At 35.2% G+C, this 64,292-nt stretch overlaps 1 protein-coding gene across 1 annotated transcript; it reads right to left on the reverse strand.

Annotated features, from left to right (window-relative positions):
• Nucleotides 1–14,672: 14,672 nt before the first annotated feature.
• Nucleotides 14,673–15,527, reverse strand: LOC138339292 (uncharacterized). Its single transcript, XM_069290883.1, has 2 exons — nucleotides 15,216–15,527; nucleotides 14,673–14,936 (listed from the first exon to the last, which is right to left on the reverse strand). The coding sequence occupies exons 1-2, from the start codon at nucleotides 15,525–15,527 to the stop codon at nucleotides 14,673–14,675; spliced, it is 576 nt and encodes a 191-aa protein (XP_069146984.1).
• Between the last annotated feature and the right edge of the window lie 48,765 nt (nucleotides 15,528–64,292).

Below are 64,292 nucleotides of genomic sequence, written 5' to 3' on the forward strand. Positions count from 1 at the left end.
TGTCATGTATCACAACACATAAGACTGCTATCCTAATAAATGGTTCTAGAACTAATTACTTTGAATGCACTAGTAATTAGACAAGGAGACTCAATGTCACTGTACATATTTATTCTTTGCATGGAGATATTATCTAGGAGCAAAAATGAAAAGGTAATCCACAAGGAATGAAACCAGTACGAATTGCTTGGAAAAGGACCAAGCTTGTCCAACCTATTCTTCGCAATCTTGTACCTATGGGGAAAGCTGACCTACATACATGTGGTACTATTAGAAGTACGATAAAGGTCGACTCAGTGCGAAAAATATCAAATAATCTGAAATCATATTTTCAAGAAATTATAAACCAATACAAAAGAAGAGAATAACACATACAATGGGAATCGGAAAATGCAAATATTTTTGAATTATACCTAGGTTTCCCAATTTTTCAGACCTTGCCTGCGAAGCGTGACTTTTAATATATTATTGACATACTTCAAACGAAACTTGCAGGTTGAAAAACTAGATGGCCAAACATAGTGGGGCATAACACATTAGCCAAGTCTTCCGTTAACAATATCCCCATATACTTAATGCAAATCCTTAAGCTTCCAGGTTTAATCACCAAAAGAGTGGACCAAATTGAAAGAAACTTTATATGGGGTACAACAAATATTAGGAAACAAACTACATCTTTTTTGATGGGAACTACTCATAAAGGATAAAAAACATGGTCGACTGGTGGGTTCAGAGGTGTGGGCTAAAAAATATAGTGCTACTAGATAGAATAACATAGAGAATCTTTAGGAAGCTTCAATTTTTTGGGATCAGACCTTACTAAACCTCTACGCAGGAAGAACAGGAATTAATAATGACCTTAACCACAAAAGAACAATAGCAACACCTGGAAAAATATTAAATTACGTTGGGGGAAGTGTAAGGACAATCAAAAATGAATTCTAGGTAATGGAAAACTCACCAACTTCTGGCACGACACCTGGATACCCAACTCACAATCCTTAAGAACTGTTCCTAGTGGCACTCTACCCCTCAATAAAAGTATTAAGATGGAGATAGTATCCTAAACAATAGGACATGGTACTTGGACAACATACCATTCCAACTCCCTTCAAACATTGTTAAGTAAATACAACTAATGCACATTTCCAACATTCGACTTCTTAAAGTGATGTTGAGGTGAGTCATATAAATTTGATAATGTCACAAGCATCACAATGAGTTTCCAATAAATGCTTCTGGAGCATGTACAAAATGGTTATGGTTCATTTCTTGAAGAAAATGTGACTTGTGTTCGTATGGATAAGAATATATATATATATATATATATATATATATATATATATATATATATATATATATAATCATATTTTACCTCTATTAGAGGTTTGAGAGATTGAAAAAAAATATTGTAACAAAATGGTCATTTTGGTCATATACTTTTAAGTACTACACAATAATGTGACATGTTTTATTATGAACTATTGAAAGACAAAAGAAAGAAAAAATTTGTTTTTATGAAGGTTGTGGTCATGACAAAAAATAAATATTGTTATGGCACAACACAAATTTGTCATTGATTGTCAAGAAATAAGCTTTCATGTGATAATATTAACCATGACAATAAGAATAATTTTCACCTTGAAGGAGATGGTCACCATTAGAATGACATTGTGGAATTTGTGGTAGTATACAAAATTAATAGAGAGCTCCGAAAGGGCTAATTTTTTACATTTTGGAGAAATGAAATTGTTCACAATATTGCGATTGTAGTAATTCTCAAAAAGAAACTTTTATGTTTCAGAAGAATTGAAAAGAAAAATATTACGTTGAGACTATAAATTATGGAAGATTTAATATCTTCAAATTATTACAACAAAAGTGGCTCGTAAATATTTATGTATAAGATTATCTATTTTCCTCTTATTTGTTATATACAAACATGAACATACTAATGGAATCACATGCAAAAGATAACTATAAGTTTACTAGAATAAATATCATTTGGTCATATGCCGATTCAAATGATGCAAAAGAAATTAACAATTCACGTGGCTATATGTTTGAACAAATAAAAGATTCTTGAAGTTCTCTTTTATAGTTTGTTCTCGTGATAAATACTCATTGTATCAGCTTTGGTTGGGATTGTATCCCCTGAATTTATTTGGAACATATAAAAAGGTGAATAGGGGTCCGTTCACCTGCCATGTGGACCGTTTACTATTATGATTAATAAATGTATCTATGATATGATCCCATGTGCGTTTGTATCAGCTTATAAATTGATTTTTGTAAGGTTATTTGCTCAAATTATTAAATTAAGAGAACAGTTCCAAACTATAAAATCATGTTGATAATGTTGGTTGGTTTAACAGAAATTGTATGCCTCCAATTATAGCTAGAACATTGATTATGAGAACAAATCTCTCAAATAAAATTTGATATGAGATGAGTTTATTTAACATGTATGCATCAAGACAACAAGGTTCTCCCGTCACAATTGATTCAGGGTCGAGAACCAAATAACTTCCATCTAAATTTTTTTGATGTGTGCACATATGATTTTATTGCTCCACCACGCACAAAGATGTATCCCCAAATGAGATTGGGGATAAATGATAGATTTTCTAATATTAGAGGGAGATATTTTAGCAGTTGAGATTATGTGTGGGGTTAATTATCTAGATCCTCATAAAAAATGTGAACTTGAAGTTCAAGAGATAATTCATTTGTAAAATATTTCAAATAATTTGCTAGATGTATTTACTAACCCAATATTTAATTAAGCTGCAAATGCTCCAATAAATAGTCCTCGAATGACAGAGTCTATGGTATGCCAGAAGAGTGATAGACCAATCGATTGCAAACGTAAAACTTCTTGAGAAAGGGGAGGAACAAATTATCAAAATGGTAATGATATGAGGCAAGTTCTTTGAAAGAGCACTATGACATAAAACTTCATAAAACGTTGGCAAAGGTTCAGGTACCTGAAAATGATAAAAAATAAAGAGATCTTGATAAGTTATGTCGTACTGGAATCGAGTCAAATGTCTACCAACGGTATCTTTGATATGAAGTAGCATTCAATGCTATAGGTGGTTACGAGGATCTTAAATTCGAATCTATTATATAATGTGGACAGATAAATGAATGACCAAATAAAATGCACTATTCAAGTTATTTTGTTTCACTTAGAAAAGTGTTGTTTTGAACTTGTAGTTCATAGATCAAAATATATGTTAGTGGGGTACAAATGAATATTGTGTGAAAGTATAACCATATAATATAAAATACGGTTTGTACATCGGGGGATAAAGGGTTTTCACAGAAATCCTAGCATTATTAGATGGAGATACGTTCACCACAAGCGGACGCAATGAGACATTTTCATTCTGACAATAGATTAAATAATTGAATTAGTACAATGACTGATTATCATGTCTAACTAGACGATGAAGGTTATATAAAAATTCTTGAAGGGTTCAAAATGTCTTAAAATAATTTCATTGAGTACTCAATGGTTCTGAGATTGCTTAACACATATAAATAATCTTCTCAGCCTCATGAAAATGATTATAAATTCCATGTATTAGTGCAATTTGTGCACTTATAGATTATTGGTTATGCAAATACTAGAAGATTATTTGATATACATAAGGAAAGTTATGTGAAAGTATTGTCATATTATCATTCAAGTTATGACAAGAAACTAACAAAGCAAGTGACTCAACACATAAAAGATGTGTGATTTTATTTGAGAAGAAAAAACAAGCTTCAATGAAATTTAAATGATCAATCTTTGAGTCATAAATGATTTGATTATGTAGATGCAGAATATTTGTTTGATCTGCATAAAGTTCAATTACAAATGAGCTATTTATTTACATATGAAGGAAAAACAATATCTTGGCATTCAAAGAATCAACATTGGTAACCATTCCTTCAAATCATGCAGAAATAATATTGATCTATGAAGTAAGTCGGGAATGTGTTTGGTTGAATTCATGATGTATTCAGAAAATATGTGAATTTCCTTTGGCAAAGTATATTCCAGCCACTATATACGAAAATAATATATAACTCAATTGAATGGTGGATACAATCAAAGGAGATTAGAAAAAATATATTTCACCAAAAGTCTTTTTCACACATGATCTTCAACAAAATGATGAGATAGATGTTTAAAGGCTCGTTCAAGTGATAATCTTGTAAACTTATTCACTAAGAATTATCAACATCAATATTTGAGAAGTTGTGATATAGGATTGCAATGCATCATCTCTGAGATATCAAATAAATTTTTTATTAGGGGGAGAAAAATACGCGTTGTACTCTTTTCCTTAACCATGGTTTTGTTCCAAAGGGATTTTCATGGCAAGATTTTTAGCGAGGCAACATTAAAGCATATTAAAAGACATGTGTACCCTTTTCCTTCACTAGAATTTTTTTCCACAAGGTTTTTTCCTAGTAAAGTTTTAACGAGGCATATTATCCCTGGACATCCAAGGGGGGAGTGTTATAAATTATTATAGTGTGGATGTTCACTACACCAAGAAGTAACTCACCCATTATCTCCACTACTTTCCTCATTACGAAGATGAAAACCTCGATAACCTCCACCTCTATAACCATTATTCTTGTAACCTTTCACTTTCGTAACCTTCCCATTATATTCATGTTAATCTCATATTTATGACTAACCTTCTGTAAGCCTCTATGTTATACTATAATAGAGGCATAAAGGTTCATATTGCATACACTTGAAGATTTGGTGAATACTCTGAAGAGAGAAAGTTAACTTATATTATTCCTCTTCTCTTACATTCTTCTTGTCTTCATCTTTATATTGTTCTTTTGTTCTTAAATTTTAAAATAGGGACTTATTTTTACCTATTAAATAATTCTTACAATTGAAATTTTATTCAAATAACTTGATACGAAAGTACAATGACTATTAATAATATTAGCAACTTAAATAATTGCAATTTATTTGAATCTTTGACTCCTCCCTCACTTCTACACCCTCTCATGTATTTTTACTTAGATCTAATTGTTTATATATATATATATATATATATATATATATATATATATATATATATATATATAATTGAATTTATTAGAAAATTAAGTCGACCGAGATAACAAAAAATGCAAATAATATAACAATTTATCTCGATAAGAGAGAAGCTACAATTAAATTGATCAAAATGAAAAACATTGATTAAATATAGCCAACATTGGGACTAATGTTGCCAATTTGCGTTTAAAAAAATAGAATTTTGATTCTAACAAAATTTTTGCAGAAACACGAAGTTACAAAAGTTTAAAGAACCAGTAAGAAAGATAAACATAAATTAATTCACAAAAAAAATTAAAATCTATAAATGTACGAGAATCTGGGAAATTAGTATAGAAAGAAATAAAGCTCACTGAATTCAAAGTGTTCTCTTAAGGAAATTATTCCCTTATAGAATAAGAGATTTGATTAGTAATATATCCTTTTAGGATAGAATGATCTCAATCACCAGCGTATTCATACCAAAACTCAAGTGTCAACGAACCACTCAACAACAGTAAAGTACACGAAGAAATTTTTGTGTAGATGAACAAGTCAGAAAAATCTGAAGAACGAATGGTATTTATTGACAAGAGGAACTACATCTGAAAGGTTGTAATCCTTTCTGAGTCCACATGAATGTAATCTTTCAAATGGTCATGACTGTTCCTGAAAATTGCAAGCTTTCAGAATAGTCACTTCCAATACCAGAAAATTTAAATAAAATGGAAAAGAATTAAAATAAAATGGGTCACGCACGGATCCTAGTCGGGTCGGTCAATTAGCTAATTATTTGAAATATTTTGATAATTAACAAACTAATTGAAATATTTTGACCATTTAATTTAATTTAATATTAATTAAATAAATAAACTAAATAATTGAAACAAACTTTGTCAAAAAAATAATCTCTCGATCATTCTTCAAAGCCAAAGCCAAAGTTGAAGCCGAAGTCGAGCCGAGCGAGTTGCAACTGCTATGGCGCGAGGGGGTCCCTCTTTCTTACGCTTTCAACAATTAATAGGAGTGCTTCTATATTTAAACTCCCCTATTTTTCTTCCACCACCGATGAAAGATAAATGCCTTTTCACCAAAGCATAAGAAGACTTTTAAAGTTCCCATTTTTCCAAGTTCCTCTCTTCCCATCATTTTCCATTAACTCTTGCTACGTACCCAACAATTCCCCACATTAATGGGGAATAGTTGTAACATAGGAATGCACAAACAAGTGTGTACTTTACAAGCAAGGATCAATTGCATCTAGATAAGTAGGTTTCCCTTGTACTTTCCGTAGTGAACATATGTTTGATATACTCGGTCAATTGGTGAATGTGATATATTTGAACGGTTGATCTTTGGTGAATACCTAGAGAACCAGATGTCATACAATTAACCCTATACTATTTATGGTTCTAACGGTTATATTTTATTCAGCCATGAACACCTCCTGGTTTCATGAGTGTATAGATAATATGCTTTTGACAATAAAATTCTGTTGAAGCGGCTTACACTTCACACTTACATAGGTTATTTCTAACCGTATCATCTCGTAGATACACTATTTGGTCAAATCTGTCAAGCTTAGCAAATCATTAAAAACCTTAAGCTTTATTAACTTATTAACAAGCCTCAAAGTCTTAACCTTGTTCATGAACATTATCTTCATCATGAGAATTAATTGAATTGATTGGCAATGTCAAACCGTCAATCACAACTTTGTTTTTCTAGTTGAATCTATATCTTGAGATATCTAGTATGCTTATAGACTTATCATCGTGTTGACTTTTCCTAAACCGTGAACTCATTCCCTTAGATGATCTTTCAGCTGCCGCTCTCACTAGGCCTTTTGTGAGTGAATCTGACACATTATTGCTTGAATTCACATTGTTATAATTCCACTAGATCTGTTGTACATGACGCTCCCTACCCTACATATTGCTGCTTGAATATCACAATATATGCAGATAGGTCCATAGATTTGGGCTAAAATGGAGTATCCCCTAGGAAATTCCAGAGCCATTAAGCTTTTTCACCAGCCTTATCTAAAGCAATAAATTTAAATTTCATTGTGGAGCGAGTGATATATATCTGTTGGGACGATTTCCAAGAGACTTCTCCTCCACCAAGTGTAAATACATAACCACTTGCGAATTTTACTTCTTTTGTCTTAGTGATCCAATTTGCATATATATATATATATATATATATATATATATATATTATAATACAAAGCATAGTATTGTGTATGTTTCAGATGCCCCAACACACATTTCATTTCCATTAATTGAGTTGATTCTGATTACTAGTGAACCGACTCAGTTTTCTAATAGCACATGCTATATCTGGTCGTGTACAATTCATAATATACATCAAACTTCCCAACACTCTGCATATTCCAATTGAGAGTCACTTTCACTTTCATTCTTAATGTAAAGATTAAGTCAATTGAATTTTTGACAACATTGAAATTCAATTAATTGAATTTATATAATAATCTTTCAATATAATGAGATTTAGATAATGCTTGTTCCTGAGGAGTTTTGAGAATCATGATCCCTAAGATAATATCAGCAACTCCTAAGTCCTTCATATCGAACTTGCTGGACAACATGTGTTTAGTAGCATTTATATGATCAATATCTTTACTCATTATTAACATACATACAAATAATGACTTCATGATTCAGAATGTTTTTAATGTAAACACACTTATCACATTTGTTGATATTAAATTCATTTGCCGACATTGTTTGGTTAAATTTAGCATGTTATTGTTTGGATGCTTGCTTGAGCCCATAAAGTGACTTCACAAGTCTGCGCACTTCTGCACACTTTCTCTTCTTTACAAGAAACTACAAACCCTTCAGGTTGTTTCATGTAAATTTCTTCCTCTAACTCTCCATTTAAGAAGTTTTCCTTCACATCCATTTGGTGGATTTTAAGATCGTAAACTGCCGCTAGTGCTATTAACATCCTAACTGATGTTATTTTTGTTACTAGAGAGTATGTGTCAAAGAAGTCTAGATCTTTCTTTCATCTGTATCCTTTGATTACTAGTCTAACCTTATATTTGTCAATATTCCCATCAGCTTTGATTTTCCTTTTAAAGACCCACCTTGATCCTAAAGGTATATTTCCCGGAGGAAAATCAGCCAATTCGCAAGTAAGATTACTTAAAATTGATTTGATCTCACTATTGACAACTTCTTTCCAATAAGTTGACTTCTTGAAGCTCATTTCAAGAAACATTACCACAAATTCTGGTCCGAAGAAGTGGGTTTTCTTTGGCGAGTGCTAAACCTAGGATCCTTTCTAGATAGTGTATTTTCCATTGATACTTCCCCTGGTCGTTTAGTTCTTCACTTTTCGACTCACTTTCAATTTTATATGGATAAATTTGATCAAAGAACTTCGCATTATATGACTCAATTATCGTATTAACATGAATCTCACCATTCTCGGATTTGTGAACAAAAAATCAACAGGCCTTACTATTCAAAATGTATCGAATAAAGACACAATCCACCGTTTTGGGTCCAATTTTCTCCCTTTTGGGTAAAGGAATCTCTAACTTGACTAAACACCCCCACACTTTGAAATATTTATAGTTGAGTTTTCTTCCCTTTCACAACTCATATGGAATTGATTGTGATTTGCTATGGGGTACCCTATTGAGTATATTCTTAGTTGTAAGGATGACTTCCCCCTAAATGTTTCGCGGTGAACCAAAATTGATCGCCAAGGCATTCATTATTTCCTTTAATGTTCTATTCTTTCATTCTGCCAAACCATTTAATTGTGGTGTATAGGATGTAGTAGTTTGATGAATAATGCCATATTCCAAACATATCTTTGCAAAAAGAGATTCGTTCTCCACCCCTATCACTTCGAAACATTTTTATCTTTAAATTTAGTTGACTATCCACTTCATTTTTGTATTTCTTAAATGCATCAGTTGCTTCATCCTTACTATTAAGCAAATATACATAACAAATCGTAGTGCAATCGTCAATAAAACTTATAAAATACTTTCTCCACCACGAGATGTGTAAACTTCATGTCGCATATATCTGTGGGAATTAAGTCTAAAAGTTTTGAATTTCTTTCAAAAGACCTGTAAAGGAAGTTTAACAAACTTATTTTCCACACAAATTTCACATTCTATTTATCGCATTAAATTTAGACAATACTTTTAACGTAACTAATTTTTGCAAGGCATTGTAATTTACATGTCTCAATGAGCATGCCATAAATCATTTGACTCCAATATGTAAACAAAATGAAAATGCTTATTAATACTGTCAACATTCAATACATTCAATTTGAAGAGGCCCTCATTGAGGTAGCCCTTTCCTAAGAACATCAAATTGTTACTCATTACAACTTTGTCACTAATTAGAACACACTTAAACCCCTTCTTATCAAGCAGTGCAACAAAAATTAAATTCTTCATAATAGTAGGCACATGCAGAACACTCTTCAAAGTCGACACCTTGCCGGATGTCATTTTCAACATTACTTTCTACGCAATCCTTGCTATTGTTGTGTTTCCCATGACCAAATCATCATCGAATTTAGCAGGAGTATATTTTGCAAAGGCTTCTTTGACAGAGAAAATGTGTCGAGTGGCCCCTGATTCGAGAAACCACTTATTGGGATTTCCAACTACACAATATTTTTTGACTTTTGGCTTTGCCTTTCTCTTTGTCTTTGTTTTTTCTTGGAGCACGACAGCTAGAAAAATTATGATCAGTCTTACCACAATTGTAACAGTTTCCTGTCATGACCGGAATCTAGACCCCTAAACGAGACCGACGTTGTTGAACTCTCAGAGGTCACACACAAGCCTACATACATCATAATTACTTCATCTTGGTTAATTTTAGCCGAAAATTTGAATTTTTTTTCTTAACATTCTTACTAATCATTTCTAATATAATCATAATTTGTTTACCATCAACCATCTAATATTAAGATCATCAAATTAAAGAAATAGTTTAATATAACAATAACTAAATACTTGCCAAAAGTGCATTAATACGAAGTCTGAAATAATACGGGAAAAAAATGATAGTGGAACATACTCCACTAACTCAATCCTAACATTTAACCTAGAATATAAATGGGCAAGCATCCTCGAAAACATGAGGGTCTAACAAGTCCGGATGAATGCTCGACGTCCGGATAGCTTCAGTGTCAACCTATAGCTCTAGCGTCCACCTGTGCCTCCACCTAGTATTGTTGAGTTGTATAGGGTTAGCACATACTTGTACAAAGTATTTGTATATGCAAGAACACACTACGGACATGCATGAGCAAGAATAGCTCTTTCCTAACAACATGTTTATGGGAAGTCAAATCAGTGGACTTGCCAAATTTGGATTAATAAAGTTAGTGAACTTTCCAAATTTGGATTAGGAAGGTCATGTCATGAGAGTGTTATGCATCATCATACTTATCATATTGCACACATCACATAACAATTTACAAATAAAACATATCACATAACATATAACACATCACATCTTTTATAACATTCATTCATATGTCATGAGACGTTGGAATCATGGAATCGACATTAAGACTTTTCAAAATGAGGGCTCAACATATGGGACCTCAATAGGGAGTCTTCATTAGCAAACACAGAGTCTGCTCCATTTATTCATAAGATAGTGTAAACACTAGCTATACCTAGGATGTAGTTTAAGACTCTTATCGGGTTTGCTATTCAATGATCAAGAATAACCTAGTATCATTACTTGAGTCTAGCTCACCTCTTTATTATACTATCATAACACCTTTGGTATCATTCATTTCATTGTATACATCATTTGAGGCTGGCCTCATTCATTCATTGGGAACTTTAATTTTAAACGACATAGATCATGTGAGCATCATGAAATCTAGTGTCTCTCCCACACCGAAAAGAGGTGGGATCACAGGCTTAGGTGACCCAAAACATGCTAGCATAGAAAGGAATTTAACCCCGCCATATCTCTATATTAGCAGTATAGGTTCGAAGACTATGAATTATAAGAAGAACCTTACCCGACATGCCGGTCAGTCTCATCTCATGAGAGTTATGTGAACCTCTACCCTTCCTTAAAGAAGGAATCACCACTCATAGCTAGTCTATCGGTGCTCAGTGTAAAGTTGCATTACATTCAACTCATACGTCATGGAAGCTGTCTTCTAGTATGAGGACATCATAGCTTGATAAATGATTGCTCATCTCATCATTAGTATTGAGTGTGTTAATCTCATAGGTGTGTACGTTTTGGTAATATTTACTTAGGCTCATTTGAGATTGTTTAAATCTTTCATATTAGCCTCATATCATGTTTTCACCACATTCATCAACATTTGTACAATTGCTCTTCATAATTACTCACCCCATTTTACGTGAATGTTCATTTCATCATATGCCAATGCACTTGGCCATTTGTGTGTTTCACACTCTTACTTAACCCTTCTAGTCTTTTATCATTTCATTACATAATAATTATTTCATAGTATACGGATGCATTTGGCCATTTAGTGTGTTTTACACTCGTACATAACCCTTCTAGGGTTACTTCATTTCATTACTTACATCATAGGTTTACTTATTTTTAAACGTATGCTAGACTTATGGGTCTATCAATACAAGACATGAGGCTTCATTCATAGTTCGTTAAGTGACGCATATCTTCTTAAGATTATGTAGTACAAGACTTATGTATCTTATATGTATGGCAAGATCTCGATTTCGATCTAAGTAGGTGGCATTATTCTTGAACATTTAATTCACGTATGACTTATGTATCAGTACGGTAATTTGGGCAAGATAACCCAAGTTCGAACCCCTTGGACAACACTTACATTTTTTATTGACTTTATTTTTTGTCTAAATGACATTGGGACCCTAGATCGAGCCCCAACATAAACATTCTATCTTTATTTTTCTCCTTGGATTATCCTCTTATTTGGTCGGAGGTTTGTGGGATCGAACCCCCATAACCCCCTTTTTTCATTTAATTCTTCTTGTCCAATTCGAATGGACCATGAGGTTCTTGAATCGAACCCCCACAACCTCTCTTTATTTATGCTTTGTTTCACAAAGGGCTGTGAGGTTGTGGGTTCGAACCCCCACAGTCTCCTTTTTTTCTTTTTAGTCAAAAGTTGACTTGGCTATGCATTGGCGGTGAGGTTGTGGGATTGAGCCCCCACAATACTTTATTTTCTTATTTATTTCGCACTTTCTCTTTTCCTGCCTTGAGGTCGTGGGTTCGATTCCCACGCCTCACACTTCCTTTCTTTTATTTTTCTTTCCCTTCATTCGTTGCCTGGAGGTCGTGGGTTCGATTCCCTCGCCTCCCATTTTATTTATTAAAATTTTTGCTCTCTCCTTTCTCATCCAGTACACCCCATTTCAAATCCCCCTGACCCCTTTTCTTTTATTGTGAATTTAAGTTACTAAACAGGTCGGGTCACAGGTTTGAATCCTTGTGGCCTCGTCTCTTTAAAATCAATTAAATTTTTTCCAGATTTCTTTTCTATATTTTTGCCTAAATTAAACTTATATTTTGGATGAAAATTTAATCATTTTCTTAACTGATTTTCATCAATATATCCACTTGAAAACTTAGGAAAATTCATGGATCGTTTAACACTTCTTGGTGGGTATTTCATGGGTTTAGCCAAAATGTTGACACTCAAATCATCCCCATTTCCATTTTAATGAAAATCATGATTTACATAGATTTATGTACGTAAAATGACAACCAAAAAATATTAAACTTGAAGCCTTAACTCGGCCTAATTCACTGTACATTCATAACATTTTTGCACTTGCACACACTTGCACAAACTTTCGAATACATGGTTGTCTATCATACAATTTCACGTACACAACGTAATCATATTCATCACGAAAAAATAACATACACCTAAATCTACCAGTAATCATACCCAACCTATGATTCATTGGGAGCTAGTGACGGGGGCATGCAAAAGGGGAAACAATCGTAGTTTTCGAATGAATAATATGAACCTTAAGGGGTCTCTTGGGAAAAGGACCAAGAGACAAGAAAATTCATACCTTATTTTGACATTAAACCTTGAAGTTACCTCCCCAAACCCTCTCCAAAACTCACGTCCAATCCAAGTTTTCAACACAAAACTTTCGATGGAAAAACCCTCTCTTTGCCTAACTTGTTCACTCAGCTTGTTTTCTTATATTTTCGTGTGAGTTCTTCAAGTGTGAAGAAATCTAGTAATTTTTCTGTTCTTGAAGTCGCTTAGGAAGAGAGAAATTATGGAAAGAGTGGAGAAAACGTCAGAGAGATGAGCATGAGAGAGAGTTAAAGAAGGTGAAGTAGTTTAGACTTAGTCAACTAGGAGACTTAGCCATAAAAACACATTAATTAATAAATAATTAATAATTAATAATAAAATCTGATTTTTACTTTTTAAATCAGCCCTTAATTTATTAATTTAATTCACCAACTAAAAAATCACATTAAATCATTGCTCCCACCTAGGTTCGAACCCGGGTGGACAAGACTTCACTTCTAGGGCTCAATTTCGACCCTCTCTCCCCAAATTGACCCTCCACTTTATTAATTAATTACATATTTAGGTAAATATGATACTACCCTTAGCCTGGGAAAGACCATTTTACCCCTAGACCCTTCAAACCTAATATTTCTTCTTTTTAAGTCCGATAAAGACTCCTTCGAGTAAATCTTCGTATTCAAGAGCCCTATATGGTTGGACCAAATCTTTCCAAGATCAACTAACTCCCAAAGTTAGTTGTCTTGGCTGTAGTAAGGATTCCGAGATGTGGTTCTACGCGGATCAATTTGTGTGAACCCTGGTCTAATCGTAGGCATTTTTTACACATCAAGAATTTCTTATCTTATTCATTTTTAGGTTTGTTACATTATCCCCCCCCCTTAGGAACATTAGTTCCGAATGATACTACCACTATCTAGCGTAATGCCAGTCAGATAATAACATAATCACTATGCACAACCAAGAAATAGCAACAAAATATGGAGAGATAAGGAAACTTAGAATGAAGAGTAGAAAGTATAACCTCAAGAGCTGAAAATATGAGGGTAACGAGATCTCATGTTGGCATCAGCCTCTACATAGCACCCTCAACAAGATGATTTCTCCACAATACCTTCACTGTGGAAATCTTCTTGTTCCTCAGCCGCTTGACCTGTCTTTCTAAGATCTCAATAGGTACCTCCTTATGGGACAAGTCTTCATCGGCCCCCTAAACCTTCCACAGGTAGAATCGATGTTGGATCATCTAGGCACTTCTTTAACATGGATACATGAAAGACTAGATGGACTGAAGCTAGCTCCGCAGGCAATTTCAACTAATAGGCCACCTCACCAACACGCTGTAGGATCTCGTATGGCCCAACATACCTTAGACTCGACTTCCCCATCCTGCCAAACCTCATCACCCCCTTCATAGGTGATATCTTCAGGTAGACCTGGTCACCAACATCAAACTCTAAGGGTCATTTTCTGTTATCTACATACGACTTCTGCCGACTGTAAGCAGTAGTCAACGGTACCTAATCACTCTGACCTTCTCTAAGGCCTCATGAATGATCTATGTACCAAAAATGGATGACTCTTCAAGCTCGAACCACCCAATTGGAGATCTACACCTCCTACCATATAGTGCCTCAACAATTGTCATTCTAATGATGCAGTGATAGCTATTATTATACGAGAACTCTATCAAAGGCAAATGGTTATCCCATTTACCGCTGAAGTCAATCACACACACTCTTAACATGTACTCTAATGTCTGAATGGTGCACTCTTCTTGTCCATCAGTCAAAGGATAAAAGGCAGTAGTACTAAGCTTTACCTGTGTGCCCAATCTTTTCTAGAAATATCTCCAGAAATTTTAAGTAAAATGAGCTCCTCTATCTTAAATGATAGACAAAGGAATCCCATGCCATCTCACAATCTCATCTATGTAAAGTCACTCATAGTCCCCAGCTCTGTTAGAAGACTTCACAGGGATAAAGTTGGCAGACTTAGCCAATATGTCCACAACAACCCATATGGAGTCATGCTCTCTCCTAGTCCTCGAAAGACCAACCACGAAGTCCATATTAATGGTCTCTCACTTCCAAATTAGAACCTCAATAATCTGAGTAAGACAGCTATACTTAAGATGTTCTGCCTTAACCTGCTGACAATAAGGACACTTGGCCACATATTCTGCAATGTCCTTTTTCATGCCATCCCACCAATAAATCTGTTTAAGATCATGATACATCTTGGTGGAACCTTGATGTATGGAATATCTGGAACCATGGGCCGCTACAACAATCCTGGTTCGCAAATCATCCACATCTAGTACACACAGCCTGTCTTGATACCTAAGTATGATATCACCTCCTAAAGCGAAAGACTCATTCATTTTTATCAACACTGAGTCCTTCATCTCCATTAACACAAGATACAGATGCTGACCCTGCTTGACTTCAACTACCAAGGACGATTCATGAACTAGGTTGAACTGAAACACCCCCACTAGTAGAGTCAACAAATCACACACCTAGTCTATCCAGTCTGTGTACATCTTTCGCTAACTCCTATTTTTCATCCTCAATGTGGGATGTACTTCCCATGCTCATCCTGTTCAAAGCATCGACTATAGTATTAGCCTTACCTGGATGGTAGTGAACATTCATGTCATAATCCTTCAACGGCTCCAACCATCTCCGCTGATGTACATTCAACTCCCTCCGTGTGAACAGGTACTGGAGACTCTTGTGGTGTGTGAACACATCCACATACACTCCGTACAATAGTGCCTCCACAACTTCAGTGCAAACACCATAACTGCTAACCCCAGGCCATGAGTGGGATAATTCTTTTCATGAACCTTGAGCTATCTGTACGCATAGGCTATCACCTTACCACCCTGCATAAGAACACAACCCAAATGAACCCTAGATGCATCACAATAAATAGTGTAATTCTCACCACACTTAGGCAAAGTAAGCACCTGGGCTGAAGTGAGTCTGTCCTTTAGCTCCTGGAAACTCTTCTCACAAGTCTACGTCCATTGAAACTTGGACTTCTTCTTAGTCAGAGCTATCAGTGGGGAAGTAATGGAAAAAAGCCCTCCACGAACCTACGGTAGTAACCAGTCAATTCCAAGAAGCTGCAGATATATATGGGATTAAGAGGTTTTGGCCAGTTCTTAACAGCGTCAGTCTTTCTAAGGTCCACCTCTACACCTTGATCGGACACAACATGACCCAGGAAGTTCACTGATCTAAGCCAAAATTCACACTTGCTGAATTTGGTACACAGCTGTTGTTGGCTTAGTACCTGCAAGGTTAGTCTCAAATGTTGTTCATGCTCTTCCTTGGTCCTAGAGTAGATGAGAATGTCATCAATGAATACTATGACGAAAGAGTCATGGTATTCACGGAAGACCCTGTTCATAAGATCCATAAATAAAACAGGTGCATTGGTGAGACCAAATGACATAACCAAGATCTCATAATGACCATAATGGGTACGAACGGCTTTCTTTGGGATATCTCCATCCCTAACCCTAAGATGATGATACCCTAAACAAAGATCAATCTTAGAGAAGAAACTAGACCCTTGGAGTTGATCGAACATATCATCTATTCTGGTAAATGGATACTTATTCTTTATCCTGACTTTGTTGAGCTACCAATAATCGATAAACATTCTAAGGTTTTCATCCTTCTTTTTCACAAACAATACTAGAGTGCCCCAAGGGGATATGCTCGGCTGAATTAAACCCTTATCAGTGAGATCTTTTAACTTCAGCTTCAACTCTTTGAGTTCAGCTGGAGCCATTTTTATAGGGAGAAATCAAAATTGGTTTAGTATTGGGTTCTAAGTCGATACCAACGTCAATCTCTCGAGGAGGAGGGACTCCAAGCAAATCATCAGGAAATACATTTAGGAACTCATTCACAACACGCACTAAGTCTATTGAAGGAATGTCATGATCTAAATCGTTAACACTCACAGTGTGATATAATAACAAATTGAACATCATTTTATTGGCCTTAAGGTTCGAAATCAAGGGCTAGACCGACTCGAGTTGTACCCCTCCCAAAATAGTTCCTCTTTATTAGGGAAACGAAATCTCACCACTCTATTACGACAATTGATACGCTCAAATTTACTTCTCAAATAAGAAGTAAAGCGGTCGTGTCAAGTAAATAACCCAACTAGTGAGGTTGGGATCGTTTCCACGAGGAAAATAGTCTAAGACTTAACTTTAACCTGTTATTACTATTGTTTGATCAATGACTTCCTTGGAAAGTAAAAACAATAAAAGGGGTATTTCTATTTCTAAATGAGTGAAAATAACTAATGAACTTGAAAGAGACACTTAACAGCTTTGAATGTTGGATTATAATCAATTAATCAAAGTAACTAGAGTTTACGTGTTCCCCATAAGTTCATAACTTGATAATTCTAACTATAACAATTCTTCCCTAGTATCTTGCATGCAAAATGAAAAGTTATGTATTAATAAATCCTTGGACCGGCATCTAGAAAATCTCACTCCGCACCTTTGTCTGGCTACGTGTGTTGCTATCCTAACCATTATCCTTACCTTATATTAAGCATCGTATTCGATATTTGACTATGTTATTACCTAGTACCAATCAATACTAGCCTATTAGATAGTATACACTAAATTTCTGTTAATAATTCTTTTCCTATTATCTACCTCCTTGGTCCGGCAAGTAGCATTAAGGCGAGTTCTAACGTTAGCCATCCGTTAAAAAGACTTCTAAGCGAAAGAATTATTAATACATGCAAGACACTATTCAAGAATTGTTATTTTAGTTAGGTTTTCTCTCATTATTTGCCTATGGTTCCCACAACTCTAGTTATGGAGTTTAGTTACTCATGGCCATAAACACAATATTCAAATATATTAAATAAGAGTTCATGTACTCACTTCAATGAGAAAGAGTAAAATCCAAAAGTTTGCTTGATTAATCACCAAAATTAACTTGCAAGAATCTCTAAATCTAACAATAATACATAAAATCTAATAATATGATCTCTAACAATACGGAGTCTAACAATCTAGGATTCTACCAATCTAAGAGTCTAACCTCAAAAACGAGTTTTTTTCGAACTTTTTATAAAAAATAAAAACCTAATTAAACAAGGACTCTATTTGCTGGAAATCTGCCAAAACGCGGTTGGGTCGACGGACCACGCGACGGATCGTCGTGTTCACGACGGACCGTCATGGACTCCGTCGTCCCATACTTATGCAATTTCTTCTGCTGCTCTCTTCACCACCCTCGACGGCAAGTATGACAGACCTTCATAGGCACAACGGTCCGTCGAGGGTATTCGTTCCAGAACACTTCAACTATTGGAATCTGGGTACTGGGATCACTTCTCTGAACTTCATGACGAACCTGCAGAACGGACCGTCATAGACTCGAAGGACCGTCACAAGCTTCGTAAACCCACACTTGGTCAGACTCCCCCATCTTCCTTCAGCAGCTGCACTACGCTGCCACCTAGGACCGTCACAATCACGACGGACCGTCATAAGCTCTGTAGGTGGTCTCTTCTGCATTTCTTCGCTCAAAATCTCCGCATTCAGCTTTGGACACATTTCCTGCAAAACAAAGAGAAACTTATATAAAAATTAGCACAAAAAGACTTTCGGAAACACTAAACTTAAGGAAAAAGAATTAGTTATACCGTGAAACCACGATATATCAACACCCTCAACTTAAATTCGTTGTTTCTCCTCAAGCGACGCACTATTACTCACTACATAATCTTTGTACAATAGTATCCGTGTATTATCCTTTGCAATCATTTGCCTATCAATCCCGATTAATCTCATCAAATCTATGCATGCTATCACTATTAGACTTGAATTTTGTTGGGTCAGAACATGACACGGACTTACCATGCACTAACACCTATCCACTTCAATTTCTCACCGAGGTGCTAACAATTCCGGTATTGCAACTAGTGTCCTCACTTTAAAACAAAATCCTCATTTTCACACAATGATTTCATTTCGAGTATAAGGATTACTTTTCAACACTCGCTCTTAGAACAAAGTCACACTCATTCATACATATTTCCATAAGCTTGCCCTTATTTTCACTGCCTTAAGTTCGCTATAGAACCCTTAGGATCACGATAGGACTTTCTTAGCTAGTAACATAGGCTCAGGGTCAGGTAGGGTATATTTAGGTATACTTTAGTGACTTTTTGCCCTCCTTGACATATCGGATAAACCTTCCACTTTCTATCATTTTATCTCGCCGAGTTTCTCATATTCTTTCACCTTGCTATTTTCTCTTCTTTCTTCATTTGTTTAAGTGACTCTCTTCTTTTCTTGCTTGTATTTCTTGTATATTTTTCTTTTTCTTTATTTTTCGTTCAACTAATTCTTGAGTCACTTTACTTTTGTTCTTTCTCTCTCTTTGTTCTTTCAACCCCACTTTCCAGAGCATTCCTCATAATAGCCACCCTCAACTCATGGCTTTGCCATGAGTCAAGGTACACAATACCCAAAGTTGGGTCAGGGCCATAACGAAGGTTGTTTACTGCATTAGCCACCCTCAGCTTATGCTTTTGGCATAAGATGAGGTGCACATGTCCAAGGAGGGACCAGGGCCAACACATTGTTCCCAGAAAAGCTTAGTTGGGGTGGAAAAGAAAGGTCTATTTTAAGCTCATATCATTTGGATCAAACAAGGATAAATTTCATTTGGTTTTCTTTTATTCAGGATAGAAATGGGCTATATTGAATAAGGTCCTATGATCCTTTCCTAATAGTCTATTATAGCGTACTTTCAGCAAACTAACCAGGCAAATTCTAGGTGAGTACCAATAGTGGACTTATTCGAATTTTATTCACACTCACTTGACATCTCATCACTATACCAGATTATCATACACCTAGTTCGAATTTAAGAATTAGGGTAATGCAATGGTGTAACTCTATGTCATGTTTAGAGCCACACAATTATCAGTTACTATGCCTAGTCATGCATCATTTTCAAGTTTATCAGGATATCATTTTAGCCATTATGCTCCATAATTAAACTATGTACGAAAGATATAGACATGCCGGTTCAACATAAAAAGTAATCAGTCTCTTGGGGAAAAAGAACACAGGCAAGAAAACCCCAAAAGAGGATAGTGAATTGGGCTACTCAGACTTCACCCTAACACTCACTTTCCATTTGCCCTACCCCCAACAAAAACACATGCAATTGTCCCAATGCATAAAAAAATTGAAATACAAGAGTGGTAGGTGAAGCAAACTTGGGGCGCAAAGCACCGACAATCAGCACGGACCATTATGATTATGACGGTCCGTCATCGAATTCCGTCGTGGGACACTTTAAAAAATGGAGACCCTTAAGAGAGGGGTCTCTGACCGTCATGACGGTTATGCAGGACGAACCATCAAGAGTATGACGGTCCGTCGTAGATGTCCATTGGAGGACACTTAGAAAATGTGAGAGACCTTTAGGAATAGGGTCTCTAACAACCAGCACGATTGTGCAGGACGGACCGTCGAGAGCACGACGATCCGTCGCATGTGTCCGTCTTCTACAGAATTTCCTGGTGATGTGCCTGCAAATTTAAAACCCATTAGTAGAGAATGCTACCATTACTAGAAAGAATGAAAGAAAAAAAACTATAAGCATTGGGTTGCCTCCCAACAAGCGCCTGATTTAACGTCGTGGCACGACTGAGGACACTTGATTACTCAGCCTTCATCAAGATGGTTTGCCTCTATTAGTTTATCCCCCGATGCTTTATGTCCAAAATAGAGTTTTATTCATTCTCTATTAAACTCAAACCGCACTTCCTCCTTGGCTTTTAACTCAACTGCTCCATGAGGGAATACTTGGGTAATCAAGTGAGGGCCATTCCATTTGGACTTGAGCTTGCCCGGAAGACAAGGCACCCAGAACTGTCTACAAGCACCAAATCTCCAACCATAAACTCTTGTTTTGCACTTTTTTCTTAATTCTCCTTTGTTCATATTTTCTTTGTGGGACATGGCAGATACCGATTGGAGCTCACCACTCTGCCTCATGGTCCTAAAAATATTGAAGGTTGCTTCTTTATTATTCAACCGAAATGTCATCTGTCCCCTCTCCATATCAACTAAGGCTCTACCTATAGCAAGGAATGGCCTCCAAAGAATAATAGGCACTTCAAAATTGACCTCACAATCAAAAATAACAAAATTAGCCGGAAAGATGAATGACTCCACTTTTACTAGCACATCATAGAGTATCCCTATAGGCCGTTTCACTGTCCGATCAGCCATCAGTAGCGCATTGCAATGGGTTTTGGATCCCCCAAACCCAACTTCTTGTAAATTGAGAGGGGCATGAGATTTATGCTTGCCGCAGATCATATAATGCTTTCGCAAAATGTAATGACCCAACTGTACAAGGAATAGTGAACGCACCCGGATCTTCTTTCTTTTGTATGAGGGATTTTGTAGCAATAGCACTACAATGCTGTAGTCTATCATCATCCTCAAAAGTGATCGATCTTTTTTGGTGACCAGATCTTTCATAAATTTCGCATAACCGGGCATTTGTTCTAGAGCTTCTACCAAAGGGACATTGATAGAAAGCTGCTTCAACATTGTTATGAAACGCCGATATTTACCATCCTCGGTCTTTTTCACTAATCTCTGAGGGAAAGGTGGTGGTGGCCTAGGCATGGGAATTACCTTCATAGGTACTTCTGCATCTTTTCCATTACTTTCCTCTGCTTCACCACTAATATTTACCACATGATTATTATCCTTCCTCACATTTTCCTCTGCAGACGGCATAGGTGGGTCACTGGTTTGCTTACCACCCCGCGTAGTGATTGCCATACAGTGCACATCTTTCTATGGATTTTGGACAGTGTTGCTAGGAAGAGTGCCCGGTTGCCGTGTGTTCACTGTCGCAGATAATTGAGCCATTTGCAACTCGATCTGCTTAATCGAAATTGCATGTGTATCAACTTTTTGCCCAATACTAGGTAAATCACACTTCAACTCTTTAATGTGCTCTTCACTAGCATCAAACCTCCTCATCATTTTGTAAAAAACAGATCCTCAACTCGCGCCATACTATCTCCACCATCCCTAGGAGTAACTTCACGATTTTGAGGAGGGACATAGGGCTCATTCCTGTCGTTTCTATTAGCATAGTTACCCTTTAAAGTTGTTGTCTGCTCATTTACTGCATAAGTGTCCTCCGCTTAATAGCATTCATCATTAGGAGGTGGTGGTTTAGCCAAGTAGTTGACTGCATTTATCTTTTCTGCACCCCCATTGACATGTTTTAGTACCAACCCAAGCTCGGTTCTTATTTGAGCCATTTCTTCGCGAATCTCATCTGTGGCTGGGTTGTGAGTGGACTGCACTGCGAAGGTGTTTCTCCCTGTATCAGACTTCCTAGTACTCCAAGCTTTATTATTCCGGGAGATTTTCTCTAATTTTTCGGCAATTTCACCAAAAGGACATTCCCCATAAGATCCACCTGCTATAGTGTCCAACACTGCTTTGTTATTATCATCCTGTCCCCGATAGAAGTATTCCTTCAGTGACTCATCATCTATATGGTGATTTGGAACACTTCTCAAGAATGAGGTGAATCTATCCCAAGAACTACTAACTGACTCTCCTGGTAGTGCCACAAAGTTATTCACTCTCTCTTTGTGGTTTAGTTTCTTGGAGACTGGATAGTAGAGTGCTAAGAAGACATCCCTTAGTTGGTTCCAAGTAAAGATTGAATTGTATGGGAGCTCAGTAAACCACATAGCAGCCTCTCCCGTCAGTGAGATAGGAAACACTCTGAGACCTATTACATCTAAATCCAAATCAGGCCTCCCTACACAACTTTTACACACTGCCCTTACCTTAGCTATATGGGCATGTGGATCCTCAGAAGGTAGCCCTGAAAACAAACCTCTGGCAGTGAGCATTTGTATCAGGCTACTAGTTACCACGAAGGTGTGGCCTGTGGGTAGAGGGGGCAAGACAAGTGGCCCATCCGAGTTTCTATATTATCATACCCTCTGTAGTATGCTTGGGTCCATGGAACGGGATTTTGTCCCCACTGCTGGTGTTCACCTGGAGCATCAGGTAACATCTTACCATTAACATCAACCGGAGCTGGGATGTTCTGGTTTGAATCATCATCATTTATTCCTAATTTTCGATTCATATAGCGCAGTGTACGCTCTAACTCGTGATCGTAGGGAAACAAGGGTTCTCTTCCTCTCCGTGTATTTGGCATACAAGGAGGATAGTTCTGAAAAAAATCAAAAACAATAAAACAAAGTAAAATCAAGAAAATATCAACTAAACTATAGCAATAAGTTCAAGTTAATCTAAAAGCAATAAACCCCGGCAATGGCGCCAAAATTTGATACGCTGAAACTTACTTCACAAATAAGAAGTAAAGCGGTCGTGTCAAGTAAATAACCCAACTAGTGAGGTTGGGATTGTTCCCACGAGGAAATTAGTCTAGACTTAACTTCAACCTGTTATTACTATTGTTTGGTCAATGACTTCCTTGGAAAGTAAAAACAATGAAAGGGGGGTTTCTATTTCTAAATGAGTGAAAATAACTAATGAACTTGAAAGAGACACTTAACAGCTTTGAATGTTGGATTTTAATCAATTAATCAAAGTAACTAGGATTTACGTGTTCCCCATAAGTTCATAACTTGAGAATTCTAACTATAACAATTATTTCCTAGTATCTTGCATGCAAAGTGATAAGTTATGTATTTCTAAATCCTTGGTCCGGCATCAAGAAAATCTCACTCCGCACCTTGGTCCGGCTACGTGTGTTGTTATCCTAACCCTTATACTTACCTCATATTAAGCATAGTATTTGATATTTGACTAAGTTATTACCTCGTACCAATCAATAATAGCCTATTAGATAGTATACACTAAATCTATGTTAATAATTCTTTTCCTATTATCTACCTCCTTGGTCCGGCAAGTAGCATTAAGGCGAGTTCTAGCGTTGGCCATCCGTCAAAAAGACTTCTAAGCGAAAAAATTATTAATACATGCAAGACACTATTCTAGATTTGTTATTTTAGTTAGGTTTTATCTCATTATTTGCCTATGGTTCCCACAACCCTAGTTATGGAGTTTAGTTACCCATGGCCATAAACACAATATTCAAATATATTAAATAATAGTTCATGTACTCACTTCAATGAGAAAGAGTAAAATCCAAAAGTTTTGTTGATTAATCACCAAAAATCAGTTGCAAGAATCTCAAAATCTAACACTTATAAACAAAATCTAATAATATGATGTCTAACAATACGGAGTCTAACAATCTAAGAGTCTACCAATCTAAGAGTCTAACAATCTAAGAGTCTAACCTCAAAAACAAGGTTTTTCGAACTATTTATAAAAAAATAAAAACCTAATTAAACAAGGACACTATTTGCTGGAAATCTGCCAAAACGCGACTGGGTTGACAGACCACGCGACGGATCGTCGTGGTCACGACGGACCGTCATGGACTCCGTCATCTCATTCTCATGCAATTTCTTCTGCTGCTCTCTTCACCACCCTCGACGGCAAGTATGACGGACCGTCATAGGCACAACGGTTCGTCGAGGGTCTTCGTTCCAAAACACTTCAACTCTTGGAATCTGGGTATTGGGATCACTTCTCTGAACTTCATGACGAACCTGCACTACGGACCGTCATAGACACGAAGGACCGTCACAAGCTTCGTAACCCCACACTTGGTCAGACTCCCCTATCTTTCTTCAGCAGCTGCACTACGCTGCCACCTACGGACCGTCAAAGCACGACAGACCGTCATAAGCTCCGTAGGTGGTCTCTTCAGCATTTCTTTGCTCAAAATATCCGCATTCAGCTTTGGACAGATTTCCTTCAAAACAAAGAGAAACTTATATAAAAATTAGCATAACAAAACTTTCGGACACACTAAACTTAAGGAAAAAGTATTAATTATACCGTGAAACCACGGTATATCAACAATCCAAACAAGTATAAAAGCTATGAAGCAAGTACATGAAAAGGATAACATCAAAATCATGCATGGGTAACTCAACCAAGTCTGCTCACATAGTCTTACAACTTACAACTATTGGGCAGTCCTTGTATACTTTATTAGTTCTTACATTTTCTCCTAAAGGTGTACTAACCACTATAGGATCATGTAGAACTTCAGGCCATATTTCATAAGTGAGAGGAAGCAAAGGAGTTACAAAGGAAAGCGTAGACCCTGTATCAAGTAGAGCATAAACAGAAGTTGAGAATACTTGCAGCATACCTGTGACCACACCAGCAGACTTCTCCTGCTCCTCCCTGCCCTTTAGGGCATAAAACTGGTTGCTCTTAAGAGGCTCGGCTGCTGCTGCACCCTGTGGATTAGGCCTAGGTTTAGCATTACCTCCAGCCTGACCTCTATTCTGTGAGCAGTGTCTAACCATATGACCACTCTTACCACAACCGAAATAGGCATTAGTGCCCTCTCTGCAGTCTCTACTGTGAGCATGGTCACACTTAGCACAGTTCTTTTTGGGACGCTGCATCTAAGCTTCATCGACCTTCTTCGGCTAAGGTCTACCTCCTCTAGGTGTTGTACGCCTATGGGAGTTAGAATACCCAGAACTCTGCTGCCTCTTCTTGAACCTGGGCTGCTCACAGACGTCAAAATTATTTCTATGGCCTCCATGGCTGGGACCTGCCTGATCTTGAGGCTTCGGCCTCTTAGCATCACGAACGCCCCTCTTTTTGCAGCTATCCTCTACCTGCTGGACATGCAACATCAACCTGGAGAGGTCCATGTTATCATGTGGAGCATCGCAGAGTGACACTCTTCCTCCAGATCTCCATTGATTCTTGTGAGGAACCTGCTTATCTCATCCCCGCTATTAGATACAAGGGAAGTAGCATACATAAATAATTTACCAAACTTCAGTACTCATTACATTCTTTTTGTTAGATACTAAGGAAAATAGTATACCTGGATAGTTTGACAAACTTCAGGGAATACTCCCTGACTGTCATTGATCCCTGCTTAAGGTTGATAAACTCCTCAACCTTCACCTCCCTGATCTACCAAGGAAAGAATCTCTCTAGGAAGGTTGTTTTAGACAGATCCCAATGAATGGAACTCCGCTAAAAGCTCAGCTATCCTGTCACATCTTGAACCAAGTCTGTGCAACATCCTTGAGTTGATAGGAAGCAAACTCTTCTTTCCCAGTATCTATGGCCACCATAGTACCAAAATCTTATGCACCTCATCCACAAACTCCTGGGGGTACTCTGAAGTCTTACACCCTGTGAAAATAGGAGGGTTCATCCTTGTGAAGTCTCTCAGCCTGTCAGCCATGCTACGCACTGGTAGGTTCTCCCACTCAACATTCTACCGATTGACCTGGGAAGTCATGTCCTGGGACTGTATAGTGATGGTCTATGCCATCTAGGTTAGAGATTCCCGCACCTCCGCATCAATCAACCTAGCTGGTTAACTGCATAACTACTCCTTCACCTGAAAACTGGGGTAGAACCTGATTGTTCCCAGCAGCTTCTCCTCTTCTTCTCTGACCAATGTTCCTCCTAGTATTCATTCTCTGAAAAAATAAGGATTGATTTTAGACACGCTCATAACTCCAAGAAATTGAACATTAGGAAAGGCACGATAATATCAGAAGAAGGGAAATTTTGTTGCGCACCATGCAGTCTATTATTAAGGTTAGTGGTGCACTTCACTACCATGGCTTAGATACTACTCAATAAAGTTGATGTAAAGTTAGTATTCTCTGAATTTAACCTGGATCTAATAAAAACTTTTTCATGACCATAATCTAGAACCCAGACGAGATCAACGTCATTAACCTCTCAAAGGTCGCAGACAAGCCTACATACATAATCTTTACTTTATCTAGGTTAATATTAGCGGAAAATTTAAACTTTTTGATACTTAACATTCTTACTAATCATTTATAATATAATCATTATTTGTTCACCATCAACCATCTAACATTAAGATCATCAAATGAAAGAAATAGTTTAATATAGAAATAACTGGATACTTGCCAAAATGGCACCAATTCAAAGTCTGAAATTAACGGGAAAGAAACGCTAGTTGAAAATACTCCACTTACTCAATCCTAAGACTAACTTAGAACATAAATGGGCAAGCATCCTTGAAAGCATGAGGTCCTACCAAGTCGGATGAATGCTCGACGTCCAGATAGCTTCAACGTCAACCAGTAGCTCTAGCGTCCACCTGTGCCTTCACCTAAAATAGTAGAGTTGTATAGGGTTAGAAGACACTTGTACTAAGTATGGGTATATGCAAGAACACACCACGGACATGCATGAGCAAGCATAGCTCTTTCCTAACAACGTGATTATGGGAAGTCAAATCAGTGGACTTGCCAAATTTGGATTAGGAAAGTTAGTGAACTTTCCAAATTCGGATTAGGAAGGTCATGCCATGAGAGTAACATGCATCATCATAATTATCATATTGCACATAGCACATAACATTTTACACATAACAAATATCACATAGCATATAACACATCACATCTTTTATAACATTCATTCATATGCCATGAGACGTTGGAATCATGGACTTGACATTAAGACTTTTCAAAATGAGGGATCAACATATGGGACCTTAACTAGGGATTCTTCATTAGCAAACACAAAGTCTGCTTCATTCATTCATAATCTAGTGTAAACACCAGCTACACCTGGGATGTAGTTTAAGACTCTCATCGGGTTTGTTGTGTAATGATAAAGAATAACCTAGTATCATTACTTGGGTCTAACTTACCTCTTGATTATCCTATCCTACCACCTTTGGTATCATTCATTTCATTGTGTACATCATTTGAGGCTGGACTCATTCATTCATTGGGAACATTAACTTTAACCGACATAAATCATGTGAGCATCATGAAACCTAGTGTCTCCCCCACACCGAAAAGAGGTGGAATCACCGACCAAGGTGACCCAAAACATGCTAGCGTACATGGGAATTTGAACCCGTCAGATCCCTATATTGGCAGTATAGGTTTGAAGATTATGAGATATAAGGAGACCCTTACCCGGCATGCCGGTCACTCTCATCTCATGAGAGTTACATGAACCTCCGCCCTTCCTTAAAGAAGGCATAGCCGCTCATAGCTAGTCTATCATTGCTCAGTATAAAGTTTCATTACATTCAACTCTTACGTCATGGAAGCTGACTTCTAGTATGAGGACATCATAGCTCAATAAATTATTTCTCATCTCATCATTAGTATTGGGTGTGTTAATCTCAATACTTTCATTAGAGTGTTCATAGAGACAGGTCTCTTCATTAACTCATACTCTCATAGGTGAGTACGTTTTGGTAATATATACTTAGGCTCATTTGAGATTGTTTACATCTTTCATATTAGACTCATATCATGTTTTCACCACATTAATTAACATTAGTACAATTGCTCTTCATAATTACTCACCCCATTTTACGTGAATGTTCATTTCATCATATGCCAATGCACTTGGCCATTTGTGTGTTTCACACTCTTACATAACTCTTGTAGGGTTTTATCATTTCATTACATAATGATCATTTGATCATATACCAATGCATTTGGCCATTTAGTGTGTTTTACACTCTTACTTAACCCTTCTAGGTTACTTCATTTCATTACTTACATCATAGGTTTACTTATTTTTAAAAGCATGCTAGACTTATGGGTCTATAAATACAAGCCATGAGGCTTCATTCATAGTTCGTTAAGTGACCCATATCTTTCTAGGATTATGTAGTACAAGACTTATGTATCTTATATGTATGCCAAGATCTCGATTTCAATCTAAGTAGGTGGCATTATTCTTGAACATTTAATTCATGTATGACTTATGTATCAGTACGGAAATTTGGGCAAGGGAACCCAAGTTCTAACCCCTTGGACAACACTTACATTTTTAATTGACTTTATTTTTAGTTTTCATGACATTAAGACCCTAGATCGAGCCCCAACATAAATGTTCTATCTTTATGTTTCTCCTTGGATTATCCTCTTATTTGGTCGGAGGTTTGTGGGATCGAACCCCCACAACCCCCTTTTTTCATTTAATTCTTCTTATCCAATTCGAATGGACCATGAGGTTGTGGGATTGAACCCCCACAACCTCTCTTTATTTATGATTTATTTCTCTAAGGGCTGTGAGGTTATGGGTTCAAACCCCGCAGCCTCCTTATTTTCTTTTTGGTCAAAAGTTGACTTGGCTATGTGTTGGGAGTGAGGGTGTGGGATCGAGCCCCCACAACCTCACTTTATTTTCTTATTTATTTCGCCCTCTCCTTTCAAGTCTTGAGGTCGTGGGTTCGATTCCCACGGCTCACACTTCCTTTCTTTTATTTTTCTTTCCCTTCATTCGCTGCCTGGAGGTCGTGGGTTCGATTCCCTCAACTCCCATTTTATTTATTAAAATTTTTGCTCTCTCCTTTCTTAGCAAGTAAGCCGCATTTGGAATTCCCTTGACCCCTTTTCTTTTATTGTGAATTTAAGGTACCAAACAGGTGAGGTCACAGGTTCGAATCCTGGTGGCCTTATCCCTTTAAAATCAAATATATTTTCCAGATTTCTTCTCTATATTTTAGCCTAAATTAAACTTATATTTTTGCCTGAAAACTTAATTATTTTCTTAACTAATTTTCATCAATATATCCACTTGAAAACTTAGGTAAATTCATGGATCATTTAACACTTCTTGGGGGGTATTTCATGGATTCGTTAGCAAAAATGTTGACACTCAAATCATCCCCATTACAATCTTAATGAACATCACGATTTACATAGATTTATGTACGTAAAATGACAACCAAAAAATATTAAACTTGAAGCCTTAACTCGGCCTAATTCACAATACTTTCACAGTAACATTTTTGCACATGCACACACCTGCACCTCATTGGGAGCTAGTGACAGGGGCATGCAAAAGGGGAAACAATGCTAGTTTTCGAATGAATAATATGAACCTTAAGGGGTCTCTTGGGAAAGGGACCAAGATATATGAAAACCCATACCTTATTTTGACCCTCAAACATTCAAGATGCTACCCCAAACCCTCTCCAAAACTCACGTCGAATCCATGTTTTCAACACAAAACTTTCGCAGAAAAACCCTCTCTTTACCTAACGTGTTCACTTAGCTTGTTTTTTATATTTTGTGTGAGTTATTCAAGTGTGAAGAACTCTACTAATTTTTCTGTTCTTGTAGTCATTTAGGCAGAGAGTAATCATGAAAAGAGAGGAGAAAATGTGAGAGAGATGAGCGTGAGAGAGAGTTAAAGGAGGTGAAGTAGTTTAGAGTTAGTCCACTAGGAGACTTAGTCATTAAAAAAACATTAACAAATTAATAATTAATAATTAATAATAAAATCTGATTTTTACTTTTTAAATCATCCATTAACTTATTAAATTAGTTCACCAATTAAAAAAATCACATTAAATCATTGCTCCCACCTAGGTTCGAACCCGGGTGGAGCAAGACTTCACTTCTAGGGCTCAATTTCGACCCTCTCTAGCCAAATTTCCCCTCCACTTTATTAATTAATTAATTAATTATATATTTAGGGTAATTACGATACTACCCTTAGACAGGAAAAAAACATTTTACCCTAGACCCTTCAAACCTAAGATCTCTTCTCTCTAAGTCCGGTAAAGACTCCTTCAAGTAAATCTTCATATTCGAGAGCCCTATATGGTTGGACCCAACCTTTCCAAGCTCAACTAGCTCCCCAAGTTAGTTGGATTGGATTTAGTATGGGTTCCTAAGTCTGGTTCTACGAGCAACAATCCATGTGAACCCTGGTCTAATCGTAGGCATTCTTGACACATTAAGCATTTCTTATCTTATTCATTTTTAGGGTTGTTACATTGCCCTTGAATTTCTTCTTGGCATGTTTTGAGTTATGTCCGTTGGACTTATTTCTCTTCTTGTCCTTCGTATGAGCTTTTCAACAATATTAACTGCAATAATTTCAGCAATTTTGTTATTTTCCTCAATCTTGAGTCGAATCACAAGATCTTCAAGCTTCATTTCCTCACCCTTGTGCTTTAGATAATTCTTGAACTCAATTCACGAAGGAGGTAACTTCTCTATTATTGCATCCACTTGAACAGCTTCATTTACTTCCATAACTTCAGCAATCAAATCATGGAAAATAAGTTGAAGTTCCTGCACTTGTCATCAACAGTCTTACTGTCTATCATTTTATTGTCCAACAACTTTGCGACCACAAACTTTTTCAAGCATGCATCTTCTGTCTTATATTTCTTCTCAAGTGAATCATATAACTCTTTCGAACTTGTAATTGCACTATAGATATTATATAAGTCATTCTCTAGATCACTTAAAATAAAACCCTTACATAGGAAGTCTGTGTGTTTTCATGCTTCAATAATCATGATTTTTTCTCAGTGAGTTTCTTCGTTAGTAAATTTTTGCAGACCAAGAGTGGTAAGCCAAAAAAATATCCGTTACTGCCATCTTTTAAAATTCACACCAGTGAATTTACCTAGTTTCTCTACTTGTGGTACAACAGTTCGGGTTGGTGAAAAAACAAACACTATAACATTATTGTTCGCCATTTCTGATAAGCAAAAATCGATACAGTGTTAGCAAAAAATAACTTAAAACTTCATACTTAAAGGAATATAAAACCACAAAGATTTATTTCTTTACCAGCAACACAGATTAAAAAATAAAAAAAAATCTTAAGATTATTATCTGTGTTTAACAAAAAAGAATATTGGTTCCAACAAGTTTTTGCAAAAACATGATGTTACCAAATTTTAAAGAACCAGTAAGAAAGATGAACATAAATTAATTCACAGAAAAAACTAAAATCTATAAACGTACAGAAAATTAGAAAAAAAATGATCAAGCCAATTGGATGCACAGTGTCCCCTTAATGAAATTATTCGCCTCTAGTATCTTAGGTTTGATTAGGAAAATGCCCTTCTATGATAGAATTATTTCAATAACCAGCCTATTGATACCAAAAGCTCTGGTGTCAATGAACCACTTAACAACAGTAAAGTACATGAAGAAATTTTTGTGTAGAAGAAGAAGAAGTCAAAAAAAATTGTAAGGAAAAAATTCTGAAGAATGAATAATATTTATTGGCCAGAGTAACTGGTTTTGAAAGGTTCCAACCCTTTCAAAATCAGTACAATCATTCATGAATGTTGAAATCTTTCAGATAATCATGGTTGTTCTTGAAAGTTGCAACCTTTCAGATTTAAATAAAACGAGAAAGAATTAAACTAAAATAGGTCGTGCACGGATTTGAGTCAAGTTGTTCAATTCAGTTATTAATTGTAACGTTTTGGCTAATTAACTAATTAATTGAAAGTTTTGGACATTTAATTAAATTTAATTAATTAACTAAATAATTAAAACAAACTTTGTCCCAAAAAATCTCTCAATCATTTTCCAAAGCCGAAGACATAGTCATACCGTAGTCATAACCAAGTGACGGGGATGGCAGTGCGAAGGGGTCCCTCTTTCCAACTCTTTTAACAATTAATAGGAGTGCTTATATATTTAAACTCTCCTATTTTTCTTTCCACCACCAATGAGGGAAAATGCCTTTTCTCTAAAGCATGAGATGACTTTTCCATGTTCTCAACCTTCCAAGTTCCTCTCTTCCCTCCATTTCCCATTAACTCTTATCACATACCCAACAACTACTTTTGACGACATTATTGACAGAAGTATATCCAATACAACTTGATGAATACAAAAAAGTTGAGGAACAAATAATAATAATAATAATAGAGAGAAATGCAAGTATTTTAGTAAGGGAAATTTGATGATGTACAATGTGATGTCTTTGCTGATTTTATAAGATAGAATTTTTGGGAGCTGATTGTCAAAAACTAGCCTCTCTTAACTCGTAATAATCTGTTAATTAAGTATTATTATCGAGTGAAAATAATGTCTGACATCCTTTTGGGACGATTTCATAAAATCTAGTGTTAGTTGTTGCTTTACCTCTAGGCATTTCAATTCTTAGCCTGATGTTAATCAAGGAGTGAATTGTACCTCAAACTTTGGGGTATCAGTTTTACTCGACCATGTATCTTGTCTATTTTTTCCCAATACAAATATTACCCACATTATTAAGATTAAATTAACCATTAGATGTTTGGGATATCCGTAAAATTTCTCTCTCTAGAAAAATGTGTCATCTCAGCGATTAGCTTAATGGGCAGGTAATCGAAGACTAGAGGTGGAGGGAAAATGAATCTGGGGTTAATCAATCAATGAACATGGAGAAGAAAGGGATTCTAAAAACAACGGATGCTAAAAATACCAAAAGTAACTCTTTTAATAGAATTGAGTTGTGAGATGATATTTATTAATCAATAGGTCACATAAATGAGACAGTGGAAGTAGTAATTGAAGTACCTCTTTCCCCACAATAGAACAAACCTACGAAGTAAATTTTTTTTCCTTTTGTTTCATTCTAGTGTTCGAAAACTGAAGGCTAATTTAATATCATTTAATTTTTTGTTTGAAATATTTTATGCAACTCATTTGTGTAAATAATTTATAAAGACTCAATCCATGCGCAACCAAGGAGTGATCTAATAATCTTTCCCTGAAGTTTGATGATATAATAAGCTACTATTATTTGGTTCATGTTGATGGCGATTTGAATTTTTACAATTTTTTATAATTTTTTTTAATTAATTATAACTTTTAAAACCTCTTGATCATAAAGTTTACAGTATTTTGCGCTTATGCTTTGTGATTTCAGTAACTTTATAATAGTGATGCAACACTTACACAATATGCATATATTTTACCTTCAAACGTTACTTGTTAGATCATATATGTATATGTATATGTTATTGTTAGGGTAGAGCACCCACAAGATCAAAATCCTAGATCCTCCATTGTCCCCAATTTTCTTATTCATAATCACATAGAAGTCTCTTCGCCCCCACCAACCAAGGGTTTTACATTCAGCAAGAAAGAGCATAAATGTCATCCTACAAGTCAACTTTATAAAAAGAGTTACATTTAGCACAGACAACTGTAACAACCCGAACCGTCGTTAGGAAGAATAAAAATCCATAAAAAAATTTGGACCCTCTTTCGCTACAATAGGCTAGTTGTCGTAGGCGCGGCGGCGCTGCAGTGGGAAATCCTATTTTCTGTATCTTACTAAAATACCTAGAAAAGTCTTAAATTATCCTAGAAACCTCAAAAAAGCTTCTCTAAATTGGGAAGGAAGGAGAAGGAGATTTCTAGCGTGGGAATGGTGGAATCTTGTGAATTCTTGGCTAAATAATCATCTCGAATCCAAAAAAGCAGGAAATAAAGTTCAAAACCACGTACAACCGTTTGAAGTCCAAGTAGGCTAGGTTTTATGCATTGAGTAGTTGTAAATCTATGCTTAACATGTAATGTATGAAATTAGTAAGTATGGGTTATGTGTAGACCTTCGTGCACCAAGTGAATTCTATGAGAAATTGCTCTAATCTAACATAATTGGTTAGAGCATAAGTAGAGATTTTTATGGCTTGTCAAGGTTCCCCAAAATAACCTCATTGAATAGAATTTCATCAAAAACAAGGATATTCGTTAACGTGGAACAAGATTATGGGTGTGCGCTATGTTCGATCTATTGATGTCATAAAGTTTGTTGATTATTAAATTAGTATTAAACTCTAATAACGAACCTTGATGAAGAATCTAAGACTGAGCTTGGTCTATTGCATGTTAGGAAATGAGGGTAATTCATAGGTGATGGCTGTAATTTTATGATAGTATGTTATATGTTGGTAATTGCTTCATAATAATGCATGTATTTATGCGAATGTTGCATTATTTGTCACCCTAATCCTAAATGAGGATAATTGAAAAATTGTATGCCATGAATCACCTCTTGTTATATGATCTTAATGGTTTTATTATGATTGTGATTGTGGTGTGTGAATGGGGATTAAATTGCCACCATCTGGTAAGCTAACTTGGATTAGATTGTCATGTTTCAACAATACTATTGGATCGGACTACCACATTTCGGCACAACTTTAGGATTGGATTGCCATGTTCCGATAAGCTAAATGTTTAAGTTTGGGATTTGTGAGAGGACCAACTACTTATGATAAATGTGTATTGTGAAACATGTTATATTCAATATTATGCATGTGTGAAATCCTTGACGATTAGGTGTAGGTGGATTTATGTCTATGCATGAGAATATGTGGTGACATAGATGTGTTCTATAATGTATATATACTTGTTGGGAAATAGTGGAAGGTCAAGGTGTTCTACGGACGAGTGAGGAAAAACAAGGGGTGTTTGTTTGGGTAAGTATCAAAAGAGTGAGCTAAGTTTAAATGCTGAGGAAACGAAACCACATGGCCTTGCTTAGGCAAGGTGACGAGAATTTAGGGGTATGACACAATCAACTGGTAGGAAAGGAAGGTGGTAGAAATTGATAATATTCAATGGGTTTATAATGTTTAGGATATGATCTAATAAAACCAGAAGTTTTAGTTGTGGCAAAAGTTCTTAGTATTCCGAGCATTGGTGTAAAACCACAAGTGTTCTAAGAAAGGACAAGGGTGGAAAATCTAGTGGTTAAATGCATGATTTTAACTAGTTGGGTTTAGCCTCTCATAAACCAAAAAAGCTAGATTAAACAAATAAACTAAGAATAATTATTTTTGGAAAGAATAGGAAAAATCTGGAAATTTTCCTAACAGTAAAAGCAAGTTTTTGGTCATTTTCAAATGGCCATAACTTGTAGCTCAGGATGAGTGAGGGCCAATTCTATATATGGTTGGGAAACCGTTGAATATATCTTTCCAACTCCATCAAGTTTGTGAATTTTTGATATCGTATGAGGGAGATATGCATATAAGAAGTTGGGTTGTTGGATTGAGGAAAGTCCAATCAAAATTTTAGCAAGGGTAAAGTGGTATTTTCACCCTACTATTTCATAATTCGTTTTAAGGGTTTATTAGGGGTTAAATTTAGCCTTATTTCAGTTTTATAAAATTTGAATACGCTTAGGTCTTAGGAGAAAAGAGAAGAGAAGATGAAGATCAAAAATCCTTCAAGAAAGCTAAGGTTTCACTAGTTGAATTCGTCGGGGTGATCCCTATCGACGTATGTGAGATATGTCTGTGTTGAGTTCGTTCAACCATATATTAACATGTTTAATTCAGAGAGTTTTGAATAGATTGAATGATCAATATTGAAGTTCTTGATGAACAATTGTTGAATATGCCTTTAGTTGTTTTTATTCGTGTTTCTGGGTTGTTTTACGAGTCTAAACTATTCGGTATTGAGAATTTTAGTGATCTTAAGTGTTTTTTGGGGAATATACATGGAATTTTAGATGGTTTAGAGTTGAAAATCAGAGAAGAAAAGTCAAAATCCCGTCTGACAGACCTTGGAGCACCGCGACTGCCAAATCCCCTCAAGACAGGTTCTGACAGGCCCTGGCACTCCGCGCCACCGAAAGCACCTCAGACCAGATACGTCCATCAGGATCTGGTGCTCCGCGCCTCTCAGAACGCCAAGGTCACCTCAAGACCCCACTCTTTCCCTATCTTTTTATCCTAGTTCCTAATGGATGTACCCACATTTCTTGGTTGATTCCAACACTCTAAAGTACGTCTAAACATCACTAAATAATCCATAAACATGATATCATGATCCTTGAATCCATAATCCAATTGAAGGAAAGTTAATAACAAAGTCAAAGAAGCTAAACGTCAAGTCTAAAGGTGAATAAGCAAGTCAAAGTGAGTTCTGGAAGTTTCCAAGAGTCTTGAACAAATATTTTACACTTTGTTTTAAGATTCAAGTTAGAAGTTAAGCAAGGGTAAAGATTTGAGTTCGTACTCAAAAGTTATAAGGGGACTAAGTAATCCCTTAAGATTTACAAATGTTTTTACACTTGGACAAGTAAAAAGCCTTCGGGCTAGCTTTCAGACAGAAGTAATAGCTTCAGAAAATGAAGCAAGCAAGGAAACTATGATTTCCATGAGAGATTTTAAAGCTTAGTTTTGAGCACTAATCTCAAATCACAGAACCAATATATTTTAAAAACATAATATCGAGTATATATATTTGGAGTGGTATTTAGCCCCGATGTGGGGTTGCGAGGTTCATATAAACTCAAGTCTTCATGAAAGCCATGTAACCATCATGTGTAGAAAAAGATCATACTTTTTAGATGAACCTTTTTCACAGAATACTAGTGGATCCATTAGGAAATTCATGTGCTATACTCTGGTAAGGTTAGGACAGCCAGCGTGGATCAAGTAACACTGTTTCATCACTATATCTCTTAAGTGATGGTCATCGGTTAGAGAAGCTCCCACAGAAGTTATTTTATATTAATATAGATTAGTTATTTGCTTTTTTACATACATATAAAAGATTTATTGTATCCATATATACATTCAGAGTGTACAATATGTTTTCAGTCAGTTTTTCTTTATATTGCGTTTATTTTTAAATTGAGTTATATTGATATGGGTAGTTATTTATGAGTTGAACAGAGCCAAGGTAAGTGTTCCTTCTTACTCTTTTTCTAGCTTATGTGTTGTATTAGCATTCTTATTGCATACTCATACATTTAATGTACTCAAGCAAGTTGGCCTGCATCATATTTTGATGTAGACACAGGTAACTTGAATCAGCATTCGGTGTACCATTGATCCAGTGAACAACTCAAAGTCAGTTGGTGAGCTTTTCATTATTCCGGAGGACACCAAAGTCCTAGAGGATTGGTTCAGACTATAGATTTTCCGAAATTGAAGTGGGAGATGATTAATTTGGACATTATCACAGGCGTTCCAAGATTTCGTAGGCAACATGATTCTATTTGGGTGATTGTTGATATAATGACAAAGTCAGCCCATTTCTTGACGGTAAAGACTACCTATTTTATCGAGAATTATGATAAGTTGTACCTTCTAGATATGGTGAGACTTCACGGAGTTTCGGTCTCCACTATTTCTTATAGAGGTGGACAATTTACTGCATAGTTTTGGAAATTTTTCCAGAAGGGTTTGTGTTCAAAGATAATCTTAAGAATTGTTTTCATCCTCAAACAGATGGAAAAGTTGAGCGTACTATCAAGATTTTGGAAGACATGTACAGAGCTTGTGTAATTGATTTCAAAGGGAATTGGGATGATCACATACCTCTCATTGAGTTTTCTTACAACAACCGTTACCATTCGAGCATCCAAATGGCTCCAAATGAAGCTCTTTATCAGAGAAGATGCAGATATCCTATTGGGTGGTTTGAATTTGGTGAAGCAAGGTTAATAGGACCAGGTCTAGTTCACCAAGCTATGGAAAAGGTGAAAGTGATTCAAGAGAGATTGAAAACGGCACAGAGTCCCAAAAGTCCTACATAGATGTTAGGAGAAGACCGTTACAGTTTGAGGTGGATGATGGGTGTATCTGAAAGTTTCACTCATGAAAGGTGTTATGAGGCTTGGGTGATCCTTCATTGATTGTACCGACTGAGGATTTTGGGATTAATGATAACTTATCTTATGAAGAGATTTCGGTCGATATTTTACATCATTAGGTTCGCAAGTAAAGAATTAAGGAAGTTGCATCAGTTAAGGTCCTTTGGAGGAACCAATTCGATGAAGAAACAACTTGGAAAGCTGAGGAAGGTATGAAAAAAAGATATCCACATCTTTTTGAATTCAGAGAGGATTCAGATCGAGGCAATAAATTACCTTCTTATAACTTTATAAGACTATGTGTAAGCATGTCATTACTTGCTTTTGCTTGTTCAAGTGATGAAATGATGATACTACCCTTAACTTCGTGAAAGAGTTGTCATTCGAGGAAGACTATTTCCAAGAGCGAGATATTGTAACATCTAGTAAATCGAATAGCTAGGATTAAACAAAGAAACTAAGAATAGTTATTTTTTTGACAGAATAGGAAAAACCTAGAAAATTTCCTAAGTGTAAAAGTATGATTTTGGTCATTTCCATATGGTCATAAATTCTAGCTCAGGATGAGTTAGGTTCAGTTTTATATGTTGTTGGAAAAACCTCGAAGAGATCTTTCAAACTCCGCCGAGTTTGCGTATTTTCGTTATTGTATGAGGGAGATATGCCTAACGAAAGTTGGGTTTTTGGATTGAGTAAAGTCCAATCCGAATTTTAATAAGGGTATATTGGTCTTTCACCTAACTATTTCCTAGTTCATCTTAAGGGATTATTAGGGGTAGAACTAATCCTTAATTTAGTTTTAGAAAAGTTGAATACTCTTCGGGTTTGATGAACAATTCTTGAATTCTTGTTGGTTGAGTTATTGTATGCCTTTAGTTGTTTTGATTTGTGTTTCTAGAATGTTTTACTATTCTAAACTATAGGGTATTGGGAATTTTAGTGATCCAAAGTGTTTGGGAAAGATCCATGAAAGTTTAGAAGGTCTAGAGTTAAAAATTAGAGAAGAAAAGTCACAAATCCCGCCTGATAGACCTGGGGCGCTGCGCCTGCCAGAGCCCCTCAGGACAGGCTCTGTCTTGCAAGCCCTGGAGCTCCGAGCCAGCCATTGCTCCTTATGCAAGAGGCTTTCCATCAGGCTGTGGCTCTCCGCGCTCTCATAGCGCCAAGGTCACCTGGAGACCTCATTCCATTCCTATCTTTTCGTACTAGTTCCTAAGTGATGTACGCACATTTTTTGGTTGATTCCAACACTCAAAAGTACATATAAATATCATGAAATCATCCATAAACATGAAATCATGATCCCTGAATCCATAATACAATTCAAACAAAGTTAAGATCAAAGTCAAAGTAGTTAAATGTCAAATCTAAAGGTTAAGAAGCAGGTCAAAGTGAGTTTCGAATGTTTCCAAGAGTCTTTAACGAACATTTTAAACTTTGTTTTAAGACTTAAGTTACAAGTTAAGCAAGAGTAGAAATTTGAGTATGTTCTCAAAAGTTATAAGGGGACTAAGTAATTCATAAGAGTTACAAATGTTTTTACACTTCAACAAGTAAAGAGCATTCAGGCTAGTTTTCAGATAGAAGTAAAAGCTTTATAAAATTAAGCAAGCAGGGAAACTATGATTTCCAAGAGAGCTTTTAAAGATAATTTTTTAGCACTAATCTCAAATAACAGAATCAATATGTATTAAGAACATAAGAGCCTATATACATAGTGGGAGTATTATTGAGCACCGATGTGGGGATGCGAGCTTCATCTTAACTTAAGTCTTCATGAAAGTCATGTAACCATCATGGGTAGAAGAGGGTCATACTTTTTAGATGTACTTTTTTCGCATAATACTAGTGGATTCATTAGGCAATTCAGGTCCTATTCTCTGGTAATGTTAGGATGACCGGGCAGCGTGGGCCGAGTAATATTGCATCATCGTTATTGCTCTTATGTGATGGTTGTCGGTTAGAGAAGCTCCCATAAAAGTAATTGTATTTTCATTTACATAAGTTATTTGTATTTTTACATATATCTCAAAGATTTATTGTATCCATATATACATTCATAGTGTACAACATGTTTTCAGTGAGATTTTATTTATAATTCGTTTACTTTTAAATTGAATTATATTGAAATGAGTACTTATTCCTGAGTTGAATAGAGCCAAGGTAAGTGTTTTTTGTTACTTCTTTTCCAGCTTAAGCGTTGCATTAACATTCTAACTCGCATACTCGTACGTTCAATGAACTGATAGTTAGTTCGCATGCATCGTATATTGATACAGATGCAGGTAACTAGAATTATCATTCAGCGCACACTGATCCGGTGAGCAACTTAGAGTTAGTTGGTGAGTCTCCCAACATTCCGAAGGACATCTTTAGTTTAGCTATTTGTTTAGTATTCACTTGTTAGGAGTATTGAGGGTCCTGTCCCAACATCCATCATTATATTAAAGGCTTCATAGACAGATGATATTTGCTTTCTTAGTCTTTCCTTTAAATATTAATTGACTAAGATGTGGGTTTCCACTTGGGTAATTACTTTTATTAAAGTATTATCTTGAGATTATATCTTATGTTACGTCTTCCAGTGATTTAAGTAAGCCTATCCAAGGGTATGCTCAAGTCCATAAATGATCATTCGGTGTCGGCCACGTCTACGTTGTAGACTCGACGCGTGACATTGGGTTATTATATTATGGGTAGGTGCCGGATTAACCGATGATGTCTATCAGTACGTGTTTTTGTATTGATGATACTCTTTCTATGACTTTTGACATAGTCTAGATGAAGGATTCGTGATGTTTTATTAGGTGAACACTAATAAATTTTATAGCAGCTTCTATACTTCCTTTCGCATGGTGGGAGATGTATCTTTTATTTATTTGGTCTCATTGTGGTCTTAGTAGATCTTGTCCCTGTCTAGACTATATCCATGGGAATTGTAAATTTACTTTACAAATTAGTACAAAAATATGTACAAAAGGGTATTTATAAAATCATGGTTTGATTAAAAAATTATTATTTTAAATTTTCTGCATGTTTAAGCTTTTGGTATATGAGTATTCTCCTATTTAGGTGTTAGTGTGGGTGCTCGCACAGCCTCGTGGTTTGGGTCTGACAAATTGATGTCAGAGCCTAGGTTACGGTCTCCCATGCAAGAGAAAAGTGTGGACTAGGCTCTTGCGAATTGGTGTGTTGACATCCACATTTAATTTACAAGTGGCTAGAAAGCATTCTAGAAATTGTTCCACTCCTTTTCTCCTTTCTGTGAAGTGTCTCTTGTGATATGATTTGAGTCCAGTTGGCATATCCTGATTCCAATTGGTATCTTAACTAGGTAAGTAAGACGTTATGATCACGACGGAGGGTCCACAAGCAAGGTAATCAAAACTGAGAAGGTTCCAACTGGTATCTAGCTTAAGGGTCGTACGAGGCATAGATGACCGATAACGGTCATCTATAGTACTAACTAACCTATAAAGTGAAGAGGTTATGATGCGTGGTTTATGCTTGTGAATATGTAACCTTGTGTCTTGTTTATGGCTATGAGTGTTGCGCATCTGGACTTTGATGTTTTGTAAATTGTTCAATGAATTGTTAATGTATGCAAGTGTAATTCCCTAAATATCGAGAAATCTGTTAACATAAACTCTAATAATTAACTATGTGAATGTATGGTTGTATCCTGGGTGTGTGTGGGATTTAATGTTGACTGGTTTATAACATTATAGGTTGAATATTGTGTACCCTACTTCAAAAAATTTAGTAGTTAGATGGAATAGTAAAATGGGGACCCTAAAAAATCTTCGAAAATGAAAAAGAACCCTAAAAATTTTGGCTTGGGTTCTGGTCATATTGGAACCGCTATAACGCTAGAGAGGTGCTGCTACAATGGAAACTATCCCGCCAGAGTGGGACGAAGGGAGGCAGAACCTTGCCAGTTTTTTCCTGATTTCCCTATTTTCAAAATGTCAACTTGAAAGGGATCCGAACAAATCAACTCCAAACAGTGTTCAACAAAATAGTAGAAATTATAACTTAAGATTTAAAATGCGGCCACATCAGACCGCTTAAATGAGCATCCATGTGCTACAAATGCAAGAAAGTCAAAAGATAAAAACAAAGTTGTCTAATATTACAAGGATGAGGGGCAAAATGACAAACAATCAGGGACTCTTAGACTCGCTGATGTCCACGTCACAGTTCATATCCTCTGGGCGTTCGAAGCCAGCCAAGGCTCGTTCAGCATAGGAAACTATGAAAAATCCTTCGGATCAAGCTGGGTAATCTCATTGCCAAGAGACACGCAAGTCAAAATGGTCTTAATAGTCTACCACATCCAGACTATTAGGCTATCCCTGTCCACGCCCTTTCTCCTCTCCTGGCGCAGCTAGTGACTGAGCATCTCTACCTCAAGGGCAATGCTGGGATGAACCGGAGTAAAGTCAACTTATGATCATCCAATCTTCTTTCAGATCGTCTCCATATTCACCTGAGAGTGGGTCCTCACTGTCTGAACCAATGGACTCCCTACTATTTCTAGCCTTGCTAGTCCTCCTACTCTTGCTCCTAGAAGTGAAGCCTGGTCTAACCAAAAGAGGGTGAAAGAGGGGAGGGGGGAATACGTAATTAGTACCGCACCAATATTAACAATTGGAACCCCTGCTCGCTTGCAGAAGGCAGTGATAAGACCAGGGATAAAGAACCCCTTCTTATTGCCCTTGCAGAACATCTTCCATTTGCAGATAATTTTCGCCCCCACATTCAGCTTGATGCATCTTATAGCACACGCCACCACAAAGGCCTGGGGAAAGGTCACATCGATATGGTTACCCGATGGATGTATCCTTCTAGATACCAAGTTTAGTGTAACTATCCTAAAATGGAAAAGATAAGAAATGCTTAATGTGTCAAGAATGCCTACAATTAGACCAGGGTTCACACGGATTGATGCGCGTATAACCAGACCTCGAAGCCGTTACTACATCCAAGACAACTAATTGGGAAGTTATTTGAGCTTGGAAAGGTTGGGTCCTACCATGTAGGGCTCTCGAATACGAAGATTTACTCAAAGGAGTCTTTACCGGACATAAAAAGAATAAATCTTAGGTTTGAAGGTCTAGGGGTAAAATGGTCTTTTTCTTCGATAAGGGTAGTATTGTAATTACCCTAAATATGTAATGAATTATTTAATTAATAAAGTGGAGGGAAAATTTTGGGAGAGAGGTCTGAAATTGAGCCCTTGAAATGAAGTCTTGCTCCACCTTGGTTCGAACCTAAGTGGGAGTAATGATTTAATGTGATTTTTTGTTATTGGTGAATTAATTTAATAAATTAATAAGTAATGACTAATTTAAAAAGTAAAATCAGATTTTATTATTAATTTGTTAATTATTTATTTATAATTTAATGCCTTTTTTATAATTGACTAAGTCTTGTCAACTATCCTAGTTTTAAGAGGTACTATCTCACACAAACTCTCTCTCACGCCTAAATCTCTCTCTCTCTCTCTCTCGACAAAATTGTTTTCCTCGGCTGCAAAAACAGAAGATAAAAACATTAGAAAACAATCAAATGTTCTCTATACTCAAAGAAATTACAAAAAAAAATATACAAGAAAGCAAGCTAACTTAAGAAACGAAAACTTTGTATCATCTTCTCGACGGGTAAGGTGGGAGTTTCTGTGTTGGACGTTGGGTTGGTGGTGATTCTGGGCAGAAACTTTGAGTGTTGAACAAGACCAAAAAAGGTATGTCTTTTCTCTAGGAATCCTATCTCCAAGAGAAATTTCTTTCAACAAAATTCAACGTATGAAACTAAGGTTGTCCCCTTTATTGTTGAACTTCTTGTCCCTAGTCTCCTTCTGATTTAAAACTAAATTAGTTTAGAAATCATGTTGTTTGTATTATTGCTGGTATATAAGTGTGAAATATAATGTTCCTTATGATTTTATGTTTGGAAATAGTAAGCATGTTCAATGATGTCAACCGATAATGATGTGGTGTAATGTATAAAATATTTGTTGTTGTTCTCCATTTGAAGTCTTAAAATGACTTGTTTGATAATTGGAATTATTGTGCATAAGGTGTGTATATTGTGATGTAAATGAAGTGTAAGGTGGCTGATCTTAAGTGAAAAATCTAAGCTAAAACAACAATGAATCTACACTTATGAATGTGTTAAACCAATTGTGAAAGTACCTCAAAACGAATGTATGAATGTTGTTAAATAAAGGCTAGAAATTTAATAAAATATCCAGAACTTGGTAATGGAATTTTCGACCAGAATAGTTGAGGTTAAGAGGTTTAAAAATGTATTTGAAACATGTGAGGTCAGTGGGGATTGAACCCAAGACCTCACTACATGAAAACTGAAAAAAATGAGAGGTGTGGGATTCGAACCCACAACCTCTCGGCCAAACAAGAAAGAAAGAGGGGAATTTTTAATTAATAAAAATAATGGGAGGAGGGGGATTCGAACCCACCACCTCTTGGCTAAAGTAGGAGACACGGAGATAAATTAAAAAGAAAATATAGTGAGGTTGTGGGGTCTCGATCCCACAACCTCATTGTCAATGCTTAAGTAGTTAACTTTTAAATGAAAAAAAAATAAGGAGGTTGTGGGGGTTAGAACCCACAACCTCTATGTCCCATGCGAAATAAAGAAAAAAAATAAAGAGAGGTTGTGGGGGTTTGATCCCACAACCTCCTGGTTAAGCCGAAATGGACAAGAAAAGTTGATGGAAAAATAAAAAGGGGGTTGTGGGGGTTGGAACCCATAACTCCTCGTCCAAAGGAGAGAAGTTCTACAAAAAGAAATTAAAAAGAAATGTTGATGTTGGGGTTCGATCTAGGGTCCCAATGTCAAGAGGACTACAAATATAACGAAGGAAAAATGTAAGTGTTGTCCAAGGGATTCGAACTTGGGTTCCTTGCACCAAATTTCCGTATTGATACATAAATTATACATGAATTAAATGTTCAACAATAATGTCACCTACTTAGATCGAAATCGAAATCTTGGCATACATACAAGATACATAAGTCTTGTGCTACATAATCTTAGGAAGCTATGAGTCACTTAACAAACTATGAATAAAGGCTCATGGCTTGTATGTATAGACCCATGAGTCTAGCAAACGATTAAAAATAAGTGAACCTAAGATGTCTGTAATGAAATGATGAAACCCTAGAAGGGTTAAGTACGAGTGTAAGATACACTAAATGGCCAAGTGCGTTGGCATATGACGAAATGAACAATGAAATTATGAAACCCTAGAAGGATTAAGTAAGCGTGTGAAACAGACTAAATGGCCAAGTGTATTGGAATACGATGAATGGACATTCATGTAAAAAAGGGTGAGTAATTATGAATAGCAAATGTGCTAATATTAATGAATGTGGTGACAACATGATATAAGGCTAATATAAAAGATGGGAGCAATCTCAAATGAGCCTAAGTAAATGTTACCATATCGTACTCACATATGAGAGTGTAAAGTTAATGAAGAGACCAATCTCTATGAATACTCTAATGAAAGTATTGAGATTAACACATTTAATAGTAATGATGAGGTGAGAAATCATCTATTGAGATATGATGTCCTCATACTAGAAGCCAGCTTCCATTACGTATGAGTTGAATGAAATGGAACTATATACTGAGCACCGATAGACTAGCGATAAGCGGTGATGCCTTCTTTCGGAAAGGGCAGAGGTTCATGTAACTGTCATGAGATGATATTGTCCTGCATGCCGGGTATGGGTCTCCTCATATTTCCTAATCTTCAAACCTATACAACCAATATAGGGATCTCTCGGGGTTCAATTCCCATGTACACTACCATGTTTTGGGTCACTTTGGCCGGTGATTACACCTCTTTTCACTGTGGGTTTTCATTACACTCGATTTCATGATGCTCACATCATCTATGTCCATTAAAGTTAAGGTTCCCAAAGAATGAATGAGGCCATCCTCAAATGGTGCACATAATGAAATGAACGATACCAAAGTTTTAAGGATAGGATAATCATGATTTGAGCTAAACTTATGTAATGACGCTAGGTTATTCTTGGTCATTACACAACAAACCCGATGAGAGTCTTAAACTACATCCTAGGTATGGCTGGTGATTGCACTAGTATATGAAAGAATGAAAAAAGAAGTACGTATGAATGAATGAAGCAGACTTTGTATTTACTAAACAAGGCTCCCTAGTTGAGGTCCTATATGTTGAGCCCTCATTTTGGGAAGTCCTAACGTCAAGTCCATGATCCTAAGGTCTCATGGCATATGAAAGACTGATATGAATTACGTGATATGATATGAGAAATATGTTATGGTGTTGTTTGCAAAATGATAAGTTTGATGATGCATATTACACTCGTGGATTAATTTCCAAATCCAAATTTGACAGGGCCATTGACTTTCCTAATAAAAATTTGGCAAGTCCACTGACTTGACTTTCCATAAAACATGTTGTTAGGAAAGAGATATTCTTTCTCATGCGTGTCCTTTGTTATTCCTTGCATATACTCATACTTAGTACAAGTGTATACTAATTCCTTACAATTTTCTATTTTTAGGTGCAGGCACAGGTGGATGTTAGATCGTACGGTACAATGTTACAGCTATCCGGACGTGGGGCTTACATCCGGACTTGGTAGGCCCTCATGCTTTCCAGGCTGTCTACTGTTATTATCTAGCTTAGATGTAAGTCTTAGCTAGTGGAGCATGTTCCACGAGTGTTTCATTTCCCACTTCATTTCAGATTTTATTGGTGCTGTTTTGGCAAGTACACATTTAATGCAGCTATGAACTATTTCTTTTATTTGATGATCTTAATGTTAGATGGTTGATTGTGAACACTTATGAGTTTAAGTAGAATGTCTTATACGAATTTTTGAATAATAAAGTTCAAATTTTTCGCAAAAATTAACCTAGATAGAGTAAAGATAACGTATGTGGGCTTGTCTGTGACCTCTGAAAGGCCAACAACGCCGGTCTAGTCACGAGTCTAGATTCTGATCGTGACATTTAGCCACCTCTTAGCATCGAGTGAAGAGTTAGCACTGTTAATACTCTTTGTCGTGACATAGTAAACTTACTCCCAACTCGCAAGATCTACTATAGTGTATTCCATCCACTTTGAATCAGTCTCCCTAATTTTGTCCTCGTACTCAATGTTTGGGACCCTGGAACCTCCAGTACCTCATTGATAATAGTGGCGTTCAAAGGAATGTCAACTCCCCGAACGTAAATGACTAGATAAGGGTCCCCCTAACAGACAGTAAGAAGGATTGCATAGAACTCCCTTACCAAGTAGAGCCTGCATCTGGGGGAGCCTCAATCAGCGGTAGCCACCAAAACTCGACCAGGAAAGCACAAAAGGTAGGAGCCTTCTCTTCCACCCTATGTAAAGTGAACGCCCTCTCACAACAAAATCCTATGTTGCGGAAGTCGTGATGTCTCTCCTAACTAGCGGCATTAGGAAGCCAGACAAAAATAAATATAACATCGTTGTGTCCAGCCATTCAGAAAGTCTGCAGTGAGTGAAAACAAGTCAAGACAGTTTATATTAATTGGGGGAAGCTAGATAAAATGAGAGAAGTTTTGGTGCTAAGGGAGAGGGGCTACTGTTCAAGGACATCCTGCTACAGCGGTAAGAATTCTACAATAGCGGAATGTGTAGCTGCTACAACGGGATGAGGTTGCTACATCACCCTTCATCTGTGACAAACATCAGGCATAAAAATGGAGTCTCTTAGCCCTAAGATCCTTGTTTTAGATATATTAATACAGATTAGAGTACTTAGACTATCCTAGAGCATGAATAAGTAATTAGTTCAACAAAATAACCCATAAATACGTTCAAATTTGAGTTTTGTTTAGAAAAATGTTCAACTTCCCTCACCCATTTTTGTATCGGTTTGTTTGTATTTTTACGGAATCTTTACGCGCATGACATTTTGTAAATGTTGGGGATGTAAGATGTATGACCATGCTACGTTTTGTTAACATATTTAGCAACCTAATGAATTTTTTATATAACTATCCGAACACCATTTTTATTTGATTAGTTAGTTAGAATCCAATCATTGGTAATTGAACAACGAAGTAAGAAGGGTAGGGACTTCAAAAACTACCTGAGAATTGACATCCCGAGCATTTGAGTTGAGAGAATTTGAGATATTTTTTAGCGGTTTTGTTAAGGGAGATATAAAGGAGGCTAATTCCCTTCCCCTCCCCCATTTTTCTGTCCCCAATCTCCCGCTTTAATGGTAGGTCCACCCGATACAGCGGCCCCGTCAGAGCAGGTGAGCTGCCACTCTGTCGGGATGGCTATGCAGTTTGTAAGTGAGAAATCATCGTATGTTGCATTGAATCTATCTGATCATAGGAGTAGAGTATCGTTCCGCCGGTTCAAATTAACTAGGAGGTCAAAAAATTTCATAGTTTTGAGTAGGTTTGTTTCAATAGTTGGCAGTGTACAAAAGAAGAGTGTGTGATGACCAGACAGTAGTCGTTCAAGGACGAACAAGGGATAAATGGGTATCTATTGTAATGATAAAAACCATCGTCAATTAAGAAGGATTAAAATCTGCAAAAAAATCTTGACCCTATCCCGCTATAATGGGATAGTTGCCACAGGCGCGGAGGCGCTTCATAGGGGTAAGTTTTTGTTACAGTGGGATAGGCGAGAAAGAATGTACTTACAAGAAATCCTATTTTTTCCATCTTCCTGAAATACCCAGAAAAGTTGTAAATTACCCTAAAAACCTCATAAAGCTACTCTAAGCTTGGAAAGGAAGAAGAACGAGATTTCTAGCGTGGGGATGGTGGAATCTTGTGAATTATTGGCCAAACTCACCGTCATGAATCTGGAAAAGCTGGAAATGAAGTCAAAAACCCCGTACAACCGCTTGGCGCCCCTGTAGGCTAGGTTTTATGCATTGAGTAGTTGTAAATTTGTGCTTACCTTGTAATGTATGAAATCAATAAGTGGGTTATGTGTAGACTTCGGGCACCGAACGAATTACATGGGAAATTGCTATAGTCTACATAATCAGGTTAGTTCTTAAGTACATATTTTTATGGCTGGTAAAGGTTCCCAAAATTGCTTTCTTGAATAAAATTGCTTCAAAAATAAGGGTATCCGGTAAGATGGAACAAGATTATTAGTGTAAGCTATATTCGATCTATTGAATTCATGAAGTTGGTAGATTTGGGTGAATTAGGATTAAATCCTAATAACGAACCCTAATGAAGAATCTAGAATCAAGCTCTACCTATTGAATGTTAGAAATTAAGATTAATTTGTAGGTGATGATTGTAAACCATGATGGTGTGTGTTATATGTTGGTAATTACTTCATTAATAATAATGCATGTATATATGTGAATGTTGCATTATTGATCACCCTAATATAAATGAGGGTAATTGAATAATTGTGTTCCTTGAATCACCTCTTTTTATATGATCTTGAAGATGCACTTGTGATCGTGATTTTAGTGTGTGAATAGGGATCAGATTGCCACGTTTCGGCAAGCTAACTTGGATCAGCTTTCCACGTTCTAGCACAACTATTGGATCGAGTTTCCACTTTTTCGCACAACTTTGGAATCAAATTGCCATGTTCAAGTTAACAAGCTAACTCTTTGAGTTTGGATTCCGTGAGAGGACCGAATACTTGCGGTAAATGTGTATTGTGAAACATTTTATGTTCGTTCGTCTTTAAAATTTTTGACGATCGGGTGTAGGTGAAATTATGTGTATGCATGTGAATATGTGGTGATGTGGATGTGTTCTATAATGTATACATGTTGGGTAATAGTGGAAGGTCAAGGTGTTCTAGGGGCGAGTGAGGAATGGAAAGGAGAAAAGGGTCAAATTTCCCCTCAAGCTTTAACCATATTTTCAACTATACACTTAACTTTGCGGTGTCCTATTACCCCCCCCCCCCCCCCCCGAACCTCGTTTATTAGTTCACCCTTAGTCAACTAATGTGTCCACATAAACCAGATTTATAAAAAATGTTTGTATACATGTGTTGTACACATATATATATTAGTGGACCCAGGACTTTATACGACTTACAGATTGACACATGTGAGTGTGACAGAACTTTACCTTTACCTTTTTAGAAAAGGATTAAAACAAATTAAATTAAAGTTAAAGTTCTTCTTCTTTCCCTCCAGAAAAAACTGAAACCATTTCTTCTTTCTTCTTCCATTTGCGTTGATCTTCCATTTTGTATCCCAGAAAGCTTTCTAACTATTTCTTATGAGAAAAAATTAGATCTTTACTAGTTGAAAACACTTTTGATGGTCGAGTTTGATTAGAGTTTTATTTTTACTACGTATTTAAATGTTATTTTGACTGGTTCTATAATATGCAGTTTATAAGGCCTTTTAATGTTTATTAGTGTTAGTTCTAATTGAAGGTTATTCTTTACCAACTGAATGTTATCTTGATATTTGATTTTAGTTCTGATGGTATTGTTCGTTAGGTTTTTTTTATTGGGCATTCAAATTCCATTTTGATATGTGTCATAGTATTTGGAGTTTTCAATGTTGATTAGGGTTAGTTTTAATTGAAGTTTATTCAGTTCAAACAATAGTGTTCGATTAGGGATTTACTTTTTTTTTCTTTTTCTCCTTAGTTGTGCTGCTTCAGAATTTTTTCAGCAACTAAATAGTTATTTACTTGTTTTCGTGAACATATACAGTCTTGTAGTTTAATGGTAAAGTAGAAGAGACCTTAGTAAACATAATTTATCATTTCCTTACTAGTTTTATCTTGTACAAGTAGGAGATGAGTGGATTTACCTTGGTTACTTTAAGATGGTATCATGGTGGAGTCTTATATTGGATTAGTGGACAACCATTTTACAGTGGTGGGCAAGTTACAAAGTTTTTGGATGTTGATGTTGATAGACTATCCTATTTTGAATTAAGAGTCTACATAAAAGAATTTGGATACACTATAACTTGTACATTTTAGTATCAAACCTCCTAATAGTGGCATTTTGGCAGATATTCATAATGATATGATATTTTAGACTTAAGTTGTTCTTTGGAAGATGGAGATATTATGGAGGTATATCCAATGAACTTGATTGATGATGCAGTTATGGATACTATCCCTATTCTATTAGAAAATGTCCTCATAGGGATATGGAGGAATATGGTTCAACTTTTAAATAAGTAAATAACAAAGTGAGGTAAGTGAAGATTCTTTTACAACCTTCGATACTAGATCTCAATCTACCCCAACTCCTTTCACTACTCCTACTGCTACTGGATTTTTTTCTACCCCAACTCCTAGCACTACAGCTGTTGCTCCTAAATCTCCTTCCACTACTACTCATTCCACTACAAATCCTTTCACTACAACTGCTGCTCCTAAATCTCCTTCCACTTCTAAGCTTGTCACTAATGCGAATCATAGTTCTGAAGATGTTGATGATCTAGTTTCAGGACCAGTTAGATCTGATTTCTTAGAAGAAGAGGGTTCTGATTACTCAATAGAAGATAGTGTTGTCTGGATGTGGATTGGTAGGAGATGATGATGAGGACTATGGTAGTGATACACAAAGAGGTTAGGGAGTTGAGGGCTGAAAAGAGATCTTTTTGAAGAAGAAAAAGAAAAGAGAGAGTATCAGCTGATACTGAAAAGGTACCAGTAGGTGAAGCTGGACCAGATTTAGGTTTTGATGAAACTTAAATAGGAAAAGTAAGTGTTGAAGGAAGATTATGAGGTGATGAGCCTTATTTTGCAAGTTTTGATGATGGAAGTTTGAAATAGATAAGATGAATTTAGTGATGAATGTGTTGAATGTGAAAGAGTAAATTAACCAACAACTGTAAATTTACCTAGAAGGAGGCCAAATAATCAGAAAATTATATATGATCCTACTGCCAACAAAGTTGTATGACAATTGGGTATGATCTTTGCATATGTGAATGAATTTTGAAGAGCAGCATGTGCATATGCTATCCAAAGGAGAGTTCAATTAGATAAGTGTGTGAATGAGCCAAGAAGAGTTAGATGTAGATGCAAGGAAGGATTTCCATGGCTTTTGTTTGCATGTCCTTGAAAAACAATAAATGGTTTCATGATAAAGACTTACAATCCAAAGTATAGTTGTAACAACACAACTTGGAATCTGTGTAATGCAAAGTTCATATCTACACACTTTAGAAAAGGATTAATGAGCAGCCAAATATAAGAGTTTTCAAGTTGTAAGAGTTAATAGGAAAAATTCGAAATTCATGTTGGCAGGACTACTATAATTAGGAGGGCAAGAGCTGAAGTGTCGAAAGAGATCATGGGTGATTATATTGTGGAATTTGGCATAATTCTTGACTATAAATCTAAAATGTTGAGGACCTATCCAGGGAGCACATGTGTTGTTAAAATTGATGAACGTGATGTTCTTGGTAGGCCAGTATGTCAGAGTTTTTACATATGATTTGATTCATTGAAGAAGACATTCCAAAATTGTATAAAGTTCATAGGTTTAGATGGTTGTTTCTTAAAGGAGTTTGTAGAAGACAATCGTTAGTTGTTGTGGCTAAAGTTGGTAATAACCAGATGCTGCCACTTTCATGGGCAGTAGTTGAGTATGAAAAAAAAAGTTGTTGAAGGAAGATCTAGAACTAAGAGATGGTAAAAATCTCACCCTAATTACAGATATGCAAAAGGTATATGTACTATTTTATTTTATTTTTTGTATTTGTCTTTATCAATTTTCATGCATTTGCCATTATAACATATCTAGATCCATTACAAGGATTAATAGGAGAAATTCAAAATATTTTACCTGTTGCTGAACATAAAATGTGTGCTAGACACATCTTAGCTAACAAGCTAAGAACTAGAGAGGTATCCAAAGAAGACAATAGTTTGGTCTATTGCAAGGAGTACCTTTGAATACAATTGAGGAAAAATGTTGCAAAGATGAAGTTTCTTGGTCCAGACTAAATGATGATTGATCTTATGTACTACAACATAGAGTTCTGGTGTAAGGTTTACTTTAATACTCAAGTAAAATGTGATTCTATAGACAACAATATGTCTGAGTGCTTTAATTCATGGATCATGGCACCTAGACACAAGACAATTATTACTATGCTTGAAGAGATAAGAGTAAAGATGATTACCAGAATAGCCAAGCTAAGAGAGTATACAAATACTTAGATGTGTCATTTTGCTCTAATGTGTTTAAAGGCACTACAGGAGAATATTGATTGGTTAATGAATTATAATATTTAATTTAATGGAGTTGATGGGTTTGAAGTGAGAGAAGGACAATTTCAACACGATTTGGATCTTGGTAGGTGGATTTGTAGTTGTACGGCATGTAATTTAAAAGGCGTACCATATGCACATGTTGTGGTTGCCATTTACTTTATGAAATGTGAACCCCTTGACTACATTGACAACTTAAATAGTAAGGAAACTTAATTGAGAACTTATGTCAATGTCCTTCAACCTTTCAAATATGGATATATGTCCTGAATCTACTAGCCCCACAGTTGCACCACCAAAAATAAAAATCATGCCTGGCAGGCCAGGTAAACTTAGAAAGAAGGAAGTTGGTGAGAATAACAAATCTGGAAAGTTACCTACAACTGGAAATTCCATAACATGTAGTAACTGTAATGTTAGACGCCAAAACCAGAGAGGAAGTCCACAAAGGGTTGAGTCATCAGCAAGGGAAGAACCATCAAATACAGACAAGAGAAAGGGCAAACCTTTAGGTTTAGGCAGACCAAAGGTAACATCTTTCACTTCAATTTGGTATGTGTATGAATCTCATATGTATAACTACATATATTTTTTACTATACTTATAAAAAGCACAAACAAAAGGTAAGTATTCTACAAAGAGGTCAAGAGGAAGACCACCTGCAACACCTAGTGTATCTCCAGGACATTCAAAGAGGTCAAGAGGAAGACCATCTGTTGCAGCACCTAGTGTTTATCCAGGACCTTCAAAGAGGTCAAGAGGAAGACCATCTGCTGCAGCACCTAGTGCAACTCCAAGACCAGCAAAGAGTTCAAGAGGAAGACCACCTACAACACCTAGTTCATTTGCAGCACCTAAAAAAGGTGCAAGAGGAAGACCACCTGCCACACGTAGTGCACCTAACACATCTGCATCACCTGCAAAGAGTTCAAGAGGAAGACTCTTTGAGCACCTAGTGCACCTCCTACATGTCCATCACCTGATAATAGTAACAAAAGAAGAGAAAGGGTTTGTGGAAACACAACCTCATATAAAAGGCAAGAAGTCATTGGAATGAGTCTGTTTCAATCTTAAAATGGTTTGAAAGCTCTTAAAATAAGTTTTTTTATTGATTCAGTTACACTATGTTTAATGATTAACTACAAACTCACTCAGAAATTATTTCATACTTTGAATACTGCCTGGGATGTCAAGTTGTAAGATCTTCTCTACTGGTACAAAAAAAAGGTTAAAAAATATGTTGATGGTACTGGTGATATTGGTTACTAACCAAGTATTGCACCCAAGTTGAAATGGAATGGGAAAGTAGCAATCTCAACAAGAAAACTTCAAGAAATAAGAGAGGAACAAAGAAAATCAAGAGGAAGTAGTTCAAACAATCCAATGTAGGAAGTAATGATACTGCAGTACTGCCTTAAGTAGGCATGAAAACATTTTCCATTTTGAATGATGATGTAGTAGTATTGAACATCAAATTCTGTTTTTGGTTTTGGTTTTTGATTTTTGGTTTTTGATTGTAATTTGACCTTATGTGAGTTCTGTTTTACAATCGATTATGTATATTAAAGGCCTTTTCTCTTACAAGTTGTATTATGTTTATCCTTATTTCTTGTAGTACAGACACTAATATAGAAACTCTTACAAATGATGTCATGTCTATTAAAGGCCTGTTTTTACAATCGAAAAGATTCATGATATTGATAAAAAAAATTTCTCATACTACATATGGCAATCAAAAAGAGAGTCTGAACTCCTTTCACCACTCACTACTCACATACGTTATGGCAATTCAATTAGTTCAATACTTGAATGAACCCTACATTGAAATATGTTATTGATGAACAAGGAAACAATACAAATCAAAACACAAAAAATGACTTTCCAATCAAATGTACACCATTTCAAACTTCTTCATTTGAACTTCTTCTCAACTATCAAATTATAAATCAGGACTTATTGCTCATTGATTTGAATCTGTCTCTTCCAAACTTCGTCTTCCAACTTTTTTATTTTGTTCACCAATTTTGGAAGGATAAATTGGAATCTTGGATCGTTTTCTTCTCTATCTCTCCAAAAAAATTACAAATGTTTTGAATGTAAAAATAAAAGCAATATATTAACGTTATTAAAATTCACATCAGTTAAACCCAACAACATCAAACAATTGAAAAAGAAAAGTCACATACACCATAGTAGGGGAAAGACCAGAATCGTCTTCCAAGATTCAACTTCGACCAAGAAGTCTGCATATGCAAAAATCTTCCATGGTTGGATCATACTATGGTTTTGAGTATCAAATCTTATTCTTTCATGCATAGCTTATTCAATTTCACGTTTGACATTACTAACCCTAATAACACAAGACGGAAAAAAGTCAAGATGTCCAATTGGGGAAAAAATCAAGTTGAAATTCGAGAAAATTGCAAACCCTAAATTCAATCTTAGTTGAAGAAGATAAGACAACTTTTGTTAATAAGAGAAAATGGTGGATGAAAAACAAAGAAGATAACTTTTGTTCAATAACAAAAGAGATGGAGATAAATCAATTTGGAAAAGTTACCATTGAGATGCTTATTTGGACTCCACATGGACATTTTATTACGTTCTTATATGCCTCACAGAGGTGAGTTCACGTATGTGGACACATCAGAGTGTGAGGGTGAACTAATATGAAAAAAATGTTTGGGGGGGGGGGGGGGGTAATATGACCACCGCAAAGATTAAGTGTGTAGTTGGAAATATAGCTAAAGCTTAAGGGGGCATTTGACCCTTTTCTCGAAAAGCGAAGGTCATTTGTTTTGGTAAGTACCAAGAAGAAGTGGGATAAGGTTAGAGCCTGAGTTAATGAAACCACATGGACTTGGTTAGGCAAATTGACGAGAATTTAGGGGTATGGCACGATCGACTGGTATGAAAGGAAGGTGGTAGTACTTGGGAATATTTGATGAGGTTAGCATGTTTAGCCTATGATCTAATAAAACCAGAAGTGTTAGCTGTGGGGAAGGAAAATGATTAGTATTCCGAGCATTGGTGTAAAACCACATGTGTTCTAAGAGAGGACAAGGGTGGAGAAGCGAGTGATTAAATGCATGACTTTTACTAGTTGGGTTCATAAATTATGGGTGGGTGTGGGGTTGACTGATGATGTCTACCAGTAGGTGTGTTTGTATTGATTCTACTCTTGTTATGTCTTTTGATATAGTTTGGATGCAGGATTAGTAACGTTTCATTAGGTGCTGAAGAAGAAAGTCTCCAGCAGCTTCTATTCTTCCTTCCGCATGATGGGAGCTGTCTTCTATTTATTATGTCTCGTTGTACTCTTAATAGTTTTTGTACCTGTCGAAAATAGAACCATGTGAATTATCAAAGTACTTCACAAGCTAAAACAGAAATATTTGTAAAAAGGGTATTTATATAGTCATGGTTTGACAAAAAAAAAATTTATTATCTTAAATTTTTCTCATGTTTAAACTTTTGGGATACGAGGATTCTCCTACTTAGGTGTTGCCCGCATGGTCCGGTAGGTTGAATCATGACAACAAGAGTTTTGTATAGTTATTTCCAAGTCTCTAGATTTAAGGTGACTTGTTGGTCAGGATTCATAATGATTTCTACATCTAAATAATCATCAATAGAAAAAATCATATCTTCTCATTAGGGTTGAATTTGGCATACTTCATGTTTAGTCTCTTTTATTTATGAATATTTATTGAAATCTTGAAAATATTCCATGAAGGCAATCAAGAAAAAATTGTGGAGTTTATATAGTATTTGTACTATAAGAAACTCTTGGTGAGTTTTCATTGATCTTATATTCCAAAGAGGGTCTTCATCATTATTTGCTAACTAGGGAACATGTTCGCGCTTTGCGTGAGCATTAATAGATTTGTGTTAGGATGCTTTTTTTGGGTTATTTATATGATTATATTATTTGAGAATATCATTAACTTTTCATTTGAAATGATGATACATGATAAATGTTATCAATTTAGTATCTATTTAATGAGGATAATATATATAAGATAATAATATGTAATATTTATATTTAGGTTGGCATCGAATATACAACTAATATTAATATTCCTATTCATCTGCAATATCATACGTTTTTTTCTTCTTCTTTTTTTTGAACATATAAAATATAATGTATTTTTTGTATATGTATATAGTGGAAGAAAATATTCATCGTGGTGAAGTAAATGGAATAAGAGGTAATATGTTGAAATAACAATAAAATTGTATTTACGTTTTGAATATTTATATGTTTTAACTTCCCGTATCTTTTGTAGGAGTACTCATTTTCTATAGAAACTTTAATTTCGTAAAAACAAAATTAATTTTTTTATTATGTCTTTTAATTTTTTGGTAAGTGAACATTTTATTTACCAAGTAAATGTTACAAAACAATAGTATCCGGTATGGACATAAGCTCCATCCTTGCTAAACAAAGTTCTCACGTTTGCTAGCTAACTATGTCTATGGGTTAGAACTAAAAGTGCTTAATCTAGTAGCTATTCTTGGATACATTATGTCTTTATTATTATATTTGTTTATTATAATATTTTAAACATTAATTAAATATTATTAAGAAGTATCAAAAATTAAAATAAAATAGTTGTCAATAATATTTAATATTAGAAGTTACAAGTAAGATGAAGAGACATGAGTAAGAACTAATTTTAATGGATAATTTTATGAGACATAAAATATATTGCTAATAACGCATTGATTTTATTTGTGAAATAAATAAATAAAAATAAGGGGTGAAAATATAAAAAATGAACAAATGTTGTAAAACTAAATCAAATAAGACAAGAAATATCGAAGATGAAAGCAATACAAATAGGGAAAGAAAAGATGAGAGCTTTTCTTATTATTCCAACTCTTCAAAGTATTCACCAAATCTTCAAGTGTGTACAATATGAACCCTTATGCCTCTTTTATAGTGTAACATAGAGTCATACAAAAGGTTCATCATAAACATGACATTAACATGATAATGAAGAGGTTATGAAAGTGAACGGTTACAATAATAATAATTATAAAACGGTCCACATGACAGGTGAACCGGCCCATATTCACCTTTTCATAGGTTTCAAATAATTTCAAGGGATACAATCTCAACCTTAGATGGTAGAATGATCATTTTATCATGAAAACAAGCAAACAAGATAATTCTTGAAAAAAAAATTATTTCTTCAAACACAGAGTGACATGAATTCCCAATTTCTTTTGCATCACATTTGAATCAGAATGGCTAACCGATTATGCCAACTGATATTTATTCTAGTAAACTTCTAAATTACTTTTGAATGTGATTCCATCATCATGCCCATATTTGTATACAACAAACAACGGAAAAAATAGGTAATCTTATATGTAAATATTTATGACCCATTTGTCGTAGAATTTTGAAGATATTAAATCTTCCCATAATTTATAGTCTTAATATAATATATTTCTTTTTAATTCTTCCGAAACTTAAAAAGTTTCTTTTGAGACTCACTACAATCTCAATATTATGAACAATTTCATTCATCCGGATAGTAACATATTAAGTTTTTCGAAACTCTCAACTAATTTTGTGTACTAACATATATTTCACAACGTCATTCTTATGGTGACCATCTCCTTTAAGAAAAATAATTATTGTTATTGTCATGGTTAAAATTATCACATGCAAAACTTATTTCTTGACAACCAATGACAAATTTTTATGATCATAGCTACTATAGGAAAGAATTATTTCTTTCCTTTTTCTTTCAACAGTTCATAATTTAACATACCCCAATATTTGTGATGTACTCAAAGTATATGACCAAATAATCATTTATGTCAAAATATTTTTTTCAATCTTTCAAACCTCCCGTATAGGTGAGATGTGACATTTATCGAAAAACACATAAAAGTATTCTTATCCACACGAACACAATTCACATTTTCTTCAAGAAATGGACCAACTATTTATACATACTCCATAAGTTTTTATTAGAAACTCATTGTCATGCTTTGACATCAAATTTATGTGACTCACCTCAACATCACTTTAAGAGGTCAAATATACCAAATGTACAACCACTTTGTATTTCTTTACTCTGATGGAGGATTTACAAAACTTTTCAAATTGGTTTGCATCAACAACAATGTGTCCAATAACCTTTGATACAACTTTGATCAACAGAATTACCTTCACATTTGAAGGACCATCTTAAGAACCCATAATATTTTCATTTTAATTTTCACAAAATGACCATTAATATTGGAAATCACACCCGCATTCATAAATTCAACCACTTTTCATTCTTTAGACATACTATGTACTTCAACCACATTCACGTACGAGAACGGAGCAAAATAATTAGACAAATTTCATGACTTTCAGTAAAAAAAATTATAGTGCATTACGATTCAGACCCGATGTCTTACCCATATAAAGACGTCTTTGGTCAAAAATGAATGGGACTTAGACCCAACTTCTTATTATCATTGTGCATCGAGACTTTAACTCGATATCTTTACCAATTTAGTGCGGTGAAACATGAATTCACTGTCTTATCCTCAACCAATGTCTTAGTAAACCAAGTGTATTACCCAAAAGAAATTTTGAATACCATAAATATAATCTAAATTTGACTTAAAATTAAATAAAAATGAACAAAACTAATTAATTAGAATAACATGTTGAAACCATAAAAAAAAATCCCAAGTAAAATAAATTAAAACATTGTACCTCACAATATTGTTATGAAGATTATCATAATTTACTAACCATTTTAAATAACCACAAAACAAGCTTTGTTAGTACAAATAATAATAGGATATGAAGTATACCCTGCAGCCGAAGAATTACTAGGATAGTTCATAAAAATCAAGAAATACCTACCTTTGATTCTTGACGGAGAATGAGCGACTCGTGCTGAAAGCGTGTGGTAAAACTAAAACAAATAAGACAATAAATATAAAATATTAAAGCAATAGAAATAGGGAGACAAAAGATGAGAGCATTTCTTATTATTCTAACTCTTCAAATTATTCACCAAATCTTCAAGTGTGTACAATATGAACCCTTATGACTTTATTTCTAGTGTAACATAGAGGCATAAAAAAGGTTAGTCATAAACATGACATTAACATGAATATAATGGAGGATGTTATGAAAGAGAAATGTTACAAGAATAATGGTTATGAAGTTGGAGGTTATGGTATCTTCATAATCGAAGAAAGTAAGGGAAATAATCGGTGTAGTGGACATCAACACTATAATATTTTATAACAACAAAGAAAATATAATTATCGGTGACCTCATAAAAATTATAAATGTTTTTCAAATTAAGAGGATGGTGACGAAAATAGATTGTTACATACGAAAAAAATGACATCATGAAACTAATATTTTATTGTTTTCATTATTTTTTTTGTGAGTATAATAAAAGTTAAACTCCTAATCATCATAGTTTTTTGTTGTTGAAATGTGATGATTATATAAATTTTACTCAATAACAAAGAAAAAGTAGAATAGTAAAGGATCAAAGGATTAGCGTTGACAATACATTTAGCTAAATTATTTATACAAATCAAAATTTAAAAAATTCTAGCATAGTAACTAAGTTACTAATACAAGTCAAAATGAAAAATAAATCTAGCAAAAATAATCTTTAATTATGCTTCTTCTTTTTTTCTTCTGCCATTTTCCTTTAAAAGTAGATCTGCCACCATATGTTGCTCCGTATATCAAATTCGTCATTATATGCGACCAACCGAATAGAAAAACATAATATGTCAATTAAAATAATTATATCAAAAGAAAAAAAATTAAATTATATGTAATATATTTTTATATTATTTTCTTAATAGTACTATCAATACTAAATAATAATCATTTCTTGAAATCTAACAAATATTATAATACATCTAAAATATTAACTATTAGAAAGCGCAATTCCACGGAAAACACATTGTTAAGAATTACAGAGACGTCTTTTTTTATCATAATACAAACATAAATAAAATATTAAGAAATCATGGCTAAGTACATATGAAAAATAAAGAGTTGGAATGCAATATATCTTACATTCACGTACTTCTTTTTAATTACTTGTTAGTAAATTCACAAACGAATGTGACGAAGAAGACAAATTATAATTTTGTATGTGAATCTTCATGAAACTAAATAGGGAAAATTCACAAATATCCCCCTAGACTATGACCAAAATTTCAGAGACACACCTTAATTAAACTAAGGTCCTATTACCCCCTTGAACTTATTTTTTTTACGATTTTATACGCCTTTTGTCTTACATGGCACACTCCGTGACTCCAAGCAATTGAGGCGCGTGGGAGATATTTGGATGCAAGTAAGCCAAAAAGCTGCACAAAATTATAAAAAAGAATTGATTCAGGGGGATAATAGGACCTTAGTTTAGTTAAGATGTGTCTCTGAGATTTCGGTCATAGTCTAGGGAGGTACTTGTACATTTTTCCAAGTAAATATGAATTTGTATAGACAAAATAGAGGAGATGAAAAAAAAACGAGTTGAAAATCAACATATTTATTAACTTTTGGTATTGTTTTTGTTACATGCTAGTTTCATTCACAAATCAAATATGAATTTATATATGCAAAATAAAGGAAATGAAAGAAAATAATGATTTGCAATGAAAATTTTCTTACCTTCATGCACAGGGGTGGACCCACGTTGTTTCGTCTGGGTACTCGAGCACCTATTAACCTTGTCTAGGAATATATATATATATATATATATATATATATATATATATATATATATATATATATATATATATATATATATGTAGAAATTATGTGGTATTTGTATAAATTAATGTAGAGCATCCAATGACCAAATGATATAACTAGTCCATTGTCTCTTAGTTGGCTGCTTAAGGCTTTTTTGTGTTGTTGAACCCGAGTTCAAATCTCATTCTTAACATGTATTTCTTATATTTTTTTACTCGATCACCCACAACCTTTAAATCCTAGATCCGTCACTATTCATGTAATTATATTTTGTTACAAACCAAACAAGTATGTTCAAGCAGAGAAAATATAATTTTGAATGTGAATCTTCATGAAATTAGTATGAATGTATAGGCAAAATAGACAGACACCTTTAGAGATCATAAACTTACAAATTTAAGTTTGGAGGCTATGGCCATAAAAATTATGAGATTTATGATTATTATTAAAAGTAAATATTAAATAGGGGCAAGTCATGTGTAATAACTGCTTTTGAATAAACTAAAACAATAAAGAGAAAAATACATAAAATAAAAAGTATCATTTCATGATTAGAAGTGAGATAAACAAATCTATATATAAATATAAATGTGGATCATAGAGGAGGTGATGTGGCACCTCTCTATGACCTCCATTCATTTTTTCTTATTTTTTTTCTTTTACTTGATATTTTTTCTTTATTTTTTTAATTTTTTTTATATAAATTTATACCTCTTTAATTATATAAATTCTATTCTTAAATTAGTATTAATAATATTCATAACCCTCAAACCTTTTATATTCATAACCTCTTAAACCTTTCATATTCATAACTTCTAATTATTTAATGTGAAAGGTTACATTAACACTATAAAATTACACTAAAATTGTGTGTTATTTTGTAGTCATCTTTGGGTAGAGAATTAGTGGAAGGAATATTACAATATTTCTAAGCTTTGAGGTGCATTGTTATTTTAAATATTATTTCATATATTACTTTTAATTAGCAAGTAAGGCTAATATGTAATCATATTTTTATTTCTTCTAGATAAATTATTTTGTTTTGTTATCTTTGAGATTTATTTTATGACTAATAATGTATTTGTTATTATTTTTCTTGACTCTTCTATATAGGATGAAATTATAACATCAAGCAATGAAGATTAATGGATTTTGAGTTATATATATTGATTATTTGTCCAAAATGATTATGTAGCAGAATTTATGATTAAATATAATTTTTTCTTATCCTTTATGAGATGTAATATTTTAATTTGTTAATTTTGAGATTCATTTTAGGACTAATAATTTATTTGTTATTATTTTTCTTGACTCTTATATCTATGATGAAATGAAAACATTAAGAGATGGAGATTAATGAATTTTGAGCTATATAGTGATTATTCTTTATTTTTTTAGGTCCTTAAGAAGTAATGTTTCTATTATATTATTTCTTTTTGAATTATTTATGTTTTGTCAAAAATGACTACATGTGTTTAAATGTAATTTTCTCCTTATTCTTTATCTTTTTCTTATTTTGGTAGATAATTTTTTAACTTATTTAATCAGATTTGCCGATTGTAAAAGATATATCTATAATGAAAATGGTTAGACATTCTTGCATAATTTGAGTTTACAAGGAAAAATAATTTGATATGTCTAATATAATTACA

This window comes from Solanum lycopersicum, chromosome 11 (assembly GCF_036512215.1).
Source record: "Solanum lycopersicum chromosome 11, SLM_r2.1".
Lineage (NCBI taxonomy): Eukaryota > Viridiplantae > Streptophyta > Magnoliopsida > Solanales > Solanaceae > Solanum > Solanum lycopersicum.

Coding starts and splice junctions, on each gene's coding strand:
- LOC138339292 (XM_069290883.1), bottom strand. CDS start 15,527: ATGGAGATGAAGGACTCAGTGTTGATAAAAATGAATGAGTCTTTCGCT. Junction 14,937..15,215: donor GTCTTACTCAGATTATTGAG/GTTCTAATTTGG, acceptor TTGGGCACACAG/GTAAAGCTTAGTACTACTGC.